The sequence below is a fragment of the Pelodiscus sinensis genome, chromosome 26 (genome assembly GCF_049634645.1).
Source record: "Pelodiscus sinensis isolate JC-2024 chromosome 26, ASM4963464v1, whole genome shotgun sequence".
Classification (NCBI taxonomy): domain Eukaryota; kingdom Metazoa; phylum Chordata; order Testudines; family Trionychidae; genus Pelodiscus; species Pelodiscus sinensis.
In genome coordinates, this window is record NC_134736.1 from 13,598,290 (window position 1) to 13,668,557 (window position 70,268).

At 54.8% G+C, this 70,268-nt stretch overlaps 1 protein-coding gene across 1 annotated transcript; it reads left to right on the forward strand.

Moving 5' to 3' along the window:
* Positions 1-747: 747 nt before the first annotated feature.
* On the forward strand, positions 748-31,444 carry ADAMTS15 (ADAM metallopeptidase with thrombospondin type 1 motif 15). The gene is made up of 8 exons (XM_075909820.1): positions 748-1,985; positions 14,658-14,790; positions 16,801-16,968; positions 18,948-19,231; positions 20,504-20,681; positions 24,759-24,940; positions 25,938-26,113; positions 27,042-31,444. The coding sequence occupies exons 1-8, from the start codon at positions 1,017-1,019 to the stop codon at positions 27,820-27,822; spliced, it is 2,871 nt and encodes a 956-aa protein (XP_075765935.1). The 5' UTR covers positions 748-1,016; the 3' UTR covers positions 27,823-31,444.
* The last annotated feature ends 38,824 nt before the right edge of the window (positions 31,445-70,268 follow it).

Genomic DNA, 70,268 nt, shown 5'->3' on the forward strand with positions numbered 1-70,268 from the left:
CTGGAAGCAACCTCACGAGCTCATTGAGTCCAATCCCCTGCCCATATGGCAGGACCAAGCACTATCTAGACCATCCCTGACCGGTCAGTCCAACCTGCTCTTAAATATCTCCAGAGATGGAGATTCCACAACCTCCCTAGGCAGCTTATTCCAGTGTTTAACCACCCTGACAGGCAGGAAGTTTTTCCTGATGTCCAACCTAAACCTCCCTTGCTGCAGTTTAAGCCCATTGCTTCTTGTCCTATCCTCAGAGGCCAAGGAGAACAATTTCCCCCCCCTCCTCCCTGTGACACCCTTTTAGATACCTGCAATCAGTGGTGGTCAGTGAAAATTAATAGCTTCTCAGCAAGATAAAGCCATCACTAGCTAGGAGAAGGGAGACACAATGCAGCCATATGCATCCTTTTTTGGACCATCCTGTGCCAGACCCAGGAAAGACAAGACTTTAATAAAAAACGCCTCCCCCGCCCCTCCAAAAAACAAACACCAAAAATCAAAGCTGCCAAAACAACCCCAGAGTGGCCCAAAGTGCAAACCAGCTTCAGGGGAGGAGAAAGGGAGCAAAGAGCAAGAACGACACGCCAGCAACTCGCTGCTTGTACCAAGTTGCTCTGGCTCTTTAAAAGCCTGCAGCCTTGCGCGGGGAGAATAGTATTTGGAGAGCTACAAGTGGCTGAAGGCAGGTCCAATAAGCGCCCTCAGCACCTCCCCCCCCGAACTCTGGTTACAAACCCTCGCTCGGTCGCACATGACAGAAATGTATATAAGCCCCCAGAAAGGCAGATGCCCCGGGAAAGACAGGTAGCGGGGGGCACGGGCTGGGCAGCCCCTCCACAGGCGCTGGAGCTGGCGAGGCTGCGGCTGCCAAGGGCGCGCTCCGGGGGGCCTGACAGCTGGATTACCGGTGGGAGCCGGGTTAGGTGCAAGCTCCCCCCTCCCTGCGGCTCAGGCCGGTGCGGCTGCTCGCTCTGAAAGGGACACTCTCCTCGCCACCCCTTCCAGCGGCGCCCGGGACCATGCGGCGGCTGCTGGGCACCGTTGCGCTGTGCCTCGCCGCCCTGCCAGCGCTCTGCTCCCCGCTGGAGAGCGAGGTGGTGACCCCGCTCCGCTTGGACCCGGACCTCAATGGGCGGCAGTATTTCCGGCGGGGCCCGGAGGAGCCCAGCAGGCCGCAGGGGGTGATTTTCCAGATCACCGCTTTCCAGGAGGATTTCTACTTGAACCTGACCCCGGACGCGCAGTTCATCGCGCCCGCCTTCTCCATGCACTACCTGGGCGCATCCCCCGGCGCGGCCCGGGAGCGCCCGGACCTCCGGCGCTGCTTCTACTCCGGCGACGTCAACTCCGACCGGGAATCTTTCGCAGCCCTCAGCCTCTGCGGCGGGCTCAAGGGGGCGTTTGGCTACCGCGGGGCTGAATATTTCATCCGCCCGCTCCGGAATGGCACGGGGGAGCGGGCGCTGCGCAACAGCCAGGGGGAGCACCTCTTGGAGCGCCGGAGCGCGCCCATCCACGCCGGGGACGCCACCTCCCGATGCGGCGTGGGCTCGGGCTTGAACCCGGCCATCCTGCACGCGCTGGAGAAGTACAAAGGCTCCCAGGGGCAGCGGAAGAAGCAGCTGAACGAGACCCGGCTGCCCAGGAAGAGTGGCCGCTCCAAGCGCTTCGTCTCCATCCCGCGCTACGTGGAGACGCTGGTGGTGGCGGACGAGTCCATGGTGAAGTTCCACGGCGAGGACTTGAAGCACTATCTGCTCACGCTCATGGCCACGGCGGCCCGGCTCTACAAGCACCCCAGCATCCTCAACCCCATCAACATCGTGGTGGTCAAGTTCCTGCTCATCGGCCAGGACGACAAGGGGCCCAAGGTGACGGGCAACGCGGCGCTGACGCTGCGCAACTTCTGCGCCTGGCAGAAGAAGTGGAACAAAGTGAGCGACAAGCACCCCGAGTACTGGGACACCGCCATCCTCTTCACCAAGCAGGTGGGGCCGGGGTTGCGCGCAAGGAGGGGAGGGGGCTGCACTGACAAGGGAGGGGGGCACGTGCCCTGCTCTGGCTCCACTGACCAAGCACAGAACTGCTCCCTTTCTGCAAAGCTCTCCCTTGCCCCAGTCTCCCAAACAATGTTCCCTCAACATTTTCCCATCCACGCGCAGAATAAATTTTGTTGTGTGCACCAAGGCATGTGCAGATGTGCACCATCCGTAGACACACATGCTGCCAGATGTGGGAGGCTGTGGGTGCTCTGCTAACCAGCTGGGCGGCATTTGAATCTCTAAGGGGCAGCCGCCCAAGCACTCAGCTTACAGAGAACACTGCTCCCAAAGTTTTGTCCCCCCCTCTCTCCACAGCTCGTGAGCAAAGCCCTGTTCCTGGGGCACCCTACAGTGAGCACTAGGTTGTCCTAGCCAAGGCAGGCGGGTGGAGGCATGCGCTGAAGCGGAGCCTGGATTTTGCCAGGGCAGCTGCACAGGGTTGCTGTTCTGGATGCTCTTGCCAGTCATGTCCAGTCTCCCCAGGCCCCAGCTTCCCAGAAAGCCCGGAGTGATAGGACTCACTGGGGTGGATTTAGCGTGGAAGCGGCAGGGGTGCCTCACGGCCAGTAGGAGGCGCTCTAATGGTGACACGGCGGCGGCTCTGGCGAGTCCAGCTGAGCTGTGCCTGTGGAAGCAGGGGTGTTGGAACAAGATGTATAGTGCGGGACGCTGGAATCTATTGAACCAAATGGTAAACCCTGGCTATGATGGAAGTCAAGGGGTGCAGCAGCACCTCCACGTGGAACTGGGGCTTCAGCCTTCCAAAGGCGGGGGGAACAGCGAGTGCCTGCTGCACAGCCAGGGACAGATTTCCTCAAGTGCTGGTACTTGGGTGGTGGGCGGCGAGGAGCCCGGTGTGGGCAGAGTCTAATTAGCACCACAGGGCAGCCCAGGCCCTCGGCTGGATGCATGGCATGCCTGGGATGCCTTCTCCACAACAGCCAGAAAACCCACCACCACGGGCTGGGAGAGGCTGGGAAACCGTTCACGGTAAATCCGGTTTCTATGGTGCATTTTCACCCAGAGACCCGGAGGTTCCGGTTTGCAAAGGAGCCCTCAGCCCCCAGCACTAGTTTCTATCCCAGCTGCTGGTTCCAGGATACAGGACAGCAGCTGCCCAGAGCTGTGGCCCACTGGGGCTCCCAACAGAGCACAGAAATTTGCTTCTCTTTGTGCCCTGTTTGAGTCCAACTGAGGCAGCCTCCAAAGCGGAGCGAGTCTCCGGCCCTGTTTTCCGCCTCAGCTGGGACGAGCTGGCGAGCGCACGTTGCACCTGCCAAAGGGAGAGCCTCTCCCTGCATCACACTTCCTCTGACTCATTCGCATGAGGAGCCCCAGGAGAACCCGGAACTCGCTCCCCTCCCTTCCCTGTGCTTTGGTACCGAGTGAAATTCCTGCTGGTGAAAGGTCCCAGGTCCCTGCAGGCTGGAGTCTGCTCTGTAGCCACAGAACCGGCATGTGGAGAGGGCTTCCCCACAGCCCCTGTTGCTGTGGGCCGGAGGGAGGCGCCCTGAGGCTCTGCCGAGATGGAAGCACTAGACTTGCTCCGTTTCCAGCTCTTTCCTGTTGCCTCTTTCAGTCCTGGGACTCGGCTCATGCTGCTATCCGTGGTGCCAGTCGGTGCTGTTTGGCCGTATAACTGGGCAAAGGGATTACGGTCGAGAGCGGCAGCTCCTTTCACGTGGGCCTCTAACCAGCCAACGGATGGGAACAAGTGACTCGGTCACCGCCCACTTGGACGGGATGCACACGGATGCACACCCTTGACATTTCCTTGTAGAAACTCTGCCACACTCAGCCAGCCTTTGGGCTCCTGCCGGCCCCGGATCCCCGGCAGGCATAGCACCTCTGCACACTTGCACAGCCAGCTGGATGTTTGCCCCTTAAATACCCAGGATACAGCATCCCGCCAGCACCGTGGGCTTTGCGTTCCCTTCTCCACCGCTGCGGCGTGCGGGTCCCATCGCGTGGCTGCTCGGGTGCTGGTGTGTGCGGTGAAGCTTTCTCCTTTCTGCCACAGTGATGAGAGCTATTGGCAGTCTTGAGTAATCACCTCCACTTGCTGCCAGTGGCTCCAGACTGGCCTTCCAGCTCCCCCTGTGCCGTCCCCGCAGCGCGTGTAAACCAAACTAGAGTCTGGCGCAGTGGGCCACATCCTCCCCCTCCGGAAAGCAACGGGAACTTCGCCACTGGCTTGGGTGGGCCCAGGATCCAGCTCAGCGACTGTGAAGCTGGGTGGCCACAGACACTAATGTGGTGAGATATTACTTGCTAAATTGGGAAATCACAGCTGGGAAGCGTCAGGCAGGAGAAAGGCTCAAAAGAGGGAGCCTCTACAGCGACCCTGGCAGCCAGGTAGGGTGGGTTGGATGATGAAAAGCGCATAGAAATATGAGGGTTATTCTTTAATTAGCTGTTCTCTATCTCCCCCTCCCCCAAGAGATTAGCTCCCAGGGCAGGTCAGTGGCCGGGGGCGGGGGGGGGGGGGGTATTCCTGCAACTTGGGTCCCTAGAAGGCCCTCATGGAAGGATACCGATCACTGCAAGACTTAATAGCATGATACGAGCCCCACAGCCTGCGATAACACCCGGTGACCTTTGCTCTACCCTGAACCGTGGCAACCGAACCAGCGACTATTCCAGCGATGGAAATTCAGACCCTCAGGCTACGTCCTTCAGCTGGACGTGACTCTCTTTAAATGGACACCAGGACAGACAGCCTGATCCAAAGCCTGCTGGCATCAGGCGGGCTTTGCTTCCCACCCGGTCAGGTGGACGACTGTTGCAAGAACAGGCAGCATGTTGACACTGTCCCCTAATGGGCCGGATTCACTCCTGGCATAAAGCTATTGAGGTCAGTGGAGTTGCACAAGGGATGAGGTTGGCCTTAAACACGCTTGTGCTGCCACACTGCCTGCATTTTTCAGGCATGACAAAACCAGCCATTCCTAAAACCCCGATGCAAGAGCACATGATCAACGGAGACATCTGCCTTTCCTGAACTCGGCCATCTGTGATCGCCAGGGACCCTAGGGCGGAGCTCCCTGCCAAGAGGATGTTCCATAGACCCTTGACTCTCGTTCCGTTGAAAGGCCGATTGATAGGCAGGTTCCAGCTGTAGTCAGCAAGTTGCTGATCGATGGAGTTGTCCTTTCTCGCTCTGTGCTCTGTGCCGTCAGTTGCTCTGGAGGGCGGATGTGGCCAGGGTGAACTCCAGCTGTGCATCCGGCCCATTCCGGTTGGCCAAGCACGTGTGAGCAAGAGAGCTTGCGCTGAGCCAAGGGCCCTGGGAGCAGACCGCGTTGAGTTGCGCTCTTCTGCATGACTGCACCAGCTGACCGCCGGAGAGTTCTGCAAGCTGCACCCAGTGACGTGGCTGCATTGACTCCCCCCTTGCAACTGGCGCTCGGCAGCTTTGTCCGGACTGACATCGGCCAGCCACGACCGAGGTGCGTGGAAGGTCGGGTTCGGCGGTTACCAGGATGGCTTTGCCCAACAGCCGCTCTCGTTCCTGCCGTGCACCAGAGCTGGGAGAGGGGCTGGAACTCTGCCCTCTCCAGTGTGGGGAACTGGACGTGCAGCTGAGGCCAAGAGGCCCAGCCGCTTTGAGTCAGGCTGCCCAACTGTGTGTTTGTGGGGGGAGGAAATTCCACCCTCTGGGTTCCTGACCCAGCACGGCCGCTGCATGGCTCCGGGCAGCCAGCCTGCTGCGCAGCTCAGGAAAGACACTGCTTGGGAATCACTGGGAGAAGGCCAATGGTGCAGCCGTGCAGGGGCTGCATTCTCCTGGGGATAAGGAGAAGTCTGAGTATCACATGGAACCCACCAGAGACGGGCTCACAGTTGGCTTGGCTGGAAAGAGGCCTCGGTTCAGGCCTCCCATGGAAATGGCATTTTTGTGAGCCTGCCATGCTGCGGCAACGACAGCTCGTGCCGGCTGTTCTCGGACACTGGCCCAGTGGAGGGGCACGAAAGGGGGTGGGCTGGGAAGAGAGGGAGGAGAAATTCCCCATTCTTGGAAGGCAAAGGCCCTCAGGCGCAGAGCTGCCCGTCTTAGAAAGGAGGGAGAGCGGGAATTCCCGTTCCATGCTCTGTCAGCTCAGGCGCATGGCCACTGCCCGCTCCATCATCTCGCGGCGGTGGGCCAATCAGAAGGAAGCCGCGAGGCTCCCTGGCAGCCCTGGGTGACGTTTCGGAGAGGAGCGCGGTGGACTCGGCGCTGGCTGCGTCTGGTCCGTTTCCCACCGGGACAGCTCAGCGGGGTCCGAGAGTGGTCTGGATGTCCCGGCTGGGAAGGGTGGGCTCTGCTGCTGTGCTTGGCCACCAGCTCGGCTCCTCGCTTCGCTATTTGGGAAGCAGCTGGAAGAGAGACAGAGCGGGGGGGGGGGGGGAGGGGGCTGCAGGCGAGGTCCTCGGAGGAGAGGAGAGGGCGACGTAGCAAAGCATGGTCACCGTGTGGGCAGAGCCAGATTGGCAGAGCTTTGTCTGGAGCAGACAGGGAGCCTGGATGGGGGGCGGGGCCTTCCTTTACTGCAAACTCCCCTCCCTGGTACCAGTATCATGCTCAGCATCGCCAAGACACGGTGAAGTGATGAGCACGTCTTTCCTGGGAACATTCTGCGAATCCCACGGGGCACAGCCGCTGTCACGGGGCTGCGTCCATCGTCCCCCCTTCCTCCCAGAGCCAGATCTGCGGGGATTTGAAACGGGTGACCCTTGCGCAGCAGGCAGCATCTTCCCGGCTCTCAGCACGATGGGAAAACGCTAACCTCGGCTTTCAGCCCCTCTCCAGTTCGGGTGGAATCACGTTACATGGCTTGATGCGAGAACTATGAAGAAGAGCAGATCAGCTGAGAATTGGGGCAGGGAAGGAGACTTGTGGGGAAGGAATAAGCTTTGGGTTCTTCCTGCTACCTCTTTCCAATAGCTAGTCTGCCTGTCGGGGAGGGGGGGGGGGAGGAGTCTATAACTCGCCATCACCGTGGTACCTAGAATCATAGGTACATCGCGCCTGCATCTTCCCCCTAGTGCCCATAACAATCTGCCCCCTGCAGCTAGTGCAAAATCTTCCTGCGCTCGGGAATACGCTTTGCCCGGCTGCACTTTTCGGGCCTGAACTTCTCCTGTCTTGCGCAGGTGCAAGGTGGGTGCCTGGGAGCAGGCTCTTTGCGTTGCTGTCACGCTCCTTCTGGTTTGGTCTTCCCATATACTCCCCCTATTTCCTCTGCCTCCCTTTTCGTCTCCCCCTTCCACCCCCTGCCCGCCATCGGCAGTCGCTCCCGCCGCCCCTGCAGAGGAGTCCTCTGGGGCTACCCAGACCCGCCCCAGTTCCCGGCATGGGAATCTCTTGCTTTGCTGGCGTCTCTTTGCAGCTCCCCTCCCTTTCTGAGCCAGGTGTGGGCGGAGGCTGGCCCCTGGCGTGGCCGGGGAGGGCTTCTCGGCACGTGGGGGTGGTGCTGCCTTCTGGCGCTTCCAGGGGGATGGCGCGAGGAGGCTGAGGCTCAGATGGGAGGTGAAAGGAGGCCGGCGACGCGCTGCCTGTGCCTCTGTCCCTGCCATGAGCGGGCAGGGCTCACAGCAGCAAGCGGGTCACTGTGTCAGTGCAGGTGTTGGGCAGGGAGCCAAGAGCGCTCCCAGCCAGCAAGGAAACAGGAACTTTTAAAAGAGCAAGGAAACTCCGACGGCCAAGCTCTGCCCCCACCGCGCTCTCCCTGCCGGTTCACCAGGGCCGTTCGCCTCGGGGCTCCAGCCCTGGCAGCTCCTCTGGGTTCAAGCAGATGGACCTAGACTGTGGCCCGGAGCAGTGGGGCCAGGACGGTTTTCGTAGCGGGGGTGCTGGGAGCTAGTGAACCGAAGGGCAAGCCGTGGGTCTGACGGGAGGGGCCCAGCCTTTGACGCGCTCGCCCTGCCGTGTACGGACGCGTCCCAGAGCGAGAGTCCCAGGCACTTTGCAAAGAGGAGATTAAGCTGCTGAAAGGGGAAGTGAATTGAAAAGGGTCACTCGGCACATCTGTGTCTCCTGCCTCCCACTCTTGCCCTCAGCGATTGGATGCTGCTGCGTCAGCCTTCACTACACGCATACTGCCCCTGTATTTATCTGACCCTGGTTGCCTAATACCTGAGCACCTCATAACCTCTAACGCGTTTATCCTCAGGACACTCCTAGGAGGTAGGCAAGGGCTTTTATCCCCATTTTACAGGTGGGGAAACCAAGGCACAGAACAGTTAAGTGACTTGCAAGGGGCCACACAAGAAATCGGAGGCAGAGCAGGGACTTGCATCCAGGTCTCCAGCTAGTGTCCTAACTGGAGGGAGGGTTGGAAGCAACTCAAGAGGGTCAGTCTGCAACTTTAAAACCAACGAGTAGGCCTGTGGCACCTTAGAGACTAACCAATATACAGAGAATCCAGAGCTTTCGTGGGCAACACCCACTTCCTCAGATGTTGCGGAGAGGCACCAGCGATGCGCAGGTTCACACCTGCATCAGTCTGGCCACAGCCAGGGCCGCGGCCTTCAGTCTCCCAGGAAATGACAGCAGGGCTTCCCCCGCCAGGTCCCCACGCACTGGAATTCGAAGGCCGGGTTCTCCCCTTCCAGCGGGTTACTCCTGGTTTGCGTCGGCGTGAGCGGCAGCAGGCAGGCGCCGGGACGCACGGGGCTCACCTTCCTTTGGGCAAGATTTTATTGTTTTTAAAAGAGCAAAACCAGAAGGAGTGAGAGGGCAAGTTAAAGGGCCCAAAACAGGAGCAAAACCGCAGCGATCCAGCTTGCTCAGCGACACTCAGTCCTGCTTTATCGACACCAGATTAGATTAGACTCAGTCCCCTCCCTTCCGCCCTGCCAAGCCAGGCCCGCAGCAGTGCTGTCTAGCAGGTAGCAGAGCAGGCCAGGGCTCCCGCTCCGCTGGAGATGAGCCAGTCACCTGCCCAGGCGAGTTACCTGAATCTGGCAGGGGCCGGGCTAGGACTCCAGGGTCCTATTTGGAGCTGTCTCTTCCCCTTGCTGGGCGCCACGGGAAAGTGGGATAATCACACCAGCGGGGGTTCTTCTGTGCTTGCAGAGCATCGGCTGTGAACGTCCTCAGCCCTGCAGGTCGGGAAGTGCCCGGGTGCACCCGGGCAGCGCTGCGATGCCCACATGGCACGGGGCGAGTCACAGCGCTGATCTGCCGGAGCCAGGGACACCCATAGGGCAGCAGAGAGCCAGTCGGCCTGAGGAGCTGAGATCGGTGTCCATCCCTAGCAGGCAGGGACAGGGCCGGCCATCCTTCCATGGCATGGGCATGACTCCCTCTGAACTCATGCCCTGGAGATGCTGCTCGGGGCAGAGAGGCTGTTGGCCTCAGGCTTATGGACTCCAGCAAGGCCCCGTCGCCAAGGGCTGACTCCTCACAGTGCTGCCGGCCACTGTGACAAGCGGGGAGGGTGCTACTGGGTTTCCTCATGTCTCGCTGCACGTAGGCCCCCAGAACTCCTTGGAGAATGACAGAGACAGAGCGGCTAAGCCAGCTCCCCCGAATTCCTCAGCAGCCAACAGGGCTACCTCGGGGATGGACTTGCTGAGGGCTCTCTTGCAACCTGCCTGTCAGGGAAAGAGCGAGATAGAGATTTCCCTCAGGATGCCTGAACTCCAGCCCTCGGCCGTTGAGGGGCCGAGAGCGGTAGGAGCCTGCTGCCTGGGCCAGGCCCTGGAGATAAGCCACCAGTTTGCTCCCTCCCACTTGCGGCTTTAAGCTTCAAAGCTCAAATAAACCAGACCAGGCTTCCTTTCTCTCAGCTCCGCCGCTGCCTTTTAAGGTTCAAGCCCTTCTGCCCCCCTGTTCCTGGGGCTCCCACTCAGCTCTGCCAATGCCCCTCAACCCTGCTCCTCGGCAACCCCTGCTACGCCTGCCCTGGGCTCCCGGCGGCTCTGAGAGCGGAGTTGTGGCCCTCTCCTCCCCACCGGTGGTGTCTGCGTGCGTGGTGGCGTCCCCGAGGCGAGCCCCTCACATTCATCTCACACGCACAGAAGTCCAAGTTGGTCCCTCCAGCTCTTCAACCCCAAGGAGCCACGACAGGCACCCACGCTGCCAGCTGGACGAGGGGCCTTCTGCTGTGGAACGGACACTCCCACTGGCTCATGACTGTCTCTTTGACACTTTCCAAATCATTGACTCCACCGACGCGGGTGGGGGCATGTTGGCTGGCTGCAGAGACGCTGTTTGCAGAAAGGACTCTCCTCTTCAACGGTGGCCAATAATAGAAAGGATTCCCTGGATTAACCCATGCTGGCTGGAGACAGGTGGAGAGACGTCATCCCTATTCCACACAATGGCTACGTCTAGACTGGCATGATTCTCCACAAATGCTTTTAACGGAAAAGTTTTCTGTTAAAAGCATTTTCGGAACAGAGTGTCTAGATTGGCAGGATGCTTTTCCACAAAAGCACTTTTTGCAGAAAAGCGTCCGTGGCCAATCTAGATGCGCTTTTCCGCAAAAAAGCCCCGATCGCCATTTTCGCGATTGGGGCTTTTTTGCGCAAAACAAATCTCAGCTGTCTACACTGGCCCTTTTGTGCAAAAGTTTTGCGCTAAAGGGACTTTTGCCTGAACAGGAGCAGCATAGTATTTCCTCAAAAAGCACTGATTTCTTACAGTAGGAAGTCAGTGCTTTTGTGGAAATTCAAGCGGCCAGTGTAGACAGCTGGCAAGTTTTTCTGGAAAAGTGGCTGATTTTCTGGAAAAACTGGCCAGTCTAGAGCGTAAGCGTGAAGCAGAGTCAGTGGCCAGGCCAGAGAACTAGACCTCCAGGAACCCCGATTCCCCAGTCTCCTGCTCACACCAGCGGGTGACTCTCCATCCCGCATCCTTCGTGCACCACCTGGTTTTCCCAGGCTGTTCTCAGTCTGGTCTTTCTCCTGCATGGATCCTGTTCAGATCTGGATGGCAAATTCCTTAGCACTTCCCCAACACAAGCTGTGCTGCCCTGGGGCATGTTTCTTTAGTACGCAAAGACCAGCCCGTGCCCAGTAGATTACTACCCTCATGTTTTCAAAGGAACTCAAGTTCTCAACCACTATTAAAGCCAGCGGGGCCTGGGCAGAGCCTTCTGGAGCTGCTGACATTGGTATTTATCCATAGATGAGCCTTGGATGAGCCCACGGTTTGGATTCCTGTATTGGAACTTCAGTTTGGAGTCCAGCTCAGCCTATCGAGTGCGATTTCACAGCAGAAGAACGGCCGTGCTAGACCAACAGGCCATCTAGCCCAGGATCCTATTTTCTGACAGTGGCCAATGCCAGATGCTTCGGAGGGAAGGAAGAGATCAGGAAACCACGGAGCGATCCGTCCTCTGGCATCCAGCCCAGCATCTGGCCCTCTGGTGCAGGGACGCACAGAGCTCAGGGTTACTCTCTGCTCCATCTTCCCTGAGCGTATCTAGTTCTTCTTTGCTATTGGCTGGGCAGAGGCACAGTGTGAATCACTCTTATTCTCCTAAAGCGGCAAGGAGTACTGTGGCACTGTATAGACTAACTGATATATTGGAGCAGAAGCTTTCATGGACAAAGACCCATTTCATCAGATGCAGACTAGATTCAGACTAACACCGCTACCCCTCTGCTTCTTATTCTCCTAGGGTGCGTCTACACGTCAGCGTTATTCTGGAATAACTAGGCGAGCGTCTACACAGCTAGCCCGTTATTTCAAAATAATTTTGAAATAATGGGTGGTGTATTTTGGCGTTTGTAAACCTTGTTCCCCGAGGAATAACGCCTCTTCCGAAATGGCGATTTCCGAGTAGCGGCAGTGTGGACGCGCCACTGTTGCTATTTCAGAATAGCGCCTCCCCCGGCCATTCCAAGTAATGACTCCCCGCTCTAAATCGATGTAGCATGTCCACATTAGGGGAGGCTGCCTCGGATTAATTTCCAGGCTTTCCTGCAGTGTAGACGGGCTATTTCAAAACAAGCTATTTCAGAATATTTCTTCCAAAATAGCGTATTCTGAAATAATCGTGCAGGGTAGATGTAACCCTAAATCCCCAGCTATTGTAGCCTGATTCTATTCCTATTTAAGGTGGGAGAGATTCCTTCTCCCATCGCCCCCGCAGCCTGTCCTATGAGTACACCCTCTCCTGGATTCCTGCAGCTCCCTGCTGGCTCTCCGACGATGAAAGCAGAGTAAAATGGCGCTCATGTCTTCACAAGCAAATGAGAGATGTCAGCATGTAAATTCCAGGGAGCTACTTCTCTTCCCAGTCTCTCCCTCATGGGGACACTTCAAAGGAGATGTCTGCACAGCCAGCCACAAATCCAGTGCTGCATAGAAGGGAAAAACTTGGAGGAAATGTCAGATGGAATCTGATCCGAGAGTCCTGGAGCGAGGCCAGCACTGGGGATGGGTGGCCCTCGATAAGTCTCCTTAACCCCACCTGCCACTCGAGCGCTGGAGAAAGAGAAGAGTCCGGAGTTGACCTTGGATCTTGCGTGGAAGAAATGTGATGGCCCACGCCATTCCGGGCCCAGGCCTGCCACCTTTGCAGACCACAGCAAAACTCCCACAGACTTCATTCTCATTATGCCGAGGGCGGCTGTGGAATCTCCATCACTAGAGATAGGAACAAGCAGGTCGGACAGACCCCTGCCAGGGATGAGCTGGACAGTGCTGGGTCGTGCCGAGAGAGCAGGGGACTGGATTCGATGACCTCGTGAGGTCTCGCCCAGTTCTAGTGTTCTGTGATTCTGTGCACTCCATACTAGGTGTGTAAAGGTCACCACGTGCCTTTCACAGATGGGGAAACTGAGGCACTGGGTGGTTAAAGACCTGGACCTGCAAACTGGGGTACCAAAGTCCATAGTTTGGCATTCCGATAACCGGCGTCCCCCTTAGCAGTCCCCCCCAGCAGGATCTGGGCTGAGCATGTCTCCTGAGAAATGTCACGCATGCGCCTGAGCCCAGCTCCCCGGCTTGGATTGCGGTTCTCTTGGGCTTCGCCCCCGCGGCGGTGCATTCCCCACGTCTCTGTTGTGCGGCAGACTACAGCATGCCTGCATGTGGTCTGGTTTCAGGGAATTCCATTCCAGGCCCCCGAGGGCTCACCCTGGCGGCCTTAGCCAGCCTGGCTCCGTTCGCCTGTGGGCCGCAGAGGAAGGAAGCAATTTGTATCTGGCAAGGGCACTGCCCCGCTGGATCGCAGCCCCCAGCCCCACAATCTACCCGTCATGGTCAGTCTTGATCCCAACAACCGCCGCAGAGCAAATCTCTTTTGGCACAGACGTGGCAGCCCCCAGGGTATGTCTACACTACCCTAGTTCGAACAAGGGTGGTAATGTAGGCAACTGGAGTTGCAAATGAAGGCTGGGATTGGAATTTCCCAGGCTTCATTTGCATAAAGCCGGGCGCCGCCATTTTTAAATGTCCGCACGAGGAGTAACGGTAGTTCAGACTAGGCTTCCTAGCGGACATTTAAAAATGGCGGCACCCGGCTTTATGCAAATGAAGCCTGGGAAATTCAAATCCTGGGCTTCATTTGCAACTCCGGTTGCCTATATTACCACCTAGTTCGAACTAGGATGGTAGTGTAGACAGACCCCCAGTGTGGGGCTCCCACCCCCGTGGCTGTCACTGTTGTCTTCTTCTGCCGTGTCCGTGTGGGGACGCTGGGGAAAGAGGATCCTTCGATTTCACAGTTCTTCAGAACTCAGACAGCCTGGAGCCGCTAGGGCACTGGCAGGGCAGGGGGAAGGGGCGGATTTTTTGTAAAGTCCTTAAAAGGTCACGGTCAGTTTGAATTGCCGCCAGTTCTTGTTTAACTCTTGTTTAGGCTGGATATCAGGAAAAAGTTCCTAACTGTCAGGGTGGTCAGACACTGGAATAAATTGCCCAGGGAGGTTGTGGAATCCCCATCTCTGGAGATATTTAAGAGTAGGTTAGATAAATGTCTATCCGGGATGGTCTAGACAGTGCTGGGTCCTGCCATGGGGGCAGGGGACTGGACTCGATGACCTCTCGAGGTTGCTTCCCGTCCTAGTATTCTATGATTCTATGATTCACGTGGCCTGCCAGCTCCCGGGGCCTGATCCAAATGGGAGCCATTCCGCAGCTTTGGATCAGGCCCATCCACCTCTCAAAGCCAAGCAGAGGGGAGAAACTGACCAGTCTCCTTTCTTTGGGGCTGAGTCAATGCCAGGGGCTTTCCCATGGGGGCTTTGGCTTGGGCCTCTGGTCCTTCCAAAGCAGAAAGAAGACAGGCAGCCATCCCTGGTGCTTAGCTTGGGCCCCTCCCAGCTACGGGGGCCGTGGAAGTCAGGGGCTCCGTGCCATGAAGAGGCAGGAAGATGGTTCCAAACGTGTCGTCTCACTGCGCAGCCAGCCCCCGGCTGTGCGGACCTTAGGCCTGGCTCTAGCCAGCGAGCCCCAAAGATTTCCTGGCTCCTTGTCAGTGTAATCAGGGATGCGCGGTTCCTGCCCCATTGTCTCCTCTTGGGCTTGTTTGCTGGGGTGAGTTAGTGCAACAGCAAAAGCCCCGTGCTGGTCTCTCGGAGGGATTCTCTGGCTGCGTCTCGGGGGTGGCAGCATCTGTGCTGGTCTCTCCCTGCAGCTAGTGGGTCTCATTTGTCCTCTTCCCACGTTTTCTGCAGGATTTGTGCGGCGCCACCACCTGCGACACCCTGGGGATGGCCGACGTTGGCACCATGTGCGACCCCAAGCGCAGCTGCTCGGTCATCGAGGACGACGGGCTGCCATCTGCCTTCACCACGGCTCACGAGCTGGGTAAGGGGCCGAGGCGGGGGGAGGGGGACAGCGCGGGCCTGTCCCCATCCGGGGCGGATCCCTCGTTTGTTTCCAGTGCGGCTTTTAGCTGAAGAGAATTTGGGTTTCCGGGTGCTCAGCCACACAGCTGTGCCTCGACTTCACCATTCTCAAAGCACGAGGCACCCAGAGGGAATCCAAGGAGAAATGTGACGTGCCCAAGGTCTCATAGGAAAGCAGTGGCAGAGGCAGGATAGAGCTCAGGAGACCTAGCCCATGTGCTGCCCCCCTGATAATAGCACAGCTGTGTTTCCTTGTCCAGTTTGCTGACTCTTTGCTCCTCTACAATGCTGATGTCATAGGAACATAAGAACATAAGAGCGGCCAGACGGGATCAGACCAATGATCCATCCAACCCAGTGTCCTGTCTGCCGACAGTGGCCAATGCCCGGTGCCCCAGACTAGGGTAGGGCTCCCATGAACAAGCGTCCCGGGCAAGCGGTTCATTCCCTGTGCTCTCATGCCTCCGCTTCCCGGCTTTACTAGCAAGCGCCTCCTGCCATCATTCCGTGGCTTAGGCAGCCGCCACTAAAACCAAACCCACCACAGAGACTGGAGCCCAGAGCTGTGGTTGCCGCTTGGCGGGGGGGAGAAACCGTCTCCCGAACCCGCTAATATTTATGGCTCCGTAATTAGGAGGGGAGGGAGCGAGAAGAAAGCCTGATGTTGAAAATAACCCTGTTATCCAGCCTCAGGAAGTGGAGACAATAGCCAAGTGTCCGGAACAGTTTCTGGGGAAACTCCACCTCGGGGTGAGAAAGTGAGACGCACCGGCTTTCTTCCCAGCGCGGCTGGGAGGTGAGAGATGGGTGGGTGGGAAACAGCTGTTGGGAAAGCCGCAGGGGCCAGATCGGGCGGATCAGCCATTGCAGCTTTAGTTTGTTGTTATTGCTACTTTAGAGCAGTTTCCAGGATTCAGGAGTCCTGAAATAACGTATCCTGGCCGGAGGCACACACCTAACTCCAGACTTGCAGTCTCTGGGGGGAGGCGCAGTGAGATCTCTCTGTGTCTCTCTCTCTCTCTGTGTCTCTCCTTCTCTCTGTGTCTCTCTCTCTCTGTCTCTCTCTCTCTGTGTCTCTCCTTCTCTCTGTGTCTCTCCTTCTCTCTGTGTCTCCCTCTCTCTGTGTCTCTCTCCGTCTGTTTCTGTCTCTCTGTGTCTCTCTCTCCAGTTTTCTTTCCTCTCTGAGGAATCCAGCATCCACACATGAGCAGATGGTGCGAGGCTTGGCCAGCAAAGTCCTGGCTCCTAGACCCCATTGGCAGGCTGACTTCCCACGTGTTAGAACGTGTCCATCTTAAGGACGATCTGATGGAACCATGAAGAATGGAGCTCGCTGAGCCCAGTGTGTGGGTGGGAGGTAGCCGGTGGGGTGCAGGGTGCGGGACAGACCCCAGGACAACTGAGCCTTAAGCACCAGGCTGCGAGAATTTCAGAGCCACCCGTCCCACCGCAGGAAGGGTTTCTTCTGGCTTGTTGATAATGGCCAAGGTCTGGGGGGACGTGACTCAGTAGCACCTGGAAGCCCCCTGGGGCAGAGGGGAGAGATGCCAGCGCTAGGTAGTGGTGGTTTGGCTGCTACCACAGGGCTCATCTGGGGCGATGGTTCAAAGCGGAGGCCAGCTCCGTGGCTTTCCCCACAGCAGGGTCCGTCCCAGCGGCCTCTGGTGCAGCTTGTCCGGGCCCCGGGGACCAGCCAGGTGTCTGTAACCTGAGAGAGGTCAGCTCGCCGCCATTGGGGAGTCTTGGTCGGATCAGGCCTCCTGCCATAGAACAGCAGTTGCCTTGTGATGGGAGGGGGGACTGGTGGTTCAGGCACGGTCCCCCCCGCTTCTCCTCCTGCTCTGCCCGGGGCTTCCTAGACAAGTCTCGGTGCCGCCGGCTCCCCGGCTGGGAACTGGGGCTCAGGGGCTCACCCTGGCGACCTGCTCCGAGGTTGACAGACGCCGGACGCCCCCTCTCGCTCCTGCAGGGCACGTGTTCAACATGCCCCACGACAACGTGAAGGTCTGCGAGGAAGTCTTCGGCAGGCTGAGGACCAACCACATGATGTCCCCCACCCTCATCCAGATCGACCGCGCCAACCCCTGGTCAGCCTGCAGCGCCACCATCATCACCGACTTCCTGGACAGCGGGCACGGTGAGCCGGGCCTGCCGGGAAGGGGGCTGGGCGGCAGGTGCCGAGGGCGACTCGTTGCTCTGGGTTTGCGGCACCGAATAAAACAGACAAGGGGGGACAAGATCCCTGCCGGGGGGGGGGGCTCCCGCTGCAGCTGGGGCACGGACCCAAAGATGCCGTGGGGAGGAGAAGGGGGGATGACCCCAGGGGACTGAGCCAAGCGTGGGGAGGTCGGACGCAGCCTGAGAGCGGGGAAGAGGCAAAAGGCACCGGGCTTGCTTTGCCCCAAATAGGCCCATGCGTGAGGGTCACAGGGGGCGGCTCCGAGGGGCCCGGCAATTCAAAAGGGCCCAGGGCTCCCGGCCTTTCAAACTGCCGCTGGCTCCGTGGGGCGCGCTCCGGGAGGTGCCAAGGTTGGCGGCGGACGGGGGGTGCATGGCACAGGCTGGGCAGCGCTCAGGCCTGGCTGCCCCGGCCCTGCCACCGGAGGCCCTGCCACATCCACGAGCACAGAGCTGGCCCCGCCCCCCGCTCTACCCAGGGGCCCGGTAGTTCTGTGGGCTTCCCCGTCCCAGATTTCCCACTGCCACTCCCACACTGAGCAGCGCCCCAGGCGGTCTAGCAGACAGCCCATCCCCGGGCTGCGGGACAGGGCACTGCTGCCGAGGGGCGAGCCGAGGCCAAGCCCGGTGGTTCACGTGGGGCGGCTCCGAGCGCTGGCCGGGCCCTGCGGGGTCCTCTGCCCCAGGACGCGGGTGCCCTGCTGAAGAGCGGATTTCTCCTCGGGCGAGGAGACCCGAGGCCCGTGGCCCAGGTCAGGGCACGAGAAGAGGCCGTGGGATCGACTGCGGGAGGGGCTGTGGCAGGATGCCGTGGGGCTGGAGCCAGCATCACCCCGATGTGAGTTTGGAGGGTGGGCGCTGGGGCCAGTGGCTGCCTCCTGCCACGCCGAGACCCGCACTCGCGCCGGGATCAGATCCGCTCCATCCCAGCGTCGTGCTCAGTGCTGCCGGGGCTTCCCTGCCTTCTCCCAGTGGCGGGTCCCGGCTTCGCTTTGCCTGCTGGGACCTGGCTCCCAACGGGCCCCGCCACGCAGGAACTGTCAGCGCCTCGCTCCCCGGGAGCGCGGGGGCAGAAGCCTCTGGGCTCCTCCCAACAGCTGGCGGCAGCTGGAGGCCCTCACCCAGCTGAGCTGGAATGCCCCACAGCTCCGGCACGGTTCTCCCTCTTTGAGCAGCTTACTCCTGACAAGCCCTAAGTCCCAGACGCTGTGTCCAGGCCAGTCAGCTTGGGCCCGGGGGACTCAGACTCGGCGCTTTCTTGGCTTCAGCCTGGCCAGACTAAAGGGTCTGCCCCCCTCGGCCCACCTATCCCCCTCCCCCGCACGGGCCGTCTCGCCCCTGCTCATGGCTGTGGAGTCTGCGTGACACACGAGCGAGCTGCCCAATGTGCTTGTGTCTTGGCCCAGAGGGGCTGGGAGAGATTTGCCAGGACATTCAGCTTTAATGGGAGAGATGTGCCTAAATCCCCTAGGCTGATCTCAGTCTTCTAAGTATGAGGGGAGGCTGGCCATTGGCCAGTCTGATGAAGCTACTAGGCAGTGCCATTTGCACTGGCAGGTTTTGCTTAGCGGACACCTGGCCCCGTAGGGACAGGGTGGAAACCACTGAAATGGTGGGAGCAACAGTGGGAAACCTAGGACCAGAAGAGCCAACAGAAATGCCTGGGTAAAGAGGGGGAGAGGCTGGCTCTGCACTCCTGGAAGGGGTGGAGCCTCCGATGGAAGGGGCGGGGCTCAAGCAGCCAGCACTGGCTTTACTTGCTGGGCTCCTGCTGCAGTGAGTTCCGCAAGTGATATAGAGCCAAGTAGTTGGTGGGCACGGACCAGCTTTGATCTGCTTAGCATGCGCTCCAGGGGCTGGGTGCAGCAGTTCTGTGCACTGACTGTCAGGCCAGTCGAAGAGTATCTCCCATTTAATATTTCTTCCACTGCCCTGCAGGAGACTGCCTGCTGGATCCGCCCATCAAGCCCATCTCGCTGCCGGAGGACCTCCCAGGGGCCAGCTACAACCTCAACCAGCAGTGCGAGCTGGCCTTCGGCCTGGGCTCCAAACCCTGCCCCTACATGCAGTACTGCACCAAGCTCTGGTGCACGGGGAAAGCCCGGGGGCAGATCGTTTGCCAGACACGCCACTTCCCCTGGGCCGACGGCACCAGCTGCGGGGAGGGGAGGTTCTGTCTGAAGGGCGCATGCGTGGAGAGGCATAACATCAGTAAATATAAGGTGAGTACCTCCTTGGCGCGGGGGGGAGGAGAGGTTCCTTGTAAGCGGAACTCTTGGGCGGTCGCCCAGGAGAGATTCAGGTGCTGCCCAGCTGATTAGCAGAGTGCCCACAGCTTCCCACAGCTGGCAGTGTGTGTTTCTACGGGTTGTGCACGTCTGCACATGCCTCAGTGCACACAACAAAACTTATTCCACACACGGATGGAAAAAGTTAGAGGGAACACTGCTAAGGGGTGCCAGTAAGGTGAAGGCAGACAGGGTGTGTCTAGACTACAGGGTTTTGTCGATAAAGGTGGACTTTTGATGACAAAGCTATACCTGTGTCTACACTACCGCTGCGTGCTGTCGCCAGTAAGTCGACAGAACGCGGCAGTTTTGTCGCCGTCGGTAAACCTCGTTTTACGAGGAATAACGCCTTTTTTCGACAGAGTTCTGTCGAAAAAAGGCACTATTGCATCCACACTGTGCTTTTTCAAAAGAGAGCGTCTACTCTCTTTGGAAAAAGCCGCTTGCTGTTTCGCCACAACTGGTTGTAGTCTAGACGCTCTTTTTCGACAGAGGCTTTGTCGACAGTATGCAGTCTAGTCGTACCCAAGGTGCCAGAAGTTGAAGGGGTCTGTCCATCCTCCAGGAGGCATTTGCCCATTCATCGTCATCCTGTAACCCAGTGATGGTGACCCCCATGTCTCCAGGGCACTGGGCCTGGCTCTGTTTACTGGAGAACCGCGAGCAGTAGGCGGGCGCAGGGCGGGTGTGTCTCCACGGTCACCCCCCCAGACGCTGGCTGGGTCGGTGTGCGTTGCTTGGACACCTGGCCCTTAATAAGCAAACTCCGACTTGCTGCACCCTGGCCACCGGACTGCCGGCCACGTGCAGTGGTAGCGTGCTAGTTGGGAAAGCCTCCGCTTCCCAGCTGCAACCCGCGGGTCTGTCCCCTGCGGGGGTCTAAAAAGCAAATGGGATGGAGAAGAGGAAACAAGGGGTCCTGTTTGCTGGGGCCGAGGTTCCCTCCACTTGGCTGCTGCCTGAGGACAGAGCTGTGCCCCAGAACGTGGCTCCAAAGCTGCTCTGCTTGCATCTTGGTGCCGGCTGTCCCCTGGTGCCCATTGTGAAGGCTTCTACCGGGGGCGGCCATCGCGGGGAGAGTCCCTCTCGCCTGGTGCCCCTTTCTGAGCTGAGGCCCTGCCCAGGGGCCCCAGGTATCGCACACCGGGCTGCTTTTGGAAAGACGGGGCTGCGGGACGTGCCTCTGAGCAGCCTGTCTCCTGGCAGGTGGACGGCAGCTGGGGGAAGTGGGCGCCGTACGGCCAGTGCTCCCGGACCTGCGGCGGAGGAGTCCAGCTAGCCAAGCGGGAGTGCAACAGCCCCGCGCCGGGCAATGGAGGGAAGTACTGCGAAGGGGTGCGCGTCAAGTACCGCTCCTGCAGCCTGGACCTTTGCGCCGAGTCAGGTGAGGCTCCCCCAGGGGTGTGGCCAGCGGGGGGCGGAGGGGGAGCTAAGCCCTGCAGCCGCACTCGTCTTTGGTTGTTTGGAACCACTTGGGTCTCAGAAGGGACCGACTGTGTCCTTTCAAAGAGCGGCCCATGCGGAAGCAAACCCCCAATCCCAGGCAGCCACCCGCTGTGCTGTCGATTCTCCATGTGCTGGAGGCCACTGAAATTAGCGGCAGGGGAGGGTTTTGGAGGCACGAGCCTCAGAAGCGGTGGAGGTTTGGGTCAGGTGACCCCAAAGGTTTGTCAGCACTTTCGCAGGCTTTGCCGATCTCTCTAGCCTGCAGCTCAAGCTGGACGTCCGCACAGGTGCCAGACATGGATGTCACCTGGTACTTCCGGGGCAGACAGTCCTGGGACAATCGATTTGGGATGTAGGTGCACGTTTAATGGGAGCCTGTGTCTTGTGGTAGAGCGCGGTGTGGCTCATCTCTGTTGAAGGTGGGTGCTCCCAGTCGTCTCTGCTCTGTTTCTACTCACCCCTACTGACCTGGCAGTACCGTAAAATCCTCGGTTCTCCTAGTATTTCTGCCCCGTCCACACCCAAAGGCCCCCCACGCTGCTTGATGGGGCACAAAGGGAAAGGGCGCTAGACCTGAGAAGGCTTTTAGTTTGCCCACGTCGATTGGAAGCGGTACCTTCGGCACGAGCACTGGGAACGGGCCCTAGCTCCACCTGGCGCGCCAAACACAAAACATTCTTTGCAAATGAAACTTGGATGGAGGCCCTGCCACTGCTGTCCCGTCTGTGCACAGCAGCGCTGCAGTTAGAGGGTGTGGAAAATGCGCAAAGCCTGGCGGGGGGGGGGAAGGGAGGGGGCAAATTAACTTCTCCAATCCGTTTTCGGGAACATTTTGAGCACTTGAAGCTGGTAAAAAACATAAGCAAGATTGCGTTCTTTTGCAAGACACGTCAGCCTTTCCCCATGCGCTGCCGCCGTAGCAACCGCTGCCACGTTAGCAGCCGTAGGGACAATTTCACGACGGACAGAGGGGCCCAGTTCTCCTTGGCCTGGCAGCTGCGTGCAGCCCTGTGCAGCAGAGCAAAGTGGGGATAAGCCATGGGCCCTATTCCATCGAAGCCAATGGCCTGGCCGTGGCCATGCAGTAAACTAGAACATGCCCAGTACAGGCAGGAGGTGAGCAGGGAATATAGTGTGAGTGCACGTGTGTGCGCGCAAGAGAGATTCCACCCCCCCGGTACGATTCTATGAATGACCGTGCTGTGCTCTTCGGGCACAAGGCGGACCATGAAGCCCGAGACAAAGCAAGTGGAGCTGGACGCAGAGCACAGCCAGCTGTAGGGCTCTGGCTCTGTCCAGGGGACAGCAGGTGAATCCAGAGTTTGAGAATCATTAAAAAACGCTGCCCAATTTTCCTGTAAGTGACCCTGACAACACAACCCCTGTTTTCCATTTCCAACCCCCTACCATCCCCTGCAGATTGTTGATCCCCATAAGGGAGAGATGCTGAAGACCCCAAGAAATCCTCTTCGAACTTGGCTTCTGTTCTGGATTATATGTGGGAGCTGCCCAGACACCATGGGGATGGGCAGCAGTCTACACCCCTGTAGATAGCTCTCTAACAATCCCTAAGCCCCCTGTGCAGCACAAGAATAAGACCCTGCAGCCTTTCTGAGTGAAGCCAGCTCTCAAAAGGTCTGGCTGCTGCAGGGGAGGGACCCAAAGGACTGATTTGTGCAGCGCAGGTGTGACTCGTTTGGAAAGGCCTGGTCAGTTAGCTTTTCCACCTCCTTCCCACCAGCTGGACTCCGCTCCAATGCCTGTTACTCCAGCTTTCTCCCAGCACATGCCTCCTCTAATGTGCTGGGGGGAATTGCCTAATTCACCACAGCTGGGCTCAGCCATAGACATGGATGGAAGCCACACTCTCTGCACTCACGGGCTGCAGCTGTGTAGTTTCCTCTGCTCAGGAGAGAGTGTTAACTCTTCCCTTGCCATCTCCTGGGGAGGGTCACTGTGTCCCTCCGAATACAGCTGTCAGGTGTCTTAGGGTACATCTACACTTCCGGGAAGATTGGTGCTCCAGAGGTTGATCGTCTGGCATTTGATTTAGTGGGTCTGGTAAGGACCTGCTAAATCGAATGCCGAGGGCATCCCCATTGACTCCAGAACGCCTCGCAGTTATGAGGACTACAGGAAGTCAACGGGAGAGTTTCTATGGTCGACCTCCTGCTGTGGGGCTGCCCCAGAAAATTGATGCCAGGTACATTGATTCCAGCTATGCAGTTCACCGTGGTGGAGCTGTGTATCTTGCATTGATTTTCTCTGCCACTGTAGGCCTGGCCTTATTCAGGCTTTACTGCGTGCTGCTCAGACGCTTGGCAAGGAGCATGTAATACACAGATGAAATAAAACAAACACAGTCTGGAACATCCAAGGTGTGCCCACATGCTGAATGCTGCTTGCAGTTCTGCTGGCCCCACTCAAAAATATATATTTATTAGAATGGGAAAAGTTGTGGAAAACTTCCCAGGAAGGGCAAGCAAATGATCAGTAAAATAGAACAGCTTCCATAAGAGGAGAGATTAAAAAGATTGGGATTGCTCATTTTAGAAGAGAGACAATTGAGCGGGAGGAATAGGACAGAGGTCTATAAAATCATGACTCGTGCAGAGGAAGGGCTACTCACCCCTTCACATAACATAACTAGCAAGGGTCACCCACTGAAATGAATAGGCAGTGGGTTTAAAAGAAATATAAAGGCGTAGATCATCGCACAACACACAATTAACCTGTGGAACTCATTGCCAGGGGATGTTATGAAAGCCAAAAATATAATTGGGCTCAGTGAAGAATTGGATAAATTCAGGGAGGACAGGTCCATCAATTAGCCAAGATAGTCAGGGATCCAGTCCCATGCGCTGGTGTCCCTAAACCTCGGAGTGCCAGACGCTAGGAATGGGCAACAGGGGATGGTCCAGTCAAGAATTGCCCTGTTCTGGCCGTTCCCTTTGAAGCACCTGGCATTGGTTACTGTCAGCAAACAGGATGCTGGGCTAAATGGTCCTTTGCTGTGACCTAGTGTGGCCGTTCTTCTGTTCTTAATGAGCTGCTTTGAGCTAGGCACTGCCCAGTTCTGGACCTCACCAGTCCCCATCTATACAATGGGAATAATGCTGTTTACTCTCCTTGGAGGCCCTTGGGGGAGAAGAGCTTTACTATTGTTTATTGCTCCCCCTTGTTCCCCTTTCTGCCAGACTGCAATAACAGCGGGTGGCCACGCCCACCTTGCAAAACAATGGTTGTGGGGTGTTCCAGACAATGGTCGTGAGGTGCCACCCCCCGGAGGTGACATTGCCTTTTTTGGGAGTGTAGCCTGAAGTGGCTCTCTGTACCCGCCACGGCTGCTGATCCTGCTCCACTGATACGCTACCTGCACCGGGGCAAGGTGGGAGGGGGCGTGGCTCCACTGTCCTGGAAGGGGCAGGGCCTCAGGCAGGAGGGGCGGGGCCTGGGGCAGCCACCCCCCAGCGCTGCCCAGCCTGCAGAGCTGCCTGGAGCGCACCTCGCCGTGCTCCGGTGGCGATTTAAAGGGCCCAGGCCTCCGGGTGCCATCGCTGCCTCCGCAGCAGCTGAATTGCTGGGCCCCAGGGTAGTGACCCTCTGGGTAACTAGGTACCTGGTTAGGGTTAGGGTGGGCCTGCTGTACCCCCACAAACCACTCTCCTGTGGGCCCGTCTGTTCCTTAGAAGGGGCCCTGGCTATCCAAAGAGTCAGGCGTTTCCCAGGACGTAACGTGTCTCCTGAATTGCAACACGGAAGGTTCCGTCCATTGGCTGTGGCAAACCCAGAGCGCCAGAGAGTCCGGCAGACACCGGCAGCTCTTAAGAGTCCCGCTGGGGACCAAGTGCGCTTGCCAGGCGTTTGGAACCGCGCTAGTGTAAATCAGGAGTCACTCCACTTCCGCCCATGGAACAGAACTGGAGTAAGGCCAGGTCCCGGGAGAGAAGACTGTGGCCCCCGCTGCTCCCGGATTCCGAGCCGAAAGGCCCACCGCTGCTTTGTTTCCTTCCAGGCCTAGGGAAGAGTTTCCGCGAGGAGCAGTGCGAGGCTTTCAACGGCCACAACCACAGCACCAACCGGCTCACCGCCACCGTCTCCTGGGTCCCCAAGTACTCGGGGGTCTCGCCGCGGGACAAATGCAAGCTCATCTGCAGAGCCAACGGCACCGGTTACTTCTACGTGCTGGCTCCTAAGGTGAGCGGAGAGCAGGGGCACGGGGGAAGAGGGGGCTGTAAACGAAGTGGGGGGAGGAGCGAGAGGGGAACCCAAGGGGCGGACGGGAGGGTGGTTCTGACTCAGCGCTGGACACATTTCGAATTCCCGGCCCCGGAGGCGCAGGGCCCCCCCTCCCCGGGAGACTGGAATTCAAGAGAAAGGAGCCAGTTCCGGGGCGACTGGTGCTGTCGTGAGACATGAAGGGGATTAACGGAGAAGCCACGTGCCAGATCAGCTGGTGTAAATCAATGGAGCCTTGCTAATTTGCACCAGCTGTTGCTCTGGCCCCATGCCTGGACCTGTGTGTGTAAAGCATCCCACACTGCATGCCTATGGCACCAGAGCAGGAACAAAGGGTAACGGCTAGACACTTCCCTCCGGGGATTTTGGCTCACACGCACAGGGCGGGGCCGACGGCCAGATCCGGGACTGGGGACGGGGCGTGCATGAGATGCTACCAAGGGTTAACTGGCTCTCAGAAGCTGCTAGCTTGCAGGGGGCTGCCCTGGGGATTGCAGAGCAAAGCCGTGTGAGCAGAGGAGAGATGTGCGTATGGACGGGGCAGTCGGCTGTTAGGGGACACTCCTCTGCTGAGCGCCTCTTGAAGGCACAGCCTGGAACCAGTTCTCTCTCCCACTTCTCAGGAGAGTTTCAAATGCCACCCAGTGCCCACCACACGGTTTTATGTTTCTATGGGTGGTGCACACTCGCACACACAGCTGCCCGTAACATTTATTTTGCACCTGGATGGCAAAGATGAGAGGGAACATTGCCCAGAACGGAAGCAAAGGGGCTTTGTGTCCTCCAGACTCACCCCTCTTCCGGACTGGGCTGCTCTGTCAGTTTCGGTTAGAGCAGCCGCACTTCAGGCGAGTAGTCCTGAACGGCCTCCAAAAGTTCCCTCCTGGAATGGGGGTGAAATCTCGTTCCCTGACCCGATGGCTGTGCTTCCCCTCGGCCTGCGGGCCGACCCCAGGTTGTGGACGGCACCCCCTGCGCGCCCGACTCCACCTCGGTCTGCGTCCAGGGCAAGTGCATCAAAGCGGGGTGCGACGGCAAGCTGGGCTCCAAGAAGAAGTTCGACAAGTGCAGCGTGTGCGGCGGCGACAACAAGAGCTGCAAGAGAGTCTCCGGCTTGTTCACCAAACCCATGTGAGTGCTGCTTTGCCCACGCGCCCTGAGCGCAGGGGCCAGGAACCGTCAGGCTGGTGGGGGGAGGGTGAATGGCCGTGCTGCTAGGGAGGGGCACTCTGCCGGGGGTGTTATCCGCATGGCCTGGCTTTTCCGAGCACCTGGCGTTCGGTCCGCGGCTCGCCTCCGCGCATGCGCTCTGCCCCTGGCTCGGGGGGAGCTGAGTCCAGCTGGCTCTCACGTGGCTCTGCCAGAAGGCTCTGTGATGATCCTGGACCAGGGAGCCGGTCAGCTGGAGGCTTCTGAACCAAACCCGCCCCAGACGGGGGATTTCCTGGGGCTTCCTAGCGACATTAGTGATCGCAGCGGGGCCAAGAGACTGGCTGGAGCCCTGCGGCTCCGTGCCCCGGAAGGACCCTTCCCCAGGCATCGGTCAGTGCCACGCCGGGCTCCGGCGGAGATTTAAAGGGCCACCACTGCCGCAGTTTCGGGGGTGGCAGCGGGGGACTCCTGGTCCTTTTGAACTGCCAGGCCCAGGGGCAAGTGCCCGCTCCCCCCTTCCCTCCCCTTCGGCGGAGCTGCACGGCACCATCACGAGAGCTGAGCCCTGCAGGGGGAAGGCCTGTTGGGGGGACGGGGTGGGGGGAGAGCCCACCCTGAAGCAGTGTGTCCAGCTCCTCTGGTGGGGATTATTCCGGGCTGGGAAGGTCTCCGGGACAGAGCTGCTGTTGGGTGGGGGCGCGCTGGCAGGGCTGCGGTGGGGCCACACGGGTCAGGGACAGGCACATTGGCCGAGCTGTGGGTCCCTCCGTTGGCCTAGCAGCGGGGGAAGGCCTCGGCAGAGCTGGGAGGGGGAAGTGGGGGAAGCAGCAGCCCCAGGCAGGACAAGTCTCACTTGTCCCAGCACCCAAACGTGTCCCGGGTCCACTGACACCCCCTTCTCCCCCAGGCACGGCTACAACTTCGTGGTGGTCATCCCGGCAGGCGCCTCCAGCATCGACGTCAGGCAGCGGGGCTACAAGGGCCTGATCAGCGACGACAACTACCTGGCGCTGAAGAACAGCCAGGGCAGGTACCTGCTGAACGGGCACTTCATCGTCTCGGCGGTGGAGCGGGACCTGATGGTGAAGGGCAGCGTGCTGCGGTACAGCGGCACCGGCACGGCGGTGGAGAGCCTCCAGGCCTTCAAGCCCATCCAGGAGCCGCTGACTGTGGAGGTGCTGTCGGTGGGGAAGATGACCCCGCCCCGGGTGCGCTACTCCTTCTACCTGCCCAAGGAGAGCAAAGAGGACAAGTCCTCTCACCGGAAAGACGGGAAGAGCCCGCCCGTGCTCAACAACAGCGTCCTGAGCCTGTCTAACCGCTTGGACCCGGGCAGGCCCAGTTACAAGCGCGTGTCCTACAAGTGGGCGGCCGGGGGCTGGGAGGCCTGTTCCGTCTCCTGCGGCAGCGGGCTGCAGAAGCGGGCCGTGCAGTGCCGCGACTCCTACGGCCAGCTGGCCTCCGCCTGCGATGCCGCCCAGCGGCCCGTCGACGTCCGGATGTGCGGCGAGCCCTGCCCCGCGTGGGAGGCGAGCCCCTGGTCCCCCTGCTCCAAAACCTGCGGCCGGGGCTTCAAGAGGCGCATGCTGAAGTGCACGGCGCGGGCCGGCCGGCTCTTGCCTCGGGATCGCTGCAACCTCAGGAAGAAGCCTCAGGAGCTGGACTTCTGCACCTTGAGGCCGTGCTGACCCCGCCGGCGCTGCTTCTGAAGAAGGCCTGGTGTGTCTCTGGCTGGAGATCTGGAGCTGAGGGCTGAACAGTGGCGGGGGGAGGGCGAGGGGAGTGGTCTGAGGCGAGGGGTCTCTTACCTAAGGCACAGCAGCGGGGAGAGAGCGCGCAAACCCTCAGGGGGGCCCAGGGCGGTGTTGTCCAACAGGTTGCTCAGAGACGGAGTCGAAATAGACATCTACCTCGAAGCTGCCCAGCGGCCCTGGCTCCCTCCCCGCCCAGAGGATGCTACGGGCGCGAGCGGGAAGGACAGGAGGGAGGGCAAGGTCGGTTTCTGGGGACTGCTCTCCGGGACCGAACAAAACCCCCAGGACAACAGGAGTGTGATTCTGTCTCGCCATGGCCAGCCTCCCTCTGGCCTTCCAAAGGGTCGTCCCCGCCCCTGAAACACTAGTGCTAGACGGGACCAAGAGGAATTAGCATTGCAAGGACGACCGGTGCAATAAAGTACTGGGGTCTAACACGGACGGACGCCTTCGGGGCTTGCCAGCAAGGACTCAGGAGACCTTGCTGCAGCAACGTTGTCATGCAGGGCTGCAAACTAGTCATTGACCGGCAGCTTTGGTTTTCCACGTGTTTGGACCGAACGATGTAGATTCCTATGGTGCTTAAACTCCGAATTTTTATTCCCCTTCCTCGTGGTTGACGCAACCCCTGCGTTCCTGGGGTAATTTTGTCATTTCCAGAGGATCCTCTTAGAAGACGATGCCTTTTTATATGGTGCTTTGGGAAGGGTGCGTGGAGGGGAGTGTATCTCTAAGACGACGTGGGTCTATTTTAACGGAAGCTCTTTGGGCCGGATGCCTTTATGCTGGGAGCACAGCAAAAAGGGGCCGAGAGTAAGTGGTATCCGCAACCAGGTGCAAATTGTATTCCCATAACCCCTGTACGTGGCCGAGCTGAGAGGGATGGCAGTGTGAGGGTAATTCTAGGGGTCCTGCCCCTCCTGCCCCGGCATGGTGCTTTCTGAAGAGTGAGAAGCGCTGCCAAGCGCGCTCTACATGCGCCAGCCCCTGGTGGCAAAGCCGGAGCCTTCTCTCCGAAACGGTGCTCTGGGCACGTCACTTTGCCTGGTCCCCAACTCTCCTCCACCCGCGTCTCCTTCCACCTTTGCTCAGGGTTAATTCTCAAAGGCGCAGAGATCCTGGGTGCTGACGTAGAAAAGAAAGGCGGGCTGGGCCAGGGGAATAGGGAGGTTGGGGGGCTGACTGGCTCCAGTCCATCCCTATGGGCATGGGCCTGTAACGGGGGAGTGGGGTACAGCTTGTGCAGACGTAGCTGAGCTTGGATCTAGCCGGCGCGTGTCCCGGGGCAGCGGCGCTACAGAGACGTGCGGTCCAGCCCAGGCGCGCTCCACCAGGGTGCAGGGACGCACGCCCAGAGCGCAAACCCGGCCTTGCACTTCTCCAGGACCCAGGCTAGCTAGATCGACGGCGCCTCAGGCACATGAGCGCACGCTCCAGTCACGTCCCGCCATTGCCGGGTAGACAGCCCCACGTCGGCAACGGTTGCCACCTGCATCCGGGGGCAATACACAGGCTGAAGGCGAAGCACGTGCCTGGGGCCCCGTTGCCCCACGTGTTCAGTGGGGAGCTGGCTCGGTTTCTGCAAAGCTCCGTGGGACCCTGGCGTGGAAGGCACCGGAGCAGGGGCACGTAGTTATTTTATGATTGGCCCTTGGCTGCGAGGTAGCTCAGGCACCGAGCCCTAGATCATCGGCCTCCTGCTGCCAGAGATTGGCAGCCAGCTGTAGGACCTCCCCCCTCCAAAGTGCATGAGCAACTTGTATTGAAAGTCTGCCTGGTCAATCGCCGCCCCTCTAGTACACGCCCCATGGCTCTGTCCTGGCCCCTCCTACCCACCTGGCCCCCCAGCCAGCCCACAGACACCAGAACTGGACAGGACCGCGCGAGGGCGTCAAGCCCTCACGGCAGGGCCGGGCAGCGTCCACATTCGGACAGGACACGGTTCTAGGGCGAGCTTGCCCCTAGCAGCCCACCCCAGGGCGTCCATGCGTGGGCTCACCAGAGCATCCAGCGCTCTCGCCGGAGCACGCTGAAGGGCACACAGCCCGTCCGGGCGGCCGTGTTCTGCCCTGCGCCTCCGCATGCAGGATTTGGCTGCTCGGTCCACGTGTTGCCCAGGGGATGTTCTCCAGCCCCCAAACGCGCTGGTATCCATTGGTTCCCTCTGGTGGGGGGATGCCAGCAGCTAGACTCTCGGGAGGCCCCCCCGCGCGCTAGGGGCAAGAAGATGCTTCCTTGTCCCACGGAAGCAAGTGGGAATTGTGGCCTAGGCAAGCGTGGGACAGGCCCGGGCCCCAAGGCCACTGGGCTTCAAAATAACCCCAGAGAGAAATTCAAGAGAACCCTGGTTTATTATTTTCAATTACACTGGGCATTAACCTCGCCTGATGCTGGGTTTCCGAGCATCTCCAGGAACGGTAGCACTGGGGTCACCGGCAGTTCTGCAGGGGCGGGGGGCGGGTGGATAGATTTAGGGGTTCTGGGGCGGAGCCTCCTCCGGTGTAAACCAGCACGGCTCTGTTGACTCAGTCCATTGACTTGGATGGAGTAACACCAACTGGCCTTTGAACGGTGCCGGCGCTGTCCCTCGCACGCCAAGCAGAATGGGGACGGGGCTTGCTGCTGCCTAATCCCAGGAGTGATTCCACGCTCCTCCTCCGGGAGAGCCAGGGTTCCCCTCATCCGGCATTCCCGCAAAACGCCCCCTGCTGGCACGTTCATTTCACTTTTCCTCCCAGTGCACTGGGAGTCCGTGGCCTTGATAGGACAGTGCCAGGTCTCACGTTCCCATGCTCTCGGGCTGCAAAACCAGCCTCCGTGCAGGGGAGAGAGAACTTGGACTGGCTGGTTACTGGCTACAGAATGGAGATGTGGGCGGGGGGGAGCGGGAGAAAGGAAACCAAATCCTGGGGGGGGGGGGTGTTGGTCCAGAGTTCTGCACTAGACCAGGCCCTCCACTATACAGTGCCTGTACCAACAACAAAGTGTCCAGTGGCCCCTTAAAGACTAATAGATATATTGGGGCATCAGCTTTCGCGGGTAAAACCACATAGTCAGATGCAGTCTCCAAGCCTCTGACAAAGTGTTTTTTGCCCACGAAAGCTGATGCCCAAATAAATTTGCCACCGGACTCCTTGTAGGTTTTGCAGATACAAGCTGACGGCTCCCCTCTGAGACAGTATCTCTGTGCAGCCCTTTGAGTTTTCCTCTTTCCCTGTCTCTGATTCCCCACCATATGGAATATTCCTACATTTATTGGTGGGTTTGCGGTGCTGAATGCCTGGTGCTTTCTGTTGAGTAGCTGGACCCGAGGGGCTGCCCGTTACATCTTTCCATAAAAACCCAAATTGGTCCCCCGCACCATCAGCTGTCACAATTGTGCAGGAGGCGGAGTGGGGCTTGGTTTGGTTCTTTTGTGTTCTTTTGCAAAATGTATGGCAGAAGGACAGAAATGCCTATTGTACTGGCTGCTTTGTGTATACCATGTATACTGTACATCAGTCTCTGCTGTTTGTGCATTGAAAGCAAACCTGAAATAAAGTGGTATTTAAAATTCCATCTGGTTCTTGGGGTACAGGTCTGTGTATTCTAGAGACTTGGGAGCAGAATCAGACTGTGCTCTGAACTCAGCCCTACTAGAGTTGAAGGCTGGATTCTTCACACATGTTAACTGGTCAAGGTACATCCCAAAGAGCCCAAAGTTTACAGAGAGGAGGTAGTGTGTGGCCAACAATTTGCTTGGCTTGCTTACATGGAGGCTGGCCGAATGATATTTTTTAAAAATATATAATTTCAGATTTATTGATTAAATTTAAAAAAAAATAGTTGTAAAGAATCAGTGTACATGTCCCCAGCTGTGCAACATAAGGGCTGTGTCTAGACTGGCAAGTTTTTCCGCAAAATCACATGATTTTGCGGAAAAACTTGCCAGCTGTCTACACTGGCCGCTTGAATTTCCGGAAAAGCACTGACGATCTCATGTAAACTCATCAGTGCTTTTCCGGAAATACTATGCTGCTCCCATTCGGGCAAAAGTCTTTTTCCAAAAGACTTTTGCGCAAAAGGGCCAATGTAGACAGCACAGTACTGTTTTCTGCAAAAAAGCCCCGATCGCAAAAATGGCGACTGGGGCTTTTATTGCGGAAAAGTGCATCTAGATTGGCCACGGACACTATTCCGCAAAAAGTGATTTTGCAGAAAAGCATCCTGCCAATTTAGACGTGCTTTTCCAAAAATGCTTTTAACGGAAAACTTTCCGTTAAAAGCATTTTCGGAAAATCATGCCAGTGTAGACGTAGCCAATGGGTTCTAGGCTGGCTTTTAAAAAACCATTTTTACTTTTTAAAAATTATCCAGTGTGAAGAGAATTAAGGGTGGGGGTGGAGGGCTGATGCTATCGACATTTGTATGCTCCGGGACCTGCCAAAAAGCTGTGGAAAAGGTTGTCAAGTTGCTCACTATGCCAGAAACCCTTCCTGATGCCACAAACAATGAAAGACGCTTGCCCTGGATAGACTGCCAACGATTGGGCCCTACGGTCCAGTGGAATGACTTGTTTCAATGGTCAGGTCAGTGGTTTGGGGGCAAAGGCAGCCATCAGCTGACCCGAAGGTTCTCTTCCCGCTAGCAGGCGGTGGAGCCATTCTGTATTAGTTTCAGTAAATGCATCGATGCCTATTCTAATGCAGGCTTGCCACTCCCTTCTTCAGTGGCTCCACCGGGGCTAATGGAACTCTGTATTTTGGTAGTCTCATTGGCTGTACATGGTTTCCTCCCGTCCCTACCTGCAGCTTGGTTTCTAGGTGTCCACCTCCTTGGAGTAGATCCTTATATTCTAGCCCCATGGTTTTCAGAAGAGATGAGCGAGGGAGGATTTGAGAGCAGCCTTCAACTACCTGAAGGGGGGTTCCAAACAGGATGGAGAGAGAGCGCATGAAGAGGAAGGTGTCTGCTATGTGACTTTAGCAGATCCAAAGGCTCCCCCTGCACTGTGGGGGGAGGCTGGAACCCCAGCAACAGTGACGAGTGGCGATGTTAGAGGGAGTCTGAGTGTTGGGGATGTACAATAACACTGTTCTGAGGCCAAGTGGCAAAGCGCAGTCTGGAGATAAGCAACATTATTGTGTAGCAAATATGGTGGTTAGCCCACAAAGTACCACCCGCCGCTGGGCAGCAGAGCCTCGAAAGCTGGAGGCTAAATCACAGTGCAAATCCAGACTAGTCTCAATGGGAAAAAGGGGAAACAGTCATAGAACGATAGAATCGTAGGGCTGAAAGAGACCTCCGGAGTCATCGAGTCCAGCCCCCTGCCCAAAGCAGGACCAACCCCGACTAAATCAACCCAGCCAGGGCTTTGTCAAGCTGAGACTTACAAACCTCTAGGGATGGAGATTCCAGCCCCTCCTTAGGGAACCCAGCCCAGTGCTTCCCCACCCTCCTAGGGGAATAGTTTTCCTAATCTCAAACTTAGACCTGCCCCATTGTGACTTGAGACCTTGCTCCTTGTTCTGCCATCTGCCCCCACTGCATGGACTGTTGCTTCCTCCTTCCTGGGGTAGCTGTGGCGTTGGGATATAAAATGGCTCCTGTTCCCCACACTCCTTGCACCATTGTCGAGAGGGTAGGTATTTGAACGTCGGCCTTGTGTGCTGTTTGCCATTGTGCATACACTGGACCCTGAGGTCTGCAGTCTTAGCCCGTCTGCCTCCTTCCTGCTTCTTTTAGCGTCCCTCTGCATTCTTGTTCTGCTGTCGTCTTGACCTTTCTCTGGACAGTTCAGATGCCTTGAAACTGACAAGGGTTAGAACGTTTTCTCCTTCTTGTACACTTGAATCCTGTGTCCTACGCCCCCTGCCGCCATCTTTAAAGAGTCAATGTCTCCAGGATTACTTGTGGGTGCCAGAGTTCTCAGTTCTGTAAATACTGGTATCAGTCCCTCTCTCGCTTCTTGGTTTCCAGTAAACCAAACCAAATCACCTAGGGTCACAATACTCTGCCTAGGGTAGTGGTCACCAACCAGTAGATCGGGATCTACCTGTAGATCTTGGAGCCTTTGACGGGTGATCCTGAGAGGTTTGGCTGGGAGGCTGTCAAGTGCAGGCACTTCATGTGCCCCTTTAAAGCACTGCTGTGCAGCTTCTACCCTCTGCCTTAGAGTTGCTCCCCACCCATGGGAGCCTCCTTCTTGCTATGCAGGGCATGGGAAGAAAAGGAAGAGGGGGAGGGGTGAGCCTGCCTTAGCCCCTTGCCCCACAACCACCCAGAAGCCACCTGTGGTAAGCAGTGCCCAGCTGGAGCCTGCATTCCAAACCCTGGCCCCAGTCCTGAACCTCTCCTGCACCCAAAACTCCTGGGTGGAGCCCCCAGCCTGATAAAAGTGAGTGAGGATGGGGGAGGGAGGATGGAGTAAGGAGGGTGGGGCCTCGGGGAAGGGGCAGGAAGGAGGTGGGGCAAGGGTGTTTGTGTTTGAGGTAGATCCTGGATTACACTTAAATTCAAAAAGTGATCTCATGCTTAAAAAGGTTGGAGACCCCTGGCCTAGGGTCACAGTACTCACACCTATCAGTTGCTTGCATTTTGGGTGTTATTTCTGGCCATAACGTGTCTCTTTCAATTCTTGTCCTTTTTCCTTGCGTGTTTGTTTTCTCATCTTTAACTTTATGGCCAGCTTCCTCTAAAGACCCAGTTCTTGCTTCCATGCTGGTGCACAATTTTGGGGATAGGAATCTAGCGATGCCTGTGGTCTCAGTCCACCCATGCTGCCTGCCTGCTCTGTTTGCTTCATTTTTGCTCATTCTGTGTTTCCCACACTGCGCGTTGGCTAGTAACACAGTAGGACTTCCACTAAACTGGCTCATCACTAAAGTAGCTATTTCTCGAGGTGCTGCGGCCCCAGCTAACATCCCAGCTGTGTGCCCACAGGCTTCACAATGCAAAAAGTTGCAAAAAGCTAAATAATATTACACCCATTACTCCTTCTCCGCCCACAGCGTTACCTATTCATGCACACTGGTATGTTCCCACAGACATCCTGGGACCTATTCCCCCTGCGGTAAGGTAGCTGTGAATCTGGTGCACTGACCATAACTGGATCCAATCTGGAGCAATGGTCATGCTGGGGGGCTAGAAGATGGCTGCTTTTGTTGCTGGAAAGGCGGTGTCCATTAGAGCAGCCTGCACAAAACTACACATCACCCTTTTTATACCTCGTTGAGGCTCTCTCAGACCATCGCATTGACCAATGCTGGAAGGAGTCCTGGGACTCAAGGGGATGCTAAGTTTCACCACTTCACACATCATCTCTGAGTTCCCCAGGAACACAACTGCAGATTTACAATGGGTGCCCAAAAGAGCAGAGTTTGGCTCATTAACAATGTTGCTAGGTGCTCAGAAAACATTAGCTACGCCTTCCCTTGCTTGCAGAGCAATTCCCAGCACTCCCTGGATGAGTCAGTTTCCCCTCCTTAAGTCATATCACACCAACATGAGATAAGCCCCAATTCCTTCCTCGGAGCAGGCCATGTCTGTCCAGGGATGATAAATGCCACATCCAGCTCCCAGCAGGGACAGCTTGTCCTTTTCTTTATGTTATCCCAAACAAAGAAAAGGACAGCTCCATTGGCATATTGCAAGTGCTTGGCAAACTGAGGGCATCCCAAAAATGTTCGAGGTGAACTTCTTTTGCACAAGCAAAGAAAATTGCTATCACATGATCTATTGAACACGACGGATGGTTTGTTTCTCTTTCCACACACACACACATTCTGTTCAAATATGGCATGCTATTGCAAAGAATCCAATCACAAACAGCTTGATTAAGAAGCATATAAGATTGGGGTTGGAAGAGATCTTAGGAGGCCGTCTAGTCTAACTGCCTGCCCAAATCATCCCAGACAAGGCTTCGTCAAGCCAGGACTTTTAAACCTCTAGGGATGGAGATTCCACCCCCTCCCTAGGGAACCCATCCCAGGGCTTCCCCACTCTCCTAGGGAAATAGTTTTTCCTAATATCCAACCTAGACCTCTTCCACTGAACTTGACACCATTGCTCCTTGTTCTGTCACCACTGAGAACAGCCTCTCTCCAGCCTCTTTGAAACTTTTCCATTTCGAAGGGCTGCTGTCTCTCATTCTTCTCTTCTGCAGACAGAATGAACCCTGTTCCCTCAGCCTATCCTCATACGTTATGTGCCTTGGCCCCTAATTGTATTTGTTGCCCTCCGTGTGACTCTCCAATGCATCCACATCCTTTCTGTGGGGGGGCGGGGGGCCCGGATCTGGACACAATACTCCAGGACTATGTCTACACTGGTGAGATCTTGCGCTAGAGCTATGCAAATGAATATAAGCGTGGACTATCGCCGAGCCTCATGTGCATATCTAATGAGCCGCCATTTTTGCGGAAGAGGCTCTTGCGCCAGAAGGAGCTGTCTACACTGCCCCTTTCTGCGCAAGAAAAACCCTCTTGCGCAATGCTGTTATGTCTGAAAATAATCAGTGTAACGGCATTGCACAAGAGGGTTTTTCTTGCACAAGAAGGGGCAGTGTAGACAGCTCCTTCTTGCACAAGAGCCTCTTCTGCAAAAATGGCAGCTCATTAGATATGCAAATGAGGCTCGGCGATAGTCCACGCTTAGCCTCGTTTGCATAGCTCGGGCGCAAGATTGCGCCAGTGTAGACATAGCCCAGGTGTGGCCTCACCAGTGCTAAATAAAGGGGAATAATCACTTCTCTAGATCTGCTGGCAATGCTCCTCCTCATGCAACCTACTATGCCATTAACCTTCTTCGCTACAAGGACACACTGTTGACTCATATCCAGCTTCTCATCCACTGAAATGACAGGATGTCCACATCATTTCTGTAGCAGGAGGCCCAAACTGGATGCAACACTCCAGACGTGGCCTCACCGGTGCCGAATAGAGGGGAATAAACATTTCCTCAATCTGCTGGCAGTGCTTCTACTAATGCAGTCCATGTGACTCACATCCAACTTCTCATCCACTGGAATCCCCAGGTCCCTTTCTGCAGAACTGTGCTTAGCCAGTTGGTCCCCAGCCTGTAACAATGCTTGGGATTCTTCCGTCCTAAGTACAGGACTCTGCACTTGTCCTTGTTGAACCTCATCAGATTTCTTTTGGCCCAATCCTCCAATTTGTCTAGGTCACTCTGGACCATATCCCTGCCCTCCAATGTATCTACCTCTCCCCCTAGCTTTGTGTCATCTGCAAACTTGCTGAGGGTGCAATCCATCCCCCCAGCCAAGTCATTAATGAAGATATTGAACGAAACTGGCCGCAGGACCAACCCCTGGAACACTCTGCTTGATACTGACTGCCAACCAGACATCAAGCCATTGATCGCTTCCCATTGGACCCATCAATATAGCCAGCTTTCTATATACCTTGGCTGCGTCTAGACTGGCAAGTTTTTCAGCAAAAGCAGTTGCTTTTGCGGAAAAACTTGCCAGCTGTCTACACTGGCCACTTGAATTTCCGTAAGAACACTGACGATCTTACATGAGATCGTCAGTGTTCTTGCGGAAATACTGTGCTGCTCCCGTTCGGGCAAAAGCCCTCTTGCGCAAATGCTTTTGCGCAAGAGAGCCAGTGTAGACAACGTGGCATTGTTTTGAGCAAAAAAGCCCAGATCGCGAAAATGGTGATCGGGGCTTTTTTGCGCAAAACCGCGTCTAGATTGACACGGATGCTTTTCTGCAAAAAGTGCTTTTGCGGAAAAGCGTCCGTGCCAATCTAGACGCTCTTTTCCGCAAATGCTTTTAACGGAAAAACTTTTCCGTTAAAAGCATTTGCGGAAAATCATGCCTGTCTAGATGTAGCCCTTCAGTCCATTCATCCAGGCCATACTTCACTTGCTGGCAAGAATCCTGTGGAGACCGTATCAAAAGCTTTGCTACAGTGAAGGTATGTCACAACCACTGCTTTCCCCCATACCTACAGAGCCAGTCACCTCCTCACGGAAGGCAGGTAGGTTCATCAGGCGTGACCTGCCCTTGGTGAATCTATGCTGACTGTTCCTGATCATCTTCCGCTCATCCAAGTGTCTCAGCAAGGATTCCTTGAGGACCCTCTCCATGATTTTTCTGGGGACTGAAATGAGGCTGACTGGTCTGTAGCTCCTCGGATTCTCCTTCTTCCCTCCTGCACAATTAAAGTCTCACTTTAGAGCAAAATATTTGCACTGCTCACATCTCACAGACAATGGGCTTTCGGCTGGCCCTCTGTGCCTGAACGTGGCTGTTATCCCATGCCTGAGTGCCCATGCGAAGGGTGGTGGGGACTGAGTTAAGGTTAACTCCATGTCCACCAGGGACTAGCCAGCATCCCTGCATCTCATCAAACGCACAGAGGAGAGGGAGAGGAAATCTATCTTCAGGAGAAGGCAAGAGGAAACCACCAGCACAGTCTGAACCCTCCGCTCAAATAAAGTGATTGTGGTCTGTGTTTGGTCAGCTCAAAGTTTGTTTACTCAGTGCCCGACTGGGTATATCGCCTAGGGAAAGCTGCACAATTGATTAATTCACCTGAGAAATATACTAAGAAAGGGCAGGACATGAGTGACGTGTGAGATATGGAACAGCCATACCAAACAAACTCTCCTGGAGCAGGAGATTAATGCAGAACAAACAACATGAAAAAGTGGCATGGAACAAAGTCCAAACAACAAGCAAAGTCTCAGCCAAGAGCTTTCTCTCAATCTCAGACGATGGGGTTGGAAAGCAAAGCACCTGACATTCCAGCAAAGGGTTGTGGAATCAGTTTTGTGACGGGGCCGTGAGCTGGTGCATCCATCAATGCCTGTAGGTCCTGCTGGCAGGGCAGAGGACTGGACGTGATGAGCTCTCGAGGCCCCTCCCAGTTCTAATGTTCTATGATTCGTCTATGGTCAGAGATGCAACCATATGTTCTGGGTGTCCCTAAACCTCTGACTGCCAGATGTAGGCTGGATGACAGGCCTGGACAATCACTTGCCTAGTGGCCTGTTCTGTTCATTCCCTCTGGAGCATCTGGCAGCATCTGGAATACAGCATATTTGGCTCGCCCTTGTGACACCCTTTTAGGTACCTGACAGCTGCTTTCATGCCCCCTCTCCATCTTCTCTTTTCCAGTTTAAACAAACCCCGTTTTTTCAATCTCATCTCATAGCTCATGTTCTCTAGATCTTTAATCATGTTTGTTGCTCTTCTCTGGACCCTCTCCAATTTCTTCACATCTCTCCTGAAATGTGCCATCCAGAACTGGACACAACATTGCAGTTGAGGCCTGATCAGTGGAGCAGAAGAAGTAATCTCGTGTCTTGCTTACAACACTCCTGCTAATGCAGCCCAGAATGATGTTTGCTTTTTTTGCAGCAAATTACACTGTTGACTCAGATTTAACTTGCGGTCCACTGACCTTTCCTCAGTACTTCTTCCTTGCCAGTCATCTTCCGTTTTGAATGTGTGCACCTGCCTGTTCCTCCTTTGCATTTGTCCTTATTGAATATCACCCGGTTTCCTGCAGACTATTTCTCTACTTTGCCCAGATCATTCTGAATTTTAATCCCATCCTCCAAAGCATGTGCAACCCCTCCCAGCTTGGTACCATCCATGCACTGTAAGTGTGCTCTTCATGCCAGTCTCTCAACCACTGATGAAGATACTGAACAGAAGTGGCCCCAGAAATGACCCCAAAGGGACCCCACTTATTACGCCCTCCAAGCATGACTGCAGACCACTGATAATTCTCTGGGAACCACATATGAACCCACCTTATAGCAGCTCCCATCCCTGTTAGGTGCATTTTACCTAATCTCAGTCTCCGTCCCCCTTACCACAGCACCCTGCGTTGTTCTTAGCCGCAGCTCTGTGTAGCTGCCTGGAGGAGCACAGAGCACGTGACGCCCAGCGAACTAGCAATCCTGGTGACTAACCGTTCCTTGCGAAAGGCGTTGGACTGATTCTATCTCCTTATCAAAAAGGAACTGGAGCCCCCGTTGCGCCTTACCGAGGTCACCTTGTGGCTCTGCTCAGACTGGAACCTGGCCAGGAGGTTCTTAGAAACGCTTCCCTGCTGCACACAGGCCATGTAAATGTTTCTGGGTTTGAATTCCCCGTTGCACGCGGTTCTGTTAGTACCGCTACACATGCCAGCGGCTGGGCACGGCCTGCCAGCACCAGGCTGCTTTCAAACACTTGGCATTAATAAAAGCACGCTGGCACCTTAGAAATCCCACTGGGTTACTTCACCCAAGGCTCATTCACCTCGGTGAAGGCACCAAAGAGGAATTATTGCTGCCCTAATAATAAACCTTCTCCTCCAAAACCTTCCAAAGGACTTTGGGGCTGGGCTGAGGGCAACATTTTAGAGCATCCTAATGGCCTGGCGAAGGATTTGGAGTCCCTTTCACAACCGCAGCCTAGACAGTCATCCCCTGGAGTTTTCCCAGCTGGTAGGGATCCCTTGTGAAGCGTGCGCTGGTGGCAGACAGGGAGACAGGCTAGCGTGAGGGGTGAGTCAGGCAGGAGGAGCAATATGGAGGTGTAGCCATATCTCCTGTCAGCTAGGGGTAAGATAAGTGCTTTTGGGTAGGCTGGAGAGGACCTAATAGACGGTTTAGTCGAAGCAGCCGAAGCATCAAGCAGACCCAGGACTGTTGTCTGTTAAACATTATTCTAGGAGAATCATCTCAGTGAATCCCGGAGGTTTCTGGAGCAGTGCGCTTCCCCTTCCCCTCGGGACAGCTCTCAATGTGCCCTAAAGGAACAAGCTCCCCTAAAACCCTGGACGCGTCTATTCATGGCGGTCAGCTCTCCATGCTGGCACTCCAGTGGGCAATTTCTCCTCTCGCTCTGCGGCACACTGGCGGGGCTCCTCCTGTCCTCCTCCTGCACACCCACAGAAGGCCCTTCGTGTCTACACAGTCCAAGGCAGCTCTGAAGCTTACACCCTTCCCCTGGCGCTGGCCCGAGCCACAACGTCTGCACAGATACCTGTAGCCCAGCCCCTCAAGTCGCGCGAGCCCTAGTCTGTTGGCCCAGGGTCAGGCACTGGCCGCTGTGGGCTGCGTAACCATACCTCAGCCCCACCCCGGCCTCCTCATGCATTTTCAATACACTGGAGACACCTCATTCTTGGCCTGTCTCGTCCGTCACTGCCACGGAAGGAGGGCCGGAGCTGCCTTTGGAAGAGACGGGCGGCAGGGGTCATCGAGAAAGCTCTAGAGACATTTGGGACCCGTCTGCCGTTCTGTCACGGCCATGCCCCAAGGAGCTGCAGCATCCCTCGGCTAAAACCGGGGCAGGAGCAGCCCGCGGGCACAGCCTCTGAGGAGCTAGCTGCCTGACTGGCCCAGCTCACCGCCTCAGAGTGCCCCATCCCGACAGGGTCTGGCAATATGCCCCTCTGCCTCCCCGGCGGGCCCCCCACGGCCTGCTGTTCTGCCCTCAAGAGCTGGGCTGCTTTCTCTCAGCCCTGAGCCAGCCCCGTGGAGCACCACGCCAGAGCTCGCTGCACAGAGCTGACCGGCACAGGTCTGCTGGGCCTTAAAGGAGTGGCCTACCCGGCTGCAGCTGGTGATGATGTTCCGGGGACAGCGCAGATCCTGGGGGTTCATTCTTGGCTGTTCGCATTTGTGGCAGGGTCATTTCATCCGGGTGCGTCGTGTGGTGCCGAGGGCCCTGCTGGGAGGTTATTGCTCTTGTCAGTAACCGTTAGAGCACCTAGAATCAGAGACCAGGCCTCTTTAATGGCATTTCAAGCAAAACAAACCCCCATATTCATCAACTAAAACAGTGGTCCAGAGAGATCAGAACTGAGCTACGGGGCTTTTTGAGGCCACAATACACACTGAGATACCCTAGTTAGTTCCCTTGGCCATGACACAAGCCCCCCACAACTGTTAATACATTTATTCTCACCACCCTGCTTTAATGCAAGGCGGGGTTGTGACAGACCGAGCCGTGTCTGGGCACCGCTGCGGGCATCCGCTCAGGGCGAATTGCTCAAATCCGGGGCTCCTTACAGCCCCCAGACTGGTGACCTCTCCAAACAGGCCACAAACCAGTCCCACCAAGCGCTTCAGCTGCCTGCCTGAAGCCTCACAAGCAAAAACCTTCCGATACCCCAGCAATATCCGTGCCCCAGATGGCCCCGGGCCTCATACACAGGTGGGAGGTCCTAGCACCCAATCCCACCTACCCCCAACAAGTTCTGTCCGGTTCCAAGAAACCAGCCACAGATCCCTGGTCAATTTACCCTCTGGACTGTACCCACAAATCACGCTGGGCCAATCCTTTAGCATCTAACATCTAAAGGTTTATTATTATAATAAAGAAAAGCATGAGAGTAAGGTTGTTAAAGAATAGTACATTACATGCATCGAATCTCCCAGTCCTCGATGCACGCTCTAGCAGAGATGTCACAGCTGCTGGTTTAAAAGTCCTTGTTGCACACCCTAGAATCAGGATGGGTTCACAGGTCTTTCCGGCTCTTCGATCCCTGCAATGCTGCCTCTGGGATGAAGTGCTGAGCTGAGAACAAGATGGCGTCAACCACATGGCCTATTTATCCCTCCTTCCTGGTCCCTTCTTGGCTGTAGCAGGTCACCTGGCCAGAGGCCAATCTCTGTGTTCCCTGCTGGCAGCTCTCAGGTGACAGCCCCCATTCTTTAGGTGTATCCTTGGCCCATTGAGAGCCATTGTCCCACAGGGCCTCACTAATTAGCACGTCCACAGGCCCGGCCCTGCCCAATGCTCAACCACATGCAGGGAAATCTTCAGTATCTACACAAGTACATGCTAATAATTGCACACACAGACATTATACAAACACATGAACAGCGTACATAGGATTATCAGACAGTAAGCTTTTATTCAATACCTCACATGGCCCTCTTCTATACCATTTTTGGGGCCAACACCCCCACCTATGGGTTCATCAGCGATCTGGCTTCTCCCCTCAAGATCCAGTAACGTGACAAGGGTACAGTCCCCCTTTCACAGAAGGGAAACAGGCACAGAGCGAGTAAGTGACGTACCCAAGTCACACAGGGAGTCAGTGGCAAAGCAAGTAATTGCCCCCCCCCCCCCCCCCCCGAGTTCTATCCAAGTGCTCTCATCAGTGGACCATCCTTCCCCTGCTGGCCTTACAACACATGTTGCACAGAAGAGCGGCCTCATGTGGTCTGGGTGGGGTTTTGACACAAGTCCAACCCTGTAGGCATCTTTGAAAGAAGCATTAAAAAGCCATCAGTGTGCGTGCCGGCATCCCACTTAGCACTGGTATCCCGCCCCGGTCAGGGGTCGAGGAAAGGTTTCTGCGAAGGGAGCCCCCGGGGGACCGCTCTCTGCTTCGACTCGAAATACCAGCCTCCCAGGGCTGCCGACCCCGAACTTGCCTCTCCGGAGCAGCAAGAGGCAGGGTTGTTGTGTGCTATCTGGCAAACAGATCTGGGCTTTGGGGCTGTCCGTGTAAATGCAAATCATGAGCAATAACTGTGCTAAGTGATTTAATATGCAGTCCGGGATAGTGCCAGGGAGGAAGTCATACATTGCTTTCTGTCCAGATCAACTAATTTTTCACTCCCAATGCATTCCTTATGCAGCTCCATTTAAGTCGATGGCTTGATGTGTGCATACTAATTAGATTCTAATCCAAATCTGATTCTGATCCTGGGTCTGAATGTGATTTTGTTTGTCTTCCTTTGTTTTAAATGGAAATAAAAGGAATAGAGGGTGGAGCGGGGAAGGGAAGAGAACAGCTTTACATGTGTGTTAACGGAGAGAAACCTTTGCAAGCAATGTTAAAAGTCCTCCTGGTATTTCTTTCTGGTCAGAGGATTTAGTTCCGATTGAGATGTGGCTTCGGATCAACTTGCTGAGCCTGGATTCCTCTTGTCTTGTTTTGTTTTGGGGCCAGGAGGCAAAAACAAACAGACAAAGATTGAATTAATAGACCTAATTCATAACATGTGGAGCGGAGTGCTGCTCCCATGTGTAACCAAGCTGTGCAGTTCGACTTTGATGCTCTAAGCGAGGCCTGTCTAGCATCAGACACATGAAATATAGGCAGACATGTGGGGTCGGCAAAGCCAAACAAGGCTGGCAGCATGCAACAGAGCCTGATACCAAGAGCAAGACACAGGGACATGGTAAACTGATTTCCCGCTCTGATGAGTGAAGTCAGCTGATTGGCTGGATGCCCCTGCGCATATACTGCTGTAATCACTCTGTTGATTGCATGACTTCTGCCAGCTGACCATTGAATTAATTTGCTGGCTTCATCAACCGGATTGTTATACAAACTATTTTTGTATTGGAGCCACGGCTGGAGACAGCTCCTCAGAAGGCATGAGCAAACTGATGACAATTCTTTCTGCTTAGTAAGGAGGGTGTGCCTTTAAGGGAGGTGGAGCCCACTAGGAGAGGCTAGGCATTGTTTCCTCTAATTTTTCCCCATTCAATTGCAAAATAAATTTTGTTACATGCACCAAAGCATGTGCAGAGATGCACCACCAATAGAAACCCATGCTGCTGATTGTGGGCACCACGGGCATGCTGCTGATTACGGGCGGCCAGCCAGGAGAGACTGAACAGCTGCCCACAAGTGCTCGGCTTGCAGAGAACACTAGCGCTAGGTCCTCGGTACCCCAGCTGGTGGGGAAGGGGGGTTGCACGATATCTGAGTGGGCAAGAGGTGTGAGTCCCTCGAAGGGTCTTGAGTACATGCAGCTTCAACCGGGGAGCTGGTTTGAGGATGTTCCTGGTGCCGCTGGAGGGAAGCCAATCTGAAAATTCCATACAGGATGGGCCGGCAGGAGGCCGGTGGGCAGACCTTTCTGGGGGGCCCGCAAAGATTCAGTGGACCAGCATCAAATTTCATCCACCCACAATGCAGAGTGGATTTGATGCCTAGGAAACCATCTAGCAACATCTGCAACAGAATCCCTAGCAGGTCAGAGGAAGAGCAAGGAATAGAACCAGGGTCCATTCCAGCGTACTGTGCTCTGAGCCACCTCCCACACGCATGGAGGACAAACTAGGATCAAAATCCCCAAGTCCTTCCTCAGTCAACACTCCCACTGATGTCCAAGCAGCTTTGCAGTGGCAGCGTTGTGGCCATGGCGAGTGGTTTTAAAACTGAACTTGTCAAGACAGCACAGAGACTGGTGAGGCCCAATCCCAAAGTGTTTCCTTTGGCTGACCGCCCTGGATGTGTGCCTGACAAGCATCAGGTCTACAGTCAAGAAATGAAGAACCCAGAGAAATGTTTTCCAGGACCAGGAGGTGGGTGGGGACTAGCTTGAATAGCCTCTAAGTGCTGCTGATTTGCATAAGTGTTTGAGGGAGAGATATTGTTCTGTTATGGGGTGATGGCCACAGGGCTTCCTAAGAAGCTGAGCTGAGAGGTTTCTGGGGGCACCGCTGAGAGGGCCAAATCAGGGTGAATTGCTTAGGGACAAGGCTACTTACAGCCCAAGGCTGGGAAGGCACCAAGCCAGTCCCACAGAGCACTTCTGTTCACCACGCTGGCTAGCAAGAAGTCATACAAGCAGTCCCCTGAGACACTCCAGTTCTGTGTCACCACCGTGCCCCATACAGATGAGAGGTTAGGAAAACCAGTCTCATCAAATCCAAGCAGGGTCTTCCCATCCCAAAGGGCCAACCCCATTCCCAGGTCAATCTGTCCCTCAGCTCTTACCCAAAAGAGCCCATGGAGCCAACCCTAAAATCTAAAGGGTTTTTAATAAAAAGAAAGAACGGCTGGAGAGCAAAATGGCGAAAGGCATCAAATTACATTCAGCAATGCAAAGTTCTTGGTGCAGAGGTGGAATAAACTGCTGTCGTCAAACAAGTTCCTGGAGTAGATCCTCGGCTAGGATCCTCGTCAGTCCTTTGAGGCCTCAGTTCATAGCACAGCTCCTTCAGGGTTGCTTAGCCAGAATGAAACCAGGACTGAAGACAAAGATGGAGGAACCCCCAGGGCCTTTTTTATACCCATAGGGTGGAAATTCCGTTCTCCTTGTGTGAAAGATGGAGTCGGTCACATGAGCAAGTCACCTGACCTTGCACGACTTGGCTCTTTTAGGCAGCTGCCACGACTGGAATGCTGGTCTGAACGTTCCCAGCAAAGTGCAGAAGATGTGGATTGCCCCAACCCCACTCCGAGGAGCACGGTCAGGGCAGTGCTGCTGTTCACTTGGCTGCCCCCCCTTCCACTCTATTGGTTGGCTGCACCTGATGTCTTCTAGGAGCAAACGTTTGAAACACTGGCCCAGAGCCACTACTGACACCTTCCAACACAAAACCGATGCCTGCACGTGAACAGCATACACAGAATCAGCGACTCGTCCGCTCTCCGGAGACGCCTTGCCTGGCCCACGTGGAGCAAGACTTGGTGCAGATCTAGAACAGTGGTGCAACAATGATTTGTACGTCCATCTCAGAATCCAATAGTGTTACAAGAGCAACCCAATTATACGACATGAGGACGGTGAGATTTGTCCACCAATTCTGACCGGGAGAGCTGGCCTGATCGGATTTGTCGCAAATAGGCTTTCAGCTCCTTGCGGACGGCATCTACTGTGCGAGTGCTGTGTGCTGGGAAGGACTGGAGCTATCCATTCCAGGCTTTGCCTGCATAAAAAGACAATCCTCAAAGAAGCAGTAGCAGCAGGGGGACGATTATACTCCTCTTCTGAGATCCTTGTCAACATCTTTAATGGAGGGTAGAAAAATGAGCTGAGAAAGTCAGGCACTGTCTATCAGAGTCCCACAAAAGACACTGCTTTTGGATTTGGCGTAATTAATATCAGGTGCAGCTGGGACATCAGCCCAGTCTAATGTGATCATGGAGGGTAATTTAATTTCACTTCGTTATTTTCTGTCTTTTTCTTGTAAATGAATTTAGAAAGGTGAAAGGGGCCAGTTCGACTGCTCTGGAAACAGAAGGTCTCTTGGGTGAAGTGTTTGGGAGTCATCCACAATGTAAGACTCTCATCACAACAATAACTGCCCGTAGTCACTGGCTATTCGATGCCACAGCCCTTTCCTGCCCCTTAGAGAACGGATACTGACTAGTGACTTCCAAGATGAGCATGAAGCATTTTCCAAACTCCTGAGACATGATGGGTGTGTCTAGGCTGGAAAGATGTTACGCAAAAACTTGCCAGCTGTCTACAGTGGCCGCTTGAATTTGCACAAGAGCACTGATATTCTAATGTAAGGGATAAGCCCTCTTGTGCAAAAATACTTGTGCAAGAGGGCCAATGTAGACAGGCACCTTCATTTTTTGCGCAAGAAAGCCCGATGGCTAAAATGGCCATCGGAGCTTTCTTGCGCAAAAGCGCGTCTATACTGGGCACGGAGGCTTTTGCGCAAAAGCATCCGTGCCAATCTAGAAGCTCTTTTGCGGAAATACTTTTCACGGAAAAACTTTTCCGTGAAAAGTATTTCCGCAAAATCATGCCAGTCTAGACGCAGCCGATAAGTAAAGCCCCAGGTTGCACTGTTTCCAAGTGGATTAAGACCCATACAATCTAAACTCTAATCCCACCCTGCCACAAGCCTCCTATTTGATTTTCTCTTGATCTTTCTCCGCCTCCGTTCCCTGCACTGCAGAGGGCCAAATCAGCATCTAGAGAGCTTCAGTGTCCCCCGGACTGGATGGCAGGAGAACCCAGCCCCACCCTCCCACAAAGCACCGCTGTGGCCTGGCTCTGACAATCCCGTTCTGGTTCCCTGGGCTGCTTCCTACATTTTCAGGGATCTGCCCCAGAGCTGCAATCTCCAGTCCTTTCTCCCGGGAGTTTCCACTCTCCACACAGTTCCTCCTGGCTCTTTGCTGAGACCCTGACTGGGTAGTTTCTAGCCACTCCCTCCTCTGCCTCCGATTGTCTCAGATGGGGCGAATCAGCTGCAGTGGAAGAAGTAACTGACCCAGCCATTCACTCTCCCTGGCTGTCCCAGTGTGGTGGGCTGTGGATCACACATTCTGGCCCTTGTCAAAACAGTGGGGCCCATTTGCCCTACAGACTGGCCCATTTCCCTGGGCTCCCAGTGGGTACAAAACACCGACCGGGTGGCATTGCGCGCTCCGGAGCAAATGGCAACACCGTCAATCGGTGTCAAGGCCAGCCCAGCGGGGCTAAGTGGGGCTCGGCATGAGCGAGAGGAGCAGAACTAGGCTCATAACAGTCTAACAGTAACCCCCGCACTCCACCGGACAATGCTGCACCCAAACAGGCGCTGCCAGCTGCTGGTTTCTGCACACTCCCGCGACTTGCCTTGCTGATCAGCCTAGGGGCACCGGTTCATATTCTGAGTTCCCCTGTGGCCAACACATTGTGGCTTTTGCAGGGCAGTGACGTTGACAGGCACCCCGCTTCTGGGCGAGGGCGGCTGGGGGGATGCATGGCACCTTGGGAAAGCCCAGAACAAGGAAGAGGTGGCAACGGGAGAAGCCACTTTGTCACCTTCCCTGCAATGCAGATGGAGCCGGCGGAGGGGGAGGGGGTGTCCGTGGCCTTTCGAGCTCTCATGCTGGCTGCACAGACTCACATACGCAGTGGAGTTTGTGGGAGCAACACAGGCCTGGGCGCGTACGAAACCACAGCAAGCGTGGGCTCCCAGGAGAGCAGATCCCCCTTCCCGAAACCCCCTCAGCTCTGATGCGTCTCGTATTTCAGATTTCCCAGGAAATTCCCCCGCTGGTGGTCGGCTTTCCCTAAGCTCAGCCGTCGGCTAAGGGTGCCAGGGAAGGTTCCCTGTGATGACCAGAGGAGGAGAGGGAAACCAGTTAGCTACCACCCCTTGGGCCCCATGGCATTCGCCTTTGCAGAGGGACTGCTGCGGAGGTAAAGACACAGCGGATCTGGAGGGGTCGAGGGCCCCCGCAGGAGGGGAGGCAGCTCTGATTGGACAGTCAAACTTCCCATGATGGCCACGTCTCCCTTCCAGAAATACCTGCCTGCAAAACCACTGGCTTAGAGACGTTTCTCAACGAGGATGGGCGCTAGGCCCTGTGCAGCCTGGGCGTGGGCCGCGAGGGGGGCTCTGGAAGCAGGGAAGGCTCAGGGAGGGACCAGGCTCAGTTGCTGGCAGGGCCACGGCTGCACCGTGCGATTCGTGGGGCATCGCTTGGGCCAGGGTTTGCCACGCTGGATGCCAACGGCTCGGCATCTGGGACAAGGTTCTCCAAAGGGACCCTTGATTTTGGGAGCCCGGCTTGGGACGCCTTAAAGGGGCCTGCTTTCCAGAGGGCAGGAAACCAGGCTGCTGTAAGGGCCAGCTCCCTGGGGATCTGAGTGAGAGAGAGGCCCGAAGGAGCCCCAGCGGAGGTCAGGTCTTGGGCTCTCCTGGGGCTCCCCTCCTGGCCGCCGGCCCAGCCACTGCCCGGCCCCTGGCCTGCTGAGGGGGCTCCACTCTGAGCCACAGCCTCACTCTGTCCAGCAGTCACCTGGGCGCCTTACCCCGGATGCTGCCGGCTCTGCACTCCCAGGCACTGGGGCTCCCTGCCCCCTGGCCACTGCCTCTGTGGGCTGCCTGCTGCCAAATGGGCTGAGCTCTGTGGCTGGGGCTCTCTGGTCCAGCCACCTCCATGGTCCTGCCAGACACAGATGTTGCCGGACCAGGGAAACCCGGACCACAGAGATTCAACGGTGTCTCAAATGGGCCTCCCAAGAAAGGGAAGAAACCCAACGAAGTCACCTCTGAAAACCTTGGCAGTGGGATGTCTTGCACCCAGCTGGGCTGGCAGAGCTCCCAAGGGCCCCCCCCAGCACAGCCAGGGAAGAGGGCGCGTGAGCGGCGCTTTTCTGAAATTCCAGCCACCCTTTTTAAAGATGCTTCATGGGCGTCTGGGAACATGCCTGAGTTCCCAAGGCCAGCAGAGGGTTGATCAAGCTCTGGGTGAAGGCTGGGATGCGAGAGGCAGAGATGGAGGGGCGGGAGAGACTGCGGGCTGCGGAGAGGCGTCTGACTTCTCTGCGCTGCCGGGCCCAATTCCCAATGGAGTGGCTGAGCAGCAGACTCTGCCAGGGATAACGACGCCGAGGGATTGAAAGGCTGCAAATGATTCCACAATTCTGACCCCAGCTAGAAGAGACACCGGGCAGCCCCAGGGTCGGAGCTGAAGCCCCGTCTTCTGCCTCAGGGCCGTCTCCAGAGAAGTATCTGACGAGCATCAGTGTGTCCGACCCGCCTGGGCACAGGCTGCTGTTTATCCTTCCGCCGATGACGGCAGAACTGCGGCCAGGGGCAAGCTCCCTCTTTGCCACTGCAAGGCGATGGCAAGAGTGCACAATACCCCTTGGCCACGGAGCAGGGGCTGGGCAGAATTCTGAGCTGCTGACACAGACTTTCATTGGAAACATTCAGCCCAACCCCTCGTGCTCCAGAGGCCTTTGCAGGCCCCTGCTGGGCTAGCCAGTGGGGTACATGAAAAGCTCTTAGCTACATATGCCGAATCCAGGGGTCCTAACTCCTATTCTGGTCCCTATCCAACCACATAGCCCCAAGCATTTCAGCAGGGTGTGTGTCTGAGGGCAGCAAGCCAGGAATACAAAGGCACCTGCTTCTGATTCACATTTCTCTCTCATTTTCCTTTCTGAATATTCAACCTAGAGCCCAAACTCTCCTCTGTTTCCATGCCGGTCCAGGCAGGCTAGGGTTAAGTATTTCACCAACCTTTCCCCGCATTGATCCAGTCTCCACAGAAAAAAAACAGAGAAGCATCCCGCCCTCAGACTCTTTCCCTTGGCTCAGTCCAGAGAACACACAAATAATAATAATTTGTTCTTTGCTTTTTTCCCCTCAGTGCCATGTTGCAGCAGCCTCGGGGTTTTAATAAATTAAACAATAAAATGGACAAGTAAAGCAATAAACTCAGATAAACAAGTAAGGGATAACTCCAGAGCGGAAGGGAGATAAAAACCCGACGGCGTTCCCCTCATGGCGTGAGGCGTGAAAGTGGCTGTAAACCAAACAGCGGGATAGAGAGACAAACAAAGGGGCTGCAGGGCTTCCTTGATGGATGCCAGAAATGTGCTACAATGGACAGCGAGGACGGGAGAGCTGTAAACATTCGCACTGCCTTAGACCAGGTCCTGAATCCACCCCTGCCCTGCCAGCCTGATTCTTCTTCCATGCTGGTGTAAATGTAGAATGGACACTGCAGTTCCTCCATCTTGCATGAGGAGACACACTCCCTTATCAGTGTGCAACTCTGGGATGGAGAGACAGCCTGACACATTTCAACAATGCTAGCTTGCATCTATCCACCTGTTTGCACCCTGGGAGGCAGAGCCTGGCCTATGCTTCACAGGCTGCTGACCGGGGGTGTATTGAGGTCACCCTGCAGAATAACACAGGCTGGAGAGAACCAGAAGGTAACTCATGTGCGGCTGGCGGGCCGCAGCTATACCCTGACACTCTGGGTGGGGCTTGCACGCTGGGATCCTATTTGTGAGGCCACCAGAAATTGCAGGGCAGGGGTGACACGGCGGCTCATTAGTCTGGATTGTCCCCTGGTTCAGCACACCCTTGTAAGGAAGGGAGACATTATCCACAATCTGAAGACGAGCAGCCTAGAAGCATGGAGGGCAACACCAGGGATCAGCCCAGCTCTCCAGAGCCCAGGTTACTACCACAGCAACACAACCCTTCTCTGCAGCCCTTACACGTATGAGTGGGCCCATGGATGCCAGAGGGCCTGAGCCTGGTGGAAGGGAAGGCTTTCTGCCCCAGCTGTTTTACAGGAGGGGGTTATTAGTCTTTCCTCTGAACAAGTGAGGCACATTCTGGTGATCTGGGGCAGGTAATCACAAATGCACCAATGGGGACAGGGGAACGTCTCTTCTCCCCATTGCACATGCTGGTCTGACAGAGAATATGACCCAGCTGATGGGAGCTTTTTCCCTTCCTATAATTTGAAGGAAGAGGAGAATTCCTGGTGTTGGCCTGTGCGTGTGGCCGGTTGCAAACCGCGATCAATTTGGCTTGTGAAGCCACTGATGTTTCAGTTGCTCTGTGCCTGTTTGCCACACACCCCCCACCCATCTCTGGGGATTCCTTTCTGCTGCTCTTCCAGGCGCCCTCTGAACAACAACCCGCAGACAGCGCTCATCAGAAACTGGCATTTCCCAACACAGTCAGGAGCAGAACTAAGCCCAACCCACTCCCAGGAAGACGCCCTCTGTGATGCTAGAGGGTTGTCCTTTGCTGGATAATAGAGACAGCAGGGGTCAGATTCCGAACTCAGCCAGAGACTGGGCGTGTGTCAACTGACTTCAAAAGGGTTTGGATCAGTGCTGAGAGAGATAACATAAAAATGGCCTTTAGTGGCTCAGACTAATGTCTTGTCTTCTGACAGTGATTAGTGGGGAATGAACAAACCAGGGCAATTTCGAGTGATCCATCCCTCATCATCCCCTCCCAGCTTCTGGCAGTTGGAGGTTTAGCAACCCCCAGGCCCGGGCTGGGACCCCCTGACCATCTTGGCGAATAGCCATGGATGGACCTGTCCTCCATGAACTAGCTAATTCTTTTCTGAACTCAGTTATACTTTTGGTCGTCACAACTTCTTCTTAGCAAGGAGTTCCACAGATTGTACTGTGTTGTATGAAGAAGGGCTTTCTTTCATTTGATTTTAAACCTGCTGCTTATTACTAAGTCACCCTTCTGAGCAATGTAAGTTACACTGACCTAAGTACCTACATATATATTATAATCAAACAATAGAAAAAATAACCTAACAACAAACAACCCTCTTCCCGCCCCACAATACTCACTTGTCCTACTCTCTAAGCAACCACATGGCCCCATGTTATGTCTCTGTACCTTTCCTTCACTCTCTTATTTTGTTTCTCATATCCCTTCTTGTGCCATGTCTCATGTCAACTGTAAGCTCCATGTAAGCACAGGTCTTTCATATGCTGTGTAAAACAGTCTGGGTTGCTCAAAAAAATTCCATTGAAATCAGACTTCCTGGCCAGCCTACATCTTCCAGGCTATGTCTACACTGCAGGGTTTTTTTTTCAGAAAAAGATACGAAATTTGAATATCTTTTTCCAATTCTTTTATCGGAAGAGGCTTTTCCAACATTTGGCTTGTCTATACTGGGCCAAATGTTGGACAAAACCCTTTTTCAGAACATCCTTTCTTCCTCGTAAAATGAGGTTTACAGGGATGCTGAAAAAACACGTCTGCTTTTCTGATTTTTTTTTCGGAAAAGCAGACACATTTCTTGGATGCGGCAGAGTTTTTACAATGCCACAGACCTTCCACTCACCAAGGTAGGGTAAAGCAGTGTATCATGGGAGATATAGGCTGGCGAGACTGTCTGATTCACAAGGGAGAACGGGGATATCTGAACAACAACTCCCACGAGGCTCTGTGGTTCCATTTTGATTAGAAACATTTTGGTTTCCAGTGGAAATATTTTTCCAAAAAGTAAAAAAAGTCTTGAGAAAAATCCCTTATTTTCTGGTCAACACTAAGTAGCACAGATTAGGTGTGAAACCACTACTGATAAGTACTCCTAATCTTTACCTGGATAATGGGAATGGATCACACACCAATGGGAAAGTGGCAGTCACACCTGGCTGTAGTTAATTTCACGACTGGTGCAAATAACATTTTCAATGCATTTTCGCATCTTTCAGAGCAAAGATTAAATATTTTTCTTTCATGAGGAAATAGACTTGCACATCTTTTCCATTAACCTCTCTTCTCTGAACTCCTGGAGTCTGATAATGGAAAATTTCCTGCTGCTCCAGGACTCCTGCTTTTCTAGATTTAGAAATGCTCTGTGAGGAATCCAACTTCAATAACAACACACATTTCTAACATAATGTTGTTTCATAGGGGATCTAGTCTCTTTTGCTTCATGCTCAGCAGATTGACATAAAGGAAACACATACACAAGCACCATCCACATGTCGATTTTTCCCATCTGTATGCAGAATAAATTTTATTATATGCACCAATTCATATGTGAATGTGCAAACTCTTAACTTCCAGACACGCGGACTTTTCTGTTGTGGTTAATCACCCCCTGGAGGAGTGAACCCTACCCGCAGTCATCCACCCACTTGGCACCCCTATGTAGGGGATGGATAAATGCATTGTATTAAATAGACAACACACAGATTCAAAGATGGAACAGCAAGGAAAAGCAAACCCTCGTCTGTCACACAGAAAATAAATAAGTGATGCCACTGCAGGCTTCACATTTCTACATGAACTAAATTCCTTTTTCTAAGGCCAAGTCAACACTAAAAGGAAACATCAGACCAAGATACGCAACTCCAGCTACGTTAATTACTTATCCGGAGCTGATGTACCTTGTTTTGCATTTCCCCGCCATCCCCACAACAGGAGGCAGATGGTAGCAAATGCTCCCGTTGGCTTCCCTTGCTCCTTGCAGGAGCAGGAGTACCAGCTGCCAGCCAGAGTGCCCTCTGAGTTTGATTTAGTGAGTCTTAACTGGACCCGCTAAATCAAACTCCGGAAGATTGATCATGGCAGCGTTGATCTTCCATTTAGTGATGACATGGCCTCATACAAGTTACAGCATCCTGGCATGTGCTCCGTCCTTGGGGAGACAGCACCCCACTTAGATCTTGGCCCTTTGTCTCTGAACAGCCTTCGCCACAAACCCCTCCCTTTCACGAGGGCTTGGAATTTTGTTCTCTCTCTCCAGCTATGGTAGCTCATGGTACACAGACCCGGGGATATTCCCTCCTTCCTTAGTGTTTCAGGACTGGGGTTTCCTTTTCAGTTTCCAACGGGCTTTCCAGGCATCTTAATGGTCCACCACTGTCTCTCCCAGGGTTGTACTGCACTTGAAATTAGTTCCAAGTGCCCCTCCCTGGCCCACTGCTCCCTCCCACCGCTGCCGGAAGGTGATATTCAATGTCCAATGTTCTACACACACACGCAAGCCTTAGACTCGTAGCCACAGCTTGTACTCAGATCTCCTCGGGCCCAGCAAGTGCAGCGCATTACCTGCTTTCATACACAAGACCCTACTTGACACACCATACCCGGGTGTACTGCCAGTTGATTCAATGGCCTGTTCTTTGGGGCTCGTTCACTGTTCCCGTCGTGGGGTGTCTGCATTGCCTCCCACACTGCCTCTCCAGGCCAGCCAGAGATTTTGTTTCCATAGGCTGTGGCCTGGTTCTTCAAACCTCTTCCAAACAGCAGCACTCAACAACCCTCCAAACCAGCAGAGATGCTTTTCCTCTGCTACTTTTTGTCAGGGCTACTTCTGCTGTCCTCAGCCCTCTTCGACCCTCCTGCACGGGGTCCCTTTGTGAGCGGGGGACCTCCACAAGGTATCTCCTCCAAGGCCTGTGTTTGTCATCCAGCTCTCCTCTTGCACTTGCACTTCTATCTTTCCTGCCAAAGTTGAAAGTCCTCAACACTCTTGGAGGGAGATGGAAGGCACGGATCTTCTGGATAGTACCTGGGTTCTCTTCTCAGGAAGTTTGGGTGAGAAGGTGTTCCCAGGTGAGGAGGGCTTGCTTTTCACCTTGTACAGGGTCATTTCAAAAGCACAGAGGCATCTCCATAAGGGATGGGTGATTCTGATGGGGGTAACGCTGCAACCCAAAGCCAAGATAAATCTCCCTTCTTTTCTGCTTCTTCAGCTGCAATGTTCCCTCCAGAAACAGAAACTCCAAAAATAGCATGAGAAAGAAGCTGTTCTGGGAGTGTTTTGGTTCCATCTGGGAGCTAGAGAGGCTGGGAATCCAAACAGCCCTCAGAAGGTTTCCAGGCAAGTCTGCAAACCTAAGAGATCCAGGTAGCTTGGAAAAACCACCCCCGGTTGTGCCTTCATCTGAAACTCTGGATACTCACCCAGCTTTGGTCTTGGGAGAGCCTGGCAACTAAACCCCTTCCCCAGGCCAGTGGCCTTAAATCTTCCCCTTGTAATTCTGGCAAGGGACAGGAGGAAGTTTGGCAATAACAGACCACGTCTCGTGATAATGCTGCTGTCAGCAGACACTAGCAGGCCGCCCAGACAACACCAGGCTGGGAGAGAGCTGCTTTCACTCAAGAGGCCAGCTGTTTCCACCCCAGAGAAGTCCCTGAACCCCCTGGGTCTTAAAGGGACCCTGCTGCATTAATGTGAGTTTTCCATGATGTCATAGTTTATCTCGAAAACAAGAGTGGCCCATCGCACCTTAGCGACTAACACAAATATATATACAGAACCATGAGCTTTTGTGGGCAAAACCCATTTCCTGAGATGCGCAGAGTGGACCTTATTAAGGACTTTCTCCATTTCCCCCCCTTCAAAGGCAGCTTTCTCCAACTACTACTTCCGGTTGTCCTGCTTCCTTAGGCGACGCTGACGTCCTCTGCCAGTCAACGTGGAAGCTACCGATGGTAGAGCCAGCGGGCTGCAGCCTCCTTGAGGGAGGCAGACAGGAGGAGGAGGTAAATCGGGATGGCAGCCCTGAGACGTGCCATGCAGATGCTTCGGGAAGAGGAAGACTTCATGTGGGTTCTGATCATCAGAGCTAGAGGCCTGGCTCATGACTGTGGTGGGATGGGGTGTGACAGAGGTGAGTGGCACTGTAACAAAAGTGACGGTAAATGTTGGCATTGAGGGAAGGAGTTTCGTTACGTGGTTAGAGAAAGGGTCTAGAGCCTCTTCCAAGGTTGGGTGAAGTCAATGCAAACGCCCCCACGACAGACTTTGGAGCAGATCCCAGGAGTGAGAACTCCTGGGTTCCCATCGATACACTTGCTGTGTGACCTTGTGGACAAGCGACTTATCTTCTCCGCGGTTCACTTCACCCCCTACTTCCTTGGTATCTAGAACAGAACAGAAGAGGGAAACATGAGAGCTGGTTATCGTTTTCTGAGCATCAGTGTTTTGATCAAAACCAGACAGAGGAGACGTTTTTTGATAGTTTTTCTGAAACACTCTCTCCTGATCAGCGCCAGGAAACATTCTCTTCTCTTTGAGGTTCTCCTCCTCCGAGGAGGGGGTTCTGGCTATCACCCTACTCCCCTTCTGCTCATGCAGGAACTGAGTCAGGAGGAAGCAGAGTGATCATTCTGAAGCCACACACTGAATCGACGGCAGAGCTGGCTAAGATAGAATCCTAGAACCCTAAGGCTGGAAGAGACCTCAGGGGTCATCGAGTCCAGGCCCCTGCCCAAAGCAAGACCAACCCATCTAAACCATCTCAGCCAGGACTTTGTCAAGCTGGGACTTACAAACCTCTAGGGATGGAGATTCCACCCCCTCCCTAGGGAACCCAGCCCAGTGCTTCCCCACCCGCTTAGAGAAATAATTTGTCTTAATATCCAACCTCAGTCTCCCCCACTGCAACTTGAGCCCATTGCTCCTTGTTCTGCCACCTGCCCCCACTGAGAACAGCCTCTCTGCATCCTCTTTGGAACCCCCTTCAGGTAGCTGAAAGCTGTTATCAAATCCCCCCTCACTCTTCTCTTCTGCAGACTAAATAAGCCCCAAATCCCTCAGCCTCTCTGCGTAGGTCATGTGATCCAGCCCACTGATAATTTTGGTTGCCCTCCACTGGACCCTCTCCCATGGGTTCACATCCTTTCTGTAATGGGGGCTCAGAATTGGACACAATACTCCAGGTGTGGCCTCACCAGAGCCGAATAAAGGGGAATAATCACTTCTCTCGATCTGCTGGCAATGCTCCTCCTAATGCAACCTAATATGCCTTTAGCTTGGCTACAAGGGCGCCCTGTTGACTCCTGTCCAGCGTCTCATCCACTGTCATCCCCAGGCCCTTTTCTGCAGAACCCAGGACGGCGAACATACTTGGATCACGTTGCATCGTTCAATTAGACAGTTAAGTGGATTCCGAAGGAGCCAGGGTTTTGCCAACATTGGGCCTATTTTCATATGCAATTTATTTACCTTTCTTAAAGTCAAATCAAATCTCTCACCCGAGCTGTTGCCTGATATGCCTGTGCTGGAGAGCCAGGGCTGGCTCAGTAGCAGTTTCCCCCAATAGCCGCCACACTCCCTAGATGCTAATGTCGTCCAAAAATGCAAAATCTCAATGCTCCAGTGATTCCCGAGGGCAGCTGGGGAGCCAGGAACAAGCCACATGAATGCAAATGGGAAAACCACTTGAAGGGCGCTTTGAAAGCGGGCCTGACCCGTTGGTTGCATACGACTGGCACAGGAACAGCTCCAGGCCTGGGAGGCATCACATCAGTCGTTTCAACCACTCATTTCCCCGCGACGGGGACCTGAACGAGTGAGACAAAATCAAAGGGGGCTCAGCTAGCAGAACGAGGCCCTGTGCTAGGATGTAGCCCTACGGCCCAGTCTATGGCCTGCTACAGTCTTCAGCAGCACTTCCACGCCAGGCAAACCTATCTCTGCCATGGGGCAGGTAGAGATTTTTGACAGTGACACTGGTTTCCCCCTCTTGCTCTGTTGATCTTAGTTCCCTGCCATTGGATCCAGAGCTGTGAGGAAACAGAGGCTTAGTACATCTCTTGAATCTGTCCATCAGTCCATCCATCAGTCTTCACATACAGCCGTCAATGCCCACGCACCAACTCTAACTCTCTGATCTAGGATTTTACAAGGCTGCCTAGTATCTAAGCACTCATAAGAGGAATATAGGAACAGGGCAGAGAAAGTTGGATATTACATCTACTATATATTTTAGAGAGTTTGTTTCTTTGACCAAGAACTCCTCCTACATGACAAGAGCTAGGACCACCAAATTTGCGATGCAGATTCCTCTGAGCATAACTTAAAGCAACATAATGGCTTGGTTGTGCCAGAAAAACAGGATGTGCCCGAAATGGGATTGCTTCTCAGAAAACCAAACAGAAAAAGACAAAGTCACCAAATCAAGGGCAGTCTGCAAAACTGACATAGCTGGAGGAATGTTGAGAATGAACCAAGATGAATCAGAAAAACAGGATGTGCCTGGAATGGGATTGCTTCTCAACAAATCTTACAGAAAAGAGACAAAATGTAGAAATGTGGAGCAGTGCTCTGTGTTGGCTCAGCCAAATCAATGCTTAAGAGTTGAAAACTAGAAGACAATGTTATTAGAAAACAAATTGACTACAGCCCCCCTTTTTAAAACATCGTGAATGATAAAGACTTTAAACGGATGAATTACAAAAATCACTTGATGGAATTCCCATTTAAAATTACTAAAATTATCTTAATAAAAACAGCACTTGTAATTTTGAAAAAAATACAACAATTTCAATAAAGCATGCACATTTCTCTTTTACTAAAAAAAATAATTAAGGACCCAAGCAATGCCGGGTGAATTTGCTAGTAATGCGTATCGGGAAAAATAACCCCAACTATACGTACAGTATGATGGGGGCTAATTTGGCTACGACAAATCAGGAAAGAGATCTTGGAGTTATCATGGACAGTTCTCTGAAAACTTCCACACCGTGTGCAGCGGCGGTCAAAAAGGCAAATAGGATGCTAGGAATTATTAGGAAAGGGATAGAAAATAAGACCCAGAATATCTTATTGCCCCTGTATAAAACTATGGTACGCCCGCCCACATCTTGAATACTGTGTACAGATGTGGTCTCCTCACCTCAAAAAAGATATTTTGGCCCTGGAAAGGGTTCAGAAAAGGGCAACTAAAATGATTAGGGGTTTGGAACGGGTCCCATATGAGGAGAGGTTAAAGTGACTGGGACTTTTCAGTTTAGAAAAGAGGAGACGGGGGGGGATATGATAGAGGTATATAAAATCATGAGTGGTGTAGAGAGGGCCGATAAAGAAAAGTTATTTATTAGTTCCCTAAATAGAAGAACTAGAGGACACCAAATGAAATTAATGGGGAGCAGGTTTAAAACTAATAAAAGAAAGTTCTTCTTCACACAGCGTGTAGTCAACCTGTGGAACTCCTTGCCAGAGGAGGCTGTGAAGGCTAGGACTATAATAGAGTTTAAAGAGAAGCTAGATAATTTCATGGAGGTTAGCTCCATAAAAGGCTATTAGCCAGGGGATAAAATGGTGTGCTTGGCCTCTGTTTGTCAGAGGCTGGAGAGGGATGGCAGGAGACAAATCTCTTGATCATTGTCTTCGGTCCACCCTCTCTGGGGCACCTGGTGATGGCCACTGTCGGCAGACAGGATACTGGGCTAGATGGACCTTTGGTCTGACCCAGTATGGCCGTACTTATGTTCTTATCTTCTTATAAAATATTTGCTTTATTGCCATCCAGTCTGAAAAACAAGAATTTCAGCCAAACACAACCTGTTTTTCAAGGAGCCCAAGAGCCTGTGAAGTATAAACATCTTCCAAAGTGTGACGATGCACCCCATATTCTTTATGGAAATATGCTTCTGAATATGAATATGACGTAACTCGAATATGCTGTATGCAAACTACTTCAAGTAACGTATTGTTAGAAAAGTTAAAATCTGCTTATCTGGAGTGTTTTGTTTTATTTTGCTTAGGAACTTACTCTGATCTGTCTGCTATTTCTTGCAACCACTTAAATTCTACTTTTTTATACTTAAAATCACTTTTTTAAATGCATAAACCCAGTGTAAGTAATTGTTACCTGGGGGTGGGGGCAGGGAAGAGGGTCCCCAACCGTTCCCTGCTGTAACATGGGGTCGCTGGGTGGAAAGGATGGAGAAAGGCTATGCTAGGGAATCTGTCTAGCAAATGTAGACACCCAGCAGAACTATCCACGAGAGAGTGCAAAGGTTGGGTGCTGGCTGCAGATCTAGCCACCGTTCGGCTTTGGTTCCACCCTTGCACCAATGGGTCTGACTCTTCTCTCTCGTGCTGATGAAAATCTGGAGCAATTCCACTGCAGTCCGGGGGTTACCCTGCTGTAAAGCCTCTTTGTTGTCTGGAGCGAAGGAAAATGTACCTCATGTGGAGACGCCTGCTCTGATTGCTGCCTAAAGTCCATGTGGCTGGGGTCTCGGTGGAACGGGGTGGCCCTCTGGTAAAGGCGACCCTAGACAAGTTCTCTTTCCTGTCTCTTTGCTAGTTTGTTTGTTATTCTGCTGTGCCTGATAACACAGGCATGGGAACTAGCAGTGTGAGGATAGTGCAGTACCCTCAGGTTTTGTGGGGCGACCCACCCACTGCCCCCCCCACAGGGTCCTGGTATTGCTGGCCCAGACCACTCCTGGCCCCACATCTGGGGTCCCGGCTGTAGGACCTGCACCCTGGGCTCTGTCCTACAGCTGGTTCCCTGCTGCCGCCAACCCTGCGCCCAAGGCTCTGCTCCCATTCCTGCATGCTGGGTCCCGGCTTTGTCCCTTACTCCTGTCTGCATTTCTGCCCTGCCCCCCAAAGCCACGGCCCCAGCACTGAGGAGTGGGGGGCATGGAAAGGAGTAAGGGGGGGCCAGCACTCCCACTGCCTGATAAGGGTGTAGTGGCCTTGGCGAACACCCCCCGCTCCAGGGTCAGAGAGTCCTTGCTGCTGGCGGTGCAAGAGGAGGGCCGGAGGGAAGACGGAGCCCTCTGTGTGGGCAGGGAAGAGAAATTCTTCAGCTGAGACTGCGTGGTCGGGTCCAGAGAGCAGCGTGCTCCCAGCCTCCACCCGTTTCCGTGCCGCGTTCGTTCCAGCGCGGCCTCTCCTTTCCCTGCTGCCGGGCCCTCGCAGCGAGGCGGGGGGGGCCTGTGACGCCCTGTCGGCCAAGACGACAAGATTCCATCGTTCCCAGCCCATGCCGGGGAAGTGTGAGCGACTCTCCCGGGGAGGGAGATCATTGCACAGCCCCCTTCCTCCAGCAGCGGCAATGAATGATGAAATGTGAAGGCCGAGTCGAGCAACCGAGACACTGTCCCACGTGCTGGGGTGTTGCGCTGATTTATCACCTGTCCTCCAGGATCTCAAAGCACTTCCATGGGTTTTCCCCATGGAGAAGGGTCCACCGGGCCTAAGGACCCCCCTGTGTGGGGCTCTAATCAGCAGTGTCGGGGACCGGGTGCTTGTCTCGGCACTAGAGAGGAGCCTATCAAGAGAGGCACGTTTGTAGGGCAGGGTGGCATGGGAGAAGCTTGCAGGGCTGTGGTATATGCTGCATCTCTTCTGTGGGCAGAGAGAGGACCCCAGCCTGGCACCCTGTGCACACGGGCACCTGTATTTGCCTTAACTCCGACCCTCAGCCAGGGTAAATCAATGTAGCTCCACGGAGGTCAAAGGGTCTGTGTCAAATTGCTCCATCTAGAGACCTGCCCCTGATCTGGAACCGTTCTGCGCTCGGTCCCTGTCTCACGACTGAGCCACCGTCCACGGGGCGAGGCAAACGTCCGGCGGGAGAGAAGCGGGCCAGGCGCGTTAGCTCTGGGCGGCAGTGCTAGGACACGGCTGCCAGAGCGAGACTGACACCTGGGGTTCTGGCTGGCTGGTCCGGTTCCAAGCTTTCCCATTAGAAAGATGAAGTGCTACTTCCCGGCCCGTCGGAGGCCTGAGCCAATTCCCGGCTGGGTCCTCCCCACCCCGCCAGGGGAAGGTTTGTTTAGCAAATCAAAGCACTTCCTTTTCATTGCCACCCTCTTCAAAGGGGCTGTGTGCGGCGGAGTGACGCTCCCCCCCATCCCGCAGCTCCCTCTTCCCCGGGTAGCAGCAGGGCCGTGAGGGGCTTGATCCTGTGCCGGCCCAGGCCAGTGAGCATGGCCCCATCCATGACCCCATCCATTGGGGCTGTAGGAGGAAGGCAAAGTCAATGCGAGGCTCAGTCCGGTCATACTGAAGCTTTCAGGGTCACTTGTGTGCCTCTCCGTTCTCCCAAGCAGGGGCCATGGCCAGCGGGGGAAAAGGCTGCTCGTTTCCAACTAGAGGATTCAGGGTCTGAGGAACGGGCACCTGCCAGTCCGGGCATGGGCAGCGGCGAGGGAGGCTGCAGGGGACGGTGAAGAGAGCAAAGGATGGGCAGTCAAGACCTGTAATCAAGACCTGCGGCTGGGCTGCTCTCCAGCAACCCCTCCCCGCAGCCCTGCCCAGGCACCTCGGCCCCATCCTGCAACATCCTCCCTGGGGCAGTCTATGCCCCCCCACTAATGAAGCTCTCCTCCCTCACAGGCCACCTCTGCGGATGCCCGACCGTCCATCCAGTGCCAGGCCTCACCTCACCACGTTTCTGCTGAGGTACCTCGGCCCTGCCGCCCTGAAGGCAGCTTTCCCAGGCAGACCTTTTCCAGGCGTGCCAAATCGTGCCTTGGCTCTACAACGAGAGGAAAACATTTCTGAGGACTCAGATCCAAGCCTCTGCAAAGGGCGTTCTTTGGAGCTGTGTTTTTTTAAAGGGCTGTTTGTTGAAAATAAGACAAAGAGAGAGACCAGTGGCATTCACAGGTCTTCCGCTGAGAAGGGACCCACTGTACCTCCTTGCTAGGCCATAAGGCCCTATTGTGCTGCCGACCCCCAAGCAGACCTCCAGTGATTTTATATTGGTGATCTGATGTGCCAACGTATACAATCTGTACATTGTGCAAGACATTTCCAACGACATATCGGGTCACTCAGACCTTGCACAGTGTCAATGAAGCCTTTGCAATTGGCATTGGCTTAAGAAATCAATGGGGTATTGTCTGGAAAGAATGCTGTGCCGTCTGTAGTGGTATGGGGTGATGGCAGAGAGGTCAAATGGCCAGGAAGACTCCAGTAGCTTTCACATGTGTTTATTAATGCTGTTCATTATGTGTGACTTCTAACGCACCTTCCATCCAAGCACCTCAAAAACACGAGTCCTAACTAACTAAGCACCACAATTACCTCGTGCGGTAGCGAAGGCATATAACAGCAGAAGGATCACTTCACCCGGCATAGAAATGCAGTCTCTCTGGGGTGGGACATGTCCAGTGTTCATGGATTTGATGCAGCTGACTTTGATCACTGACCCTACAGCTGTAAGAGCAGATCCACAATTTACCTTAGAAGGGATTGTGAAGGACAACAAGCAAAGAGCTTGGAAGAGCTAAAACGGTCAGAAAGAAACACCACCCTTGAACAGTTGTGGGTGTGGAGGAAGTCGGAATCTGGACCACAATCTGGATGCGGCACAGGATGGTCCTCGTCTCTGTGTGACGGGCACTGCCCAAACCTTGAATCCAAACAGCCCCAAAGTCATGAGACCTCCGACCCTTGGATCTGACTTTTACAGATCACCCTAAAGAGCATCTTGTGGAATCTTTGTGGCGGATGATGAAAGAGGCAGAAAGACACCCCCATCCTGCCAAGTCCCAGTGTAGGGGGTGGGTTTTTTTCAAAAAATAACCCTTCAACTTGTAAATGGAGCAAATTTGATCTGGAATCACCCCAAGGGGATTAGTGCTCAATTTGTGCCCTGGCTGAGCCCCAGCCCCTCTGGGCTTGCTGCACCAGTTACAAATCTTAAAACCCTGCTGATGTCCCACCCCTAATTGTGTGAAACCCAGCACCTCTTTCATCGCAAATGAAGCCCTGAAGAGGATACACGAGAGATGCCACTTTTACAGCCACGTTTCAGGGCAGAACCCCAGTCTGACCTAGCAGGAGCAATCGCATGCTGAGTCCTTTCCCTAAACCACATCTCAGCCCAATGAGCTGGAATCTCCCCAAGTTGCCCCCCCTCCTTCTCCAGAAAGGGGGGCTTGATCACGGAAACGCCATCATAGGCCCTGCTTAGCTGGCGTGGCTCTGCGAGGCTCGGCACCGCAAGCTGGCAGCCGGCCAGTGCCGTGACTCATTCCCAGGGAATGCAGGGAGTAGCTTGGCTGCTTTCACTCGCCGTTCCGAGGTGCACGGACAAGAGGCAGGACCAGCATGTGGGGCAGCAGAGACTGACCAGTTCGGGCACTGAAGCCTGACTTCCTCAGTCCAGAACGGCCCTGGATTTGCCTTCAGGGGCTCCATTTTCAGGATGACCGATAGCCCCAAGGGACCCAGGCAAGGTGACGTCGGCCTGTCCCCGGGGGCAACAGGAGAGAATGGTTTCTCTGGCTGTGACAGTAGCTTGTGAAGCCTGGGAACTGGAGAGGACCAGAGACTCGGTTAGCAGAAATCAATTTCACATTATTGATGTAGCCAGAACCAGTCTGATTTCCACCCGCAGAGGACTGGGCTCCCCCAAGGAGACGTGCCGAGCTGAATGGGAGCTAGCTGGATGGGTTATGGGCAACACACCCAGCTTGCAAGCAACCCTGGCTTCTTTCACACAGTTTTCGTCAGCTCCAGCCTTCTGGAAGGTGCAGCTCGCTGGCTGGTCTGGCTCACCGACAGCAGCGGCACGCCATTTGGAACCGCTCAGCATGACTCACCACCTCGGACCAGGCCGCTCTAGAAATAGAATAACAAAGGTCGGTGCAGGGCAACGCTCAGGTGCCCCGGCTGAGCAGGGTGTGATACCAGCACTGGGACTGGCGCTGCAGCACTGGGGGGCATCGGAGAAGCAGCTGTGGGGCTGGAAAAGGACCCTGCCAGTCAGGGACTGAGGTATGCGGGGAGGTGCTGCACAGGTGAGATGAGGAGCTGGGCCCTGTGGATGGGGAGCGAGAACACCGGGCAGATGTTCTAGGTGCAGCTCTGGATCGCATCTACCTGCAGGAGAAGCCAGCCCCAAGCTGCCTGCCTGATGTTTGCCACTGTTCAGTGCTCTTCCTCCCTCTCACAACCATGAACTCCATCTCCCCTCCTCCGCACAACAACCACTGCATAAAAACAACACCCTGGCCGTAGGGAGGCGGCAGTTCCTGCAGCGGGCCTGCTGCGCTGGCCTCCCTGGTATTTAATTACCCGCCGCACTCCCTTTGGAGCCGTCACATTCACTTGAATTTGTTCTGGCATCTTGCCACATTCCTCTGCTCCAGGAGGAGGCCGGAAGCTAGGGGCTGGGTCCTGCCGCTCTGACACGGAGTATCTGGTCACAGCAGGTTTGCTGCAGCCTGACATCACCGTTGGCTTTGTGGGAGCCTCTTGGCCTGTGCCCGGATGGATTATTTAGCAGCGACGAGGCTTGGCTCCAAAGACATCCAGCGCCACTCTCTCCACGGAGCTAGCATTTAGCACTTGTCTCCTATTTCAGCAACGAAGTCAGTGGAAAAACTCCCACCCGTGAGGGGATGGGTGACAGGACCTAATGGGGCAAACCAGGATCTTTAAAGGGTTTGAATCCAGCTCTCATCCCATCTCTAGTAATTCTGGGCTGCTTAGACGACAAACTCTCCGACGGGCAGAACAGCTCATGTGCCAGGCTCCCCCTGTGCCATGGGAGAGATGGGGACTTTATCGGGGTCTGTTCATCCAGTTACAATGTCTTGGTGCCTTGGTGTGTGACAGGTCTTGTAACGCCCACCTTAGAGTCTAGTGATCCTGGGATCCTTCCCCTACCTCTGGCAATCGCATTACTGAGGAGCAACCAATCTCCCCTGTGGCTGTGAAGAAGAGGATAAAGAAATTGATGGGATTAGGAATTGTCAGGTGGCAAAAACAAAAAGCCCCAATCTGCCGGCTCATGAAAAACAATCACACACATTTCCCTCCCGGACCTCAATTCGTATTTCCCAGGAGGAATGTCACCCTTCTCTCCTAGATCGAAGTCTTGGCCCTCTACCACAGGCATCAATGGGAGTTTTGATAAGCTCTGTTGCCATTGGCTTCCCAAAGATTGATCTCTCTAGCTAGGCTCATCATCTTCTTAGTGCACAAGTCCTCTCTGTCCAGGTCTGACTCCAGTTCCCAGCTATCTCCATACTCACAGTAACAGGGAGCAAAGTTGTGGGGCTGGAAGTGAAATTAGACCAGCGCCTCTTAGGGATTCTGCCTTGGAAGACCAGCAGCCTGAACAAGGCTCTAGGGGCGCACGGAGCACGGCCTGAGGGTGCTGCTTCTGCACGCCAAGGGGACCAATACAATGTCCTTGCAGCCCTTGCCCGCCTTGCACTGCCAACATTTCTCCGAGAGCCCAGCCTCGCGGAGGATAAACAATGAGTCAGCTAATCCAAACCAAACCCGTCATAAAACGCTGGAGGTCAACTCGGTACAAGATTAAAATCTTGAAAAGCAAAATGCCTCTTACAGAAAAAAAAATTCACGGGACGAAAATGTTCTCCCTCGGCCGCCGAGGGGGGAGCGGGGCGGGGAAGGGGAATTAAGGACACACGTGCTGGCGCTCCGAGAGCACCGATACGGGCATGCTGTACATAGACCCATCCGTTCGTGCTACCCTCTTGCCTGCTGAGCGAGGAGGCAGCCGAGGGCACTGGACTGCAGTGAGCAGTGAGAGCCTCGCCCCTCAGAAAAGATCCTGTGCCCAGTGGTTTAAACACACGGCCTGGGCTGGGATTTTGTGGTGTCAAGAGGAAGAATGGGCTTGTCACTGAGGCCCTGGGCTGAGAGTCAGATGCAAGTTTGTTCTCAGATGGAGAGGAAGGGTAGTGCAGTGGCTAGGGCGCTCTTCCACAGACATCCTGGGGGACCGCGGGAGGGTCACAGTCTCCCTGGGCCTCTCCAGAGGGTCTTACATTGCTGACCTATCTGAGCGCCATAAGAACATAAGAACGGCTGTACTGGGTCAGACCAAAGGTCCATCTAGCCCAGTAGCCTGTCTGACGACAGTGGCCAGCACCAGGTGCCCCAGAGAGGGAGGACCGAAGACAATGATAAAGCGATTTGTCTCCTGCCATCCCTCTCCAGCCTCTGACAGACAGAGGCCAAGGACACCATTTTATCCCCTGGCTAATAGCCTTTTATGGACCTAACCTCCATGAAATTATCTAGCTTCTCTTTAAACTCTTACAGATATTATAATATAATATAGTCCTAGCCTTCACAGCCTCCTCTGGCAAGGAGTTCCACAGGTTGACTACATGCTGTGTGAAGAAGAACTTTCTTTACGGCTTTACCTCATGTATGCTTTCCTCTGCGAGGCAGGGCAGGGCAGTACTGTTATTGATACTGATAGGAACCAAGGCACTGGGAGACTAAGTGACATGCCCAAGGTCATGTGGGAACTATCCTTTTGGCCTCACTTGTCCAGCTTGGGTGACAATAATACTCCACTCACCTGTTCGGCCTACATAGATGGACAGCTCAGTGGGGCAAGCTACGTAGACTAGACAGACAAAGGGTGTGAAGGGAAACAGAAGCTGAGAGAAGCAAAGTGACTTGACAAGGTCACAAACCAGTTCAGTGGCAGAGCCAGGAACAGAGCAGAGGTTTTCTACACCCTCTCACTATCCATTGGACAGTGATGCACCATCTCTTCACTCTCTCCCAAACCTGCTCTCACCAGCTACTGCCCTTTCCCTAAACATTTTATCTAAGAGCCTTTAACAGATCTCTCTAACCCTCTCCCACTCTCCCTTGGCTGTTTTAACTCTGGGTTGCTCTTATGCTGCAGCACCAGCTCCCTTTCTGTGGGACTGTCAGGCTACTTCTACGCCACAGGGTTTTTGCACAAAAACCCAAGGAGCGTCCACACCTCAAGCGCGTTTTTGGCCAAGAAGATGTACAGTGAATCGATGCAGGTATAACCTCTTTCGACGAGGAATAACTCCTTTTTGTGCAAGAGCTCTTGTGCAAAAAGTTGTGTGTGGATGGGCAACGGGAGGTTTCTTGTGCAAAAACAGCCTATGGGAAGAAGCACAGCTGCCCTGGTGGCCATTCTGTGAAAGGCAATCGGAGCTTTCTTGCGAGAGAGCATCCATGCAGTGCGGACACACTCTTGCACAAGAAGTTTTTGTGGAAGCTCTTCTGCAAAAAGCTTCTTGCACAAGGAGCCTGCTGTCTAGATGTAACCCCTGGGATGCCTTTCTCTCATTCTCTTTGTCCCAGGGCAGGCTTGCTTACTGGTAGCCACTCCAGAGCTCGGCTGGATCCCCCGTCCCTCTCTAGCAGTCACCTTTTCTTAGCCTGGGACAGGGCTTCTCCTCTGCGCCCAGACATTCCTTGGTGCGCTCCCACGAGCTTCACTTCTGGATGCTCCACGTTTTTTCTTTAAAAGCGAGTAGCCCCGTAGCGCCTTGGAGCCTAACCAATGTATAGAGAGAGTCGTTTGCTTTCGGGGGCAAACCCCCACTTCTTCAGGTGAGCGGGGAGAAAGGGGGGACCCTTACAATTTAGAACATAAAAAGAAGGGGGAAGTACCTGTCAATTGTAGTGTCTCTGACACTTTTTTCTGTCTACTTCCACCCCCTTGGATCGCTTCCTCTGCCTTTAATGTCAGCTGCCACCGAGGACTCTCCGATGCAGCTGGAGCAAAGCAGGAGGTCGTGGGCGGAGTTGCCAGCTAGTCTGCCCGTCATTCGAGGGGCACAGGAGAGATTCCCAGATCTCGGCACCGCCTTCCCAGATGACATTTGCATTGTGGCTAGAGGTGGGACGGTGGCCTATGGAGCCAGGCCTGTGATCTAGCTCGCTCGGCTAACCCAGCGCCCACGGCAGGAGCCCACCTGGAACGCTGGGGTGGACGGGGGCTGCCCGCCCGTGCCACTGCCGCTTTGTTGCTGCTTTGCTGCCATTGTTATTCAAGCGCTCGCTGGCGGCAGTCACGCCTCCCGTCGCAGAGCACCCCGAGGGAGTGGGGGTTGGCATGGGAATGACTCGCTCCACCTCTGCTTCTCATGACACTAAGGGAGTACGGGGAACTATGTGCCTCTTGCTTATCAGGACTGGGGGGGCTAATAGAGTTGCCAGGTGTCCAGTTTTGAACCGGACAGTCCAGTATTTGGGCTTTCTGTTCGGGAAACAAACTGAGAAAATAGAAATGTCCGGTGATGTGGTGTCAAGTGTGTCCGGTGTTTTTGTTGAAACCATCTGGCAACCCTGGGGGCTAATATTTCCACACCCCATTAGCCCGTCTCCCCTTCTTGACTCTCGCCCTAGCACCTCCTTGCCTCCAAAGTCCCGATTTGGTGACCCTGGCATAGAAAAACAAGATACCTGCCGCCAGCCCCCGGCTCTGCTTTTGCACTGCGTGGGTTTTGTGTTTGACTCCAATCCCACAGTTTACACAGCGGAGCGCTGGGCCAAACCTAACTGCTCCAAGAACCTGCCAGAAACCTCAGCTTTTCCTAAGCCCTATAAAGCGTTTCCTGCCTCCAAGCCTGCACCTGCTCCCCCGGGCCTGACAAGGTCCCTTATCCCTGGGTAGAGCCGGAAGGGATGACGGAGACCCCAGGGGATGTGAGAAGGCTGGAAGGGCGTGCTCAGCTATGCTCCCTCAGTCATGCCCCCTCCCTGCTTTCCCTTCAGCTTGCATGTCCTCCGGCTGCTTGGCAGGGACCGTGCTGAACACTTCGCCTGCATTGCAACTGGCCGCGTCTCCTGCCGGCGTGAGCTCATTACGTGAAGTGCAGCTCCAGGGACAATGTCGTTTTTCCTGGCAAGCCAGGCACTGGCCGTGTCCAAAAACACATTCCTGCCTCCAGTAGTTGGCCAAGG

What these genes read in the sequence shown, in the direction of transcription:
- ADAMTS15 (XM_075909820.1), top strand. Translation starts at nt 1,017, where the DNA reads ATGCGGCGGCTGCTGGGCACCGTTGCGCTGTGCCTCGCCGCCCTGCCA. An exon ending in CCATCCTCTTCACCAAGCAG is followed by an intron (nt 1,986 to 14,657) that starts GTGGGGCCGGGG and finishes CGTTTTCTGCAG; the next exon opens with GATTTGTGCGGCGCCACCAC. An exon ending in GGCTTGTTCACCAAACCCAT is followed by an intron (nt 26,114 to 27,041) that starts GTGAGTGCTGCT and finishes CTTCTCCCCCAG; the next exon opens with GCACGGCTACAACTTCGTGG.